The 72089-nt window shown below is 35.5% G+C and overlaps 1 protein-coding gene and 1 non-coding gene across 2 annotated transcripts; both read right to left on the bottom strand.

The window, feature by feature from the left end:
* Nucleotides 1-34453: 34453 nt before the first annotated feature.
* On the bottom strand, nt 34454-35134 carry LOC107900096 (molybdenum cofactor sulfurase-like). The gene has a single exon (XM_016825804.1). It carries the CDS (start codon nt 35132-35134, stop codon nt 34454-34456), a length of 681 nt encoding a protein of 226 aa, XP_016681293.1.
* A 36297-nt stretch (nt 35135-71431) lies between these two features.
* LOC121218787 (small nucleolar RNA R71) lies at nt 71432-71538 on the bottom strand. Its single transcript, XR_005915264.1, has one exon. It is a non-coding gene; the product is annotated as a small nucleolar RNA R71 (small nucleolar RNA).
* Nucleotides 71539-72089: the final 551 nt, after the last annotated feature.

Here is a 72089-nt window from a genome sequence, read left to right as displayed (position 1 = left end):
GATGATTATTCAGTTTTACATGTGAGTAATAAATTGGCCCAAAGGAAGATTTATTGTTCGACATGTTCTTATTGTCAATGTTTGATTATTATACCAAGATATCACTTACAAGTTAATATTTTGTCGAAAAATAAAATATTAATGGAGTGTCTGATATCTTGAGATGAGGTTTACCTTTATTCAAATTATTTTGGTTTAAATTTGAAGTCTTATGTGAGGTTGTTTATAGTTTATGATTTATTCAACTATTATTATATTTGCCAACATCATTGTATGTTGTTTTGGGATAACTATATATACATATATATACTAGTATCTTTTAATTTGATTGAAAGATGAAATTAAAAAAAATATTTTGAAACAAATAAATTCAAATTTTGGCTTTGGGTTTTAATTAAGGATGTCTAATATTTTAAATAGATTAGTTGAAACAAAATGCCGCAAAAGTGACCTCTTTTGTGTAGATTATTTATTTGAAATATCAAGATGATTATATTTTTTTTGATGCGTTTATTAATTGACCCAAAGGTAAGTTAATATTTGGCAGAATTCCAACGACATCTGTGGTGAGAAATGTGTGCCAATTATAAGGTATTTTATATGAGCAATAAGTTGTTCTAAAGATTAATTAATTGTTTGACATAATTTATTGTTAATGTTTGATTGCTACAACAAGAGTATCGCTTACTGTTAATATTAATGTCCAAAGACTTGATATTAATATTGCGTTTGGTATCTTGAGATGGGATTACCCATTATCCTGAATTTATTGTTTACTTATGAATATTGAAGTGAGCTTATTTTAATTTATTTTTTGTTCTATATTCAGTTAATTCATCTTCTATGGCCACAATATCTGCTAATATAAATTCTATACCCATGCTTAATGGGAATAATGTCAATGAATGAAAAAGGCACTTACTTATAGTTTTTGGTTGTATGAACATAGACATTGCACTAAGGGAAGAACAACCCGCACCTCTCAATATGGAAAACACCCCTTATGTTAAAAGGGATTTTGAGAGGTGAGATCGTTCAAATTGCATGAGTCTAATGATCATGAAGTACAACATTTCAGAACCCTTTAGGGTCAAAGAATCTAAAAAGATTACTTAGGCCAAAGTTTCCTTGAAGAAATTGAGAAACGTTTTGCTAAAAATGATAAGTTTGAAATGATATCACTTCTGACTTCTTTGATGCTTATAAAGTATAAGGGGTCAAGGAAATTCTGAGCGATCTAAGAGCTATGAGTTTTATGATCCCACAATTAGGAATATTTTTAAGATGAGAATTGCAACATTCTTTTAGAATGTTGAGTTTGGAGGGAGAAATAAGGTTAAAGACATTGCTTTTAAGGATGAATTGAATTCTAACTGAGTTTCTACTATCACTTATGACGATGTTTAGGTTCTCATACCTATCATTGATTAAGAAGAGAATCCAGAGCCTTAATAAGAAAATGTTAAACAACTCCCTATTCAAGATGAGGTAATTGTTCCAGAAGAACAAACTCAACAACCTTAAGAATGAATGTCAATAAAAGGGTCCACTAGAGAAATGGTTATAATGGCTTTAGTGGAATATTTTGACCTTAAGCTACATAAGATGAATATTAAGTTAATGGTTTCTCAATGGTAACATTGATCATACATTTACATGATACAATTAGAAAAATTTGTGTCTGATGATGCAAAGGTAATGATTTGCAAATTAAATAACTTCATCTATGGGCTTAAGCAGACTTCTCATCGTAATATTACAAATTTTTCCAAATGATTATCTTAATCGATTTAAAGATGAAATTTTTTTATACTCGTATATACCATGAGTTTAGTGGGAGTAAGGTTCTATATTTTGTTTTATATGTTTATGACATACTGCTTGTCAATAATATGTATAGCCTTAATCAATGCCCTAAGAATAATTTTTATATTACAAAAATGCATAAGATTTGTTACATTTTAGCAGCGGAAAGTCTAATGTACATTCAAGTTTGTATACATTGGAATATTGTGTACATTATTGGGATGTTAGGCAGATATTTTAAGCAACCCTGGTTTAGACCATTGGATAGCATCCAAGAGGGTTATAAGGTATTTTTAGAGAACAAAAGATTACATACTCACATATCGGAGATCTCATCAGTTAGAGATCATTAGGTATACAGAACTCCGATTTTGATGGAATATGGATACAATATTTTGTCACTATGGTGCAAATTGTGAAAACAAATTACAGTCTTTTATTCTAATAGCAACAGGAGTACATCATAGTTAAGACACATAGACTTTAAGTTCCTGGTTGTTAAAGTAAAAGTTCAGAGTGGCTAGGTGCCTATAAAGCATATTAGGACAAAATCCATGATTGCAGATCCGCTTACTAAGGAACTACACCTAAGGTTTTATAAGAGCACACTGCTCATATGGGTGTAATTTCATTTAAATGATATTTTGTTTTAATGGGAGTTTGTATTTTTAAATGCTTTTATGTTATAGACATATTTTCAGTTATTTCGGTTTAAAGATATTAAGTTTATTTTCTGTAGAAATAAAGTTTTTCTGGTTTATTCACACTCTGGTTTTCGTAAGGTTTGCTCTCACTAAGGTTTAAGAGGACTAGCTGGAAATAGACATGTTTAGATCATATTGCATGTAATTTCCAGGCTACACATCCATACTTGATCTATGTCATTTTTTTTGTGTTAATATACGTGATCATGGATGGACTTAGTTATGATATATGTAACGAAAGCCACCTTGGTTCTATGTTAACATAATTAATGGAAGAGATTGTACATAATACCTTTTGGATATGATAGTAAATTTTTGAGCTCATAAGGTTTTATAATGACATGTAATTATAGAATAATTAGTATATATGTGGTCCAAGTGGGAGATTGTTGGAAAATATGGACATCACATACATAATAAGGGTAATTACATGTTATTATTTACAATCATGATAGGTTAACCCAAATTAAAAGTGATCTAATTTTGTTAAAATTTTATTGGGCTTTAATTATTAAATAAAGGATGGGTCAAATATGTGTAGATACTTTAGTAATTGGGTTCTAATAAAATTATAATTAATGATGGACTAATTAGGAATTAGAACTAATATGTCAATGTTATAAATATTAGGGTTATGATCCCCAAATTACACACAAGATATCTTTTATAGTATCCCATCCTTAGGAAAGAGCAAAATTCTCTGAATTTCTTGCGTGCTAATTTGGAAGATCAAATCCCCAAGATCCAAAAAACTTCAAGGTATTCATGGATTCAGGTACGCTTCCGCATCTAGTTTTATTCTTGATTTATTCTTGATGATTTCACATGATAGATCCTGTTTTATTAAGTTTTATTTTAGATTTATTTTACAATTCTAATAGAATCTTTTGAACATATGTATATAGGTATATATATATGGTTGATATGTGTTTATGGGACATGTTTTGTAATGGTTGCAATTGCTTGTGTCTATGGTTAATATTAAAGGTTCAATGAAATTGGTTATTATGGGAAATGCATGGCATGACTTATTTTGAGTTGAGATTTGTTCATGATATGTATGGATTAGATGTATAGAAGAGAAAGATTTGTGCTAATTGAATGATTATTGAATTGTGGTGTCAATGATGACACATTGGTTAGACATTTGAATTGTAGGTAATTAGTATGTTTTGACTTGTTTGAGAGTGTTTTTAGTTATGGTTTTAATATGGTTTTAGGCCTAGCTTGTGAATCAAGATAGTTGTAAAAATTTCCTTATTTTGGAAGCAAATTTTGTTGCAGATAGCTTGGCCACATGACCGTGTGTCCCTTATTTTTAAAATTTTTAACTTTTTCCTAAATTTTCTATTTTGTTTCAAATTGACCCCAGAATGTTTCCAATTTATTTTTAGGGCCCCATAAACTTAATTTAAGGCCCGTAAGTGTATATTTATTGTGAATTGATTGTGATTTTATTAATTGTAATTATATTGAATAATTGTTTTTAAGTAGTGCTAACTTAAATTGAATCTATATTAAAATACAATATTTATCAAGTTAAAATGCTGCCAAATCAATCTTAAAATAACCTCTTAAAGGTTCAATCAAATCTGTAACATCCCAAAAATTGAGGGTTAGTAGAATCGGGTTTGGGAATCGAGAGTGAGTGGTCATGACCTAATTTTTAGATTATTTATGCGTTTTTAAGAATAAATTAGGTATTTATTTGTTGGATAAGTGTTAGCGAAACGTTCCTTGAAACCCAAGTTCAAATCCCTTCTCTCTCACCATTTTTATTATTTTGCTAAATCTGCCTCAAACCCTGGTATGTGATACACCTTGTTTTTAAAATAAATACTGCAAAATTATTTCAAAAATAAGGAAATAGCTTAGTGGTTAATTGATAAATGCTAAAGCATGAAAGTTAAATGGAGGCCCAAATTTTGAATCCTTTCCCATGTAAAATAACTATTATTTTACAACATCCCTTGTTTTTAATGTGTGTGCCATCCATACCCTTGTAACCTTGGGTATAATTTTTAATTTTACACAAAATAATTAGCTTTTATTGTATTTTTACTCACCCTAGCCATTCCTCCCCTCTCCTTTCCTTGATCTTCAATTATTTTTCTTTCTACCTCCATTATTGCCGTCACCTACACCTAGTTTTACCATCTCTTTCTTTTTCTTTTTGTCTCAAGATTTGTTAACAACTTCTCCACCATCTTGCTAGTATTTTTCCTCACTAAAATCAGCCCTAAATATGAAATATTGAACTCCATGATCGATCCCAAACAGTCATTGTTGTTTCTCTAAACTAACTTGTGTAAGATCTCTTCTTTTTTCAATTTGTTGATTGATCTTGTCAATTAAAAATCTTAATTTCCATAGATTGAATTTATGAGAATTTTAAATATTCTAAAGGTGTTTTTCTATATTTTAATGGATCTTTAAATAATTTTTAAATTAGCCTTGAATTTCGCCATTGTTAGTGGTGGTGCGTGCACCTATGTGCAAGAAAGGGGGCTGTTGTAACACCCCTAACTCGTATCCGTCGCCGGAACAAGGTTACGGAGTATTACCAAAGTTTACAATACAAAACTTCAAAAATTTCATAACATATCAATAAATATATTAAAACCAAGTCAAAATATGCACATTGTCCCTTATAGGAGCCCTCCAGGCCCTAAATATGCGTTAGAAACAAGTCGGGACTAAATCGAAAAATCAAAGAATTTTTTGGAAAACATTGAAAATTTTCAACTTTTTAGGGGTCACACGTCCAAGAGACACGCCCATGTCTCAGGCCGTGTGGGCATTCGAAATAGGGACACACGGCTGTGTCCCAACCCGTGTTTGTGCCCGTGTAACTCACTGACTTGGGCTACGCGCCCGTATGCCAGGCCGTGTGCTAGGCCGTATAAGAGCCTGACTTGCAACCCTATGAAAGCTATAGGGGACACACGGCCGTGTCACCTAGCTGTGTGTCACACACGGCTGAGACACACGCCTATGTCTCTGCCCGTGTGGACGAAAATAGGTCATTTTACAAGCCATTTTTCTTACCCAATTTGGCATGTACCTATTCACAACATTTCACATAGTTTCAAGCCATTATAAGGCATCCAAACCAAGCATAAACAAGTATTATAAATATGATATAGTTTCATACAATTAATATGCTCTTAGGCACCTGAAATGACAATATATAAACATGTCTAACCATGTATTCAATTTGACCAAATAATCAACTAACTTGCATGCATATTTGCACCAATACATACCAAATAATTTACTTACCAAAACACAACCATTTGGTACCAAAATTTCATTCTATATTTAGCATCAATAGTGTTTTAATCTATTCAAACAAAGTACCAATTCTCAAAAAGTCACAACCCATATAAATTATGCATTTTCATTTATCATTTCATCTTCCATCATTCAACTATATTGACCAAACCATTAACCATATTAAATCTAATATTTACATGCCAAAACCAAACACATACCATCATCAAAATACCAAAACACAGCTAAACAAATGACCATTCCAACAACTAACCATATAGGCCAACATTAGCCAATATACCTATACATGCCATTATAACCAAAATTAAATATCCAAAAGTACCAAAAGCGCCGATGGATAATGTGATATAGCTCCGACAAGTTTTCAACCGGAACGAGCTTCCGATTCACTATAAAACACATAAAATAACATAGAGTAAGCATTTAAGCTTAGTAAGTTCGTATCACTTAGAATTTAACTTACCATTTGATCAAGTAATAGATAAGTAACAAAGCATAACCCAACACACTTTGGCCAAATGCCTAAGCACATATACACCAACCATATTAGCCGTGTAAATACATATATGAACCAATAATCATGGATGAGCTCAGCAATTAATCAATTTCATATACATGTATCATCCATTTCATTTATCTATATATCATGTAACACCATTTTTCATGTATTTCACGTGTATACCAGTAATAGTTCGTATCGAACTCATATAATTTTGTATCAGAACATTGTTCGTTGAACCGTTTAGAATACAGTTGGATACCTGAGATAGCTCACACATAGTGTGCTAGCTCATATAACTGTAACCCATCAATTCATTTACGTGTATGCTCATACGAGCTGTGAACCGATATGCTCATTTGAACTGAAGATCGGTATGCTCTCACGACCCATAAATCGGTAACCCTAATGACATGTCATTTGTATCCTACGAATTCCTATGGTACAAACGGGGCTCACTAATCATCGTACTTCATTGGATATGCACTTAATAGTTATATGTGACAAATCATAACATTTATATATATTTCAATTAAAACATATAAACGCAATTTAATTATACAAACTTACCTCGATGAGTATACGTAGATACGAAGGCTATTAATCCGAGACTTTCTCTTTGCCCCGATCTAACTCTATATAAGGTCTAACTGAATCTATACGAATAAATTTAACTCAATTCAAAATATAATTCATTCAATCTAATTGAAAACATATTTTTTGCAAAATTACCATTTTTCCCTAATATTGTAAAATTCTTTGTAATTTAATCCCTAGGCTCGAAAAATGAAATTCATGCAATTTTACCCTTATCCAAGCCTAGCTGAATATCTTATACACTTATATTAGCCCACACATTTCACTAATTCACAAATTATACTATGTAATATTTACTAGTTTTCAATTTAGTCTTTATTTAAAAATTTCACCAAATATCCCTTTACAAAAGTTGTTTATCTAACAAAAACCATCCATTTTCTATCATCAAACTTCAAAACTCATGTACATGCATCAATGGAAAAACCGTAATAGTTTAACAATTTCACAAATTAGTCCCCAAGCTAGCTAGATTAAGTTACAACGATCTCGAAAATATAAAAATCATTAAAAACGGATTAAAAATACATACCTAATCAAAGGAATATGAATGGATGAATGTCAACCTTAACAATGGCTTCTTACTCTTCTAATTTCAGTTGAACAAAAATAATGGAAGATGATGATTAATTCATTTCATTTGTTTTTTTATCATTAATTACCTATTTACAATTATAGCCTTTAAAATCATTAGTAATTACACAATATGCCAAGCCATCATATTCCACTAACACATTTATGGTCTAATTATCATATAAGCACTTCTAATTTAAATTTATATAGCTATTTAATACCTTTAGCCTATAGAACTCCACTTTTACACTTTACGCGATTTAGTCCTTTTTATCAAATTGAGCATGTAAACGGTAAAATTTCTTATCGAAATTTTTATACGGTAATAATATCATGATGTAGACAATAAAATAATAACAAAATAAATTTTTTGACTTCATATTTGTGGTCTCGAAACCACTATTCTGAGTTCACTAAAAATGGGCTGTTACAGCTATTTTGTTTATTTGTTCTTGCCCATCTATTCCCAGAATTAATTTGAGTTATTGATCCTCCCAATAAGCCTTTAATCACATGTAATTAGGGAAAGATGTTCTTGATTTATTATCCATTGGGATCTTACAATTATGGAAGTGTAAGTGTGATTAATTGTAAACTAATTTATTGTTTCGATAAAGTTGTTGGCAAAAGGTTATGGATTGATTAAATGAGGGATTTTAATCAATATTATCTGCTTATTTTCCATTATGTAATTGTGTTAGGTACTGACCAAATCACCCCAAATCAATCGTAAAGCCGAAAGACATTCGCGCGGTCATGATTCGCAACAACATAGTGTAAGAAATCTAACTAGTTTGTATTCATAAAGTAGTAGTAATTTTAAAGATTTTTTAGAACCCATAAGTGGGTCTTTAAGGGCTGGTTAAGAGATGAATTTATGGAATTTATACTAATTTTGTACTTAGATTCGTTTCAAGGTTTATTAAGGAAAATTGGAAGATTCACTAGTGTAAACTTAATTAAAAATGATAATGTTTTTTGATATATTTGATTATTTAGCTTGATGATTGGATTGGCTTAATAGCCAAATAATCAATTTTGTAAGTGGCTGAACTAGGTACATTTCGAGCCCTAAAAGATTGATATGTTAGCAAAGTTACTAGTTTGACAGTGTGAATGGTATTGTGATGCATGATTGTGTTATTTGGTATGAGATTGATTATATATATAGAATGATTGGTTGAGATATGAGTTTATCCATGATATAATTGCATGGATAGTTTGCTATGTTATATTGGAAAGGTTGATATACATGCACATTGGAAAACCGTAAAGGTATGTGAAATTATGTAATGTTGAAAGATATCATCTTAATGGTAATTTGAAAGTTGGAACATTGTTTTCATTTATTGAAAGTATGTGATTATTGAGGGCATGTTGAACATGTCAAATAAATGTGAAAAGTATTGATATATGATTATGTATGACTTTGTGTGAAATATTGCATTTACATTGGGATGAGATATCTTGTGGTTGATGGAGGAGTTCCGTAGAGTACCAGCGGCATATTAATTCCGCATTTATATTTAGTTGGTACACTGCACTTGGAGTACCGAGGGGATTGAAAATTTTATCGCATATTATATGTTATTGGCGATTGTATTGCACTATGTGATATCCGATAGATTTTCTGCATTATTGATTATTTGGTGGTTTTACCACATTGAGCTATGCTCACATTTATTGGAGTTTGGAAGACGGGTTCTAGGGAACTCGTGGTGTGTAGCGGATGGTATGGGTAGGAACCTTTTTGCATTGCATCATGGTCACGACATATTCAAATGTTATTCATTTATGCTATGTATTGTATTGTGTTGTATTGAATGGTATCGAAATTAATAATTTTTACTCGAATGAATGATGACCCATGCATATACACTGTTTGACATCAATTTGGTAACGACTATGTAATAACATGAAATTCCAATGATGGTTTTGTGTTCTTCTATTAAAGCTAATATGTTTCATTGTATTCGATATATGAGCTTTTATAAGCTCACCCCCAATAGTGTTTAACTTTTCAAGTAAACCCTAAAATTAGGATCGAACCCAGCGTATGGAGAATCTCCTTGGACCTCAGCCTATTCTTAAAAAGTATTATTAAGTCTTTACTGGTTTTGGTTTGTAATTTTTAATTATTTCTAGTTTGTGGCTTGGTAACTTTTCTTTTGGGGGGGGGTTTGCATGCATGTATTACTAAAGCATAATAATCAAAAAATGAATGATATCAGGCTTAAGTAAAATTTGACATTGTTTCCTAATTTCTGCTGCATTGTAAATGACTTGAAAAGTGGTTTTTCCACTGCATTAGTTTGACATTGAGTTTTTATGAAGAAGAGTGACAAGGAAATGAATTTTTTTCTTAAGCAACACTATCAATAATAAAATGAGTCTTAAGTATAGATTATCTAATAAATGAAATCTTCTAAACTAACTCAAAGTGCAAATACAATTTTTCTCTAAAATGAGTTTATTTAAAGTCTTCAAAAGTAACGTAAGTTAGCTTAGCCATTCCAGTGGCTAATGTAGCCTTCTCAATCTAGTCATAACGTCTAGGCTGGGTTAGGGAGATTACACAATCAGTGTTACCATAATAATTTTCAGATCCAAATCAACTAGGCTACTTACATTGATTTGATGTGAAACGTACACGCGAACAAGATCTGTAGTCACTATTGATCCAAGACGTTTAAGTAAGCACCCAAACATAATTAATCCCAAAAAATAGGTAAACAAAAACCTCATTCAAACTTTAAAGTAATCAGCTAAAGTAGAAATTAATGAAACAGTGCAAAATCTCGCACAAGTGCAAAATCAACCCATTAACTAGATCAGTTGTCGGATGAATGTCTTAGTTAATTGTTGAATTAGGAATGTCTAAATCAGATCTAAATAGAGGTAAAAATTCAAAAACTCACAATACTAGGGGCGACAACTGAAGAGAAACGACAATCCCAAAATAATGGTGCTCTAAGGGGGTCGCAACACCACTTTAGGCGATAGAAAAGCTGGATGTGGGGCAGCATAAGGAGGGAACTTTGGATAGAAATTTTTTTTAAGGGTTGGAATTACAATTTATTGGTTGTAAAAATAACATCCAAAAATTGGCACACAGAGCGCAACAACAGAGAAAGAAAAATAGGACTTACCGGTACTGATATGAACAAGGGAGAGGGGGCAGCAATGGACCGTAAAGGTGGTTGTTAAGAGCGGTAAAAAGGGAAGTTTAGGGCTGAAAATAGGGCTAGTTTAGGAGGTTTAAACTTTCAATAGGGTGGCTAGAAAAACAAAATAAAAAACTCTAACAATGGGCCGACACAATTATAATAAAATCCTAGACAAATGAAGAAACTTTGAGAGAGAGAAAAATAAGAGAAGGGAGGAGAACAACTAGGGTAAGAGAAATGTAACAACCTAAACCCAGCCTAGACATTATGGTCGAATATGGCAATGTCACATGGAAAGGGATTTGAAGACAAGATTGTCGAGTTTAAAAACCTTTACAGTAAGTTAGCTTTTATTTAATTCGACAGAAAAAGAAAAAAAATAGTTGATTTGCTTTAAAACTTATCTCTTAATGGAAGATTTTGTAACCAATTAATTTAGGGAAAATTGTTTCTATTTACGAAAAACCTTAGTTTTTAGAAAAAAATCATGTTTTGTGGAGTTGCAGTTTTAAAAAAAATCCATAAAAAACTATAAGGTCCCAAATTTAAAGCGAACCAGACCATAGTTCAGAAGATACATCAAAAACCCCAAATAAGTAATAAATTCTAGTTATTAACGGAAAACAGTCTAAAATTTATCTGTGGCCACCATCAAGTCTTCCGCTGCACCGACCCGTCAAGTCTAGAGATTACCTGTACAGATCAAAAAAAGAAAAGGTGAGTTTTCGCAAACTAGTGTGTAATCCCTGCAGTAAACATACATACAAATAATCAACAGAATTCAGTTAGATACAGTCTCGGGCCCATGCCCATCACAAAATTAGTTTGGGCCTTAGTCCATTCAGATACTGCCTCAGAAAAACATTAGGGCCTTGACCCATATCAGATACAGAATGCATATACAGTAAATCAGAATCCTACCCACTAGCCTCTACACACCATCTCCGTCCAACCCTACATACCATATGAGGATTAAATCAACCCACCTATCCCTACACACCATGCTGTACCAAAATGCGACACATAATCAGAAGGATGTAGCTGAGTTGCCAGATAACAGGCTGAATAACCTTCCAGACACTTCCTCCAAATATCATCAACCCACCCTGATGCAATGCAACATACAAAATATGTCATGCCATTATGCAATTAATAGTACATACATTCAGATATCATAAGTCATGCTTGGTATAGAAATCAAACAGACAGATCACACATATACGGGTTTAAGTAAAGCTTACCGACCCTACAGTAGGTCCATAGTCGACTTGGGCGACGCGTGCAACCTTACAGAACTTTTTAGAAAAATGGGCTCACATGCCCATCTGGCCCACTTGGCCCAAATTGGCATTGGCCACGTGATCCATTTTTAATGTAACCCGTGCTAGTTAATTAGTCATATATGTTTTCACTATTTACTTATATGTTCCTTCAAAGCTGTCTACTTGAGTCACTATTACTAAATTATTTATATCATGAGCTAAAAAGTTTAGAATTAAGATCCGCTTGATGTTTTTAAAACTAGACTCAAATACCTTTGTACCATAAAATTTTTAGAATTTTTGGTTTAGCCAATAAGTATAGTAAAATCTTCAAATTTACCCCTGTTCTGCTATCTGACAGCTTCGTCCCTTCTTTGTTAAAAATTAATTATCTCTTAGAAAAAAATTTGGATGATGTTTCCACTTGTTTCTATTGAAAATAGACTCATTAATAATTTAAATATGTAAATTTTAACCCCTAATTATTTTTCTCCAATTTTTGATGATTTTCCAAATTTAGAACAGGGGAACCTGAATTCAATCTGACCTTGTCTCACAAAGTTTATTATACCACATGATTTACAATTCTATTACTTACACTGTTTCTTCTATGAGAAACTAGACTCAATAAGCTTAAATTCTATATTTTTTTATCATTTAATTCGATTTCCACAATTTATGGTGATTTTTTAAAGTTAGCCTACTGTTGCTGTCCAAACAACAAGCAATTTCGGCTTTTCGCCAAATCCCTTTTTTTGCGTTTCAGGCACACACCTTGTTTTGTTTGATGCTAAAATAGTCCCCGAGCACTCCAAAACCTATAATCAAGACACTCGAAATTAGTTTTAACAGATTTACAAGTGAATTGACAACCAAGAACGAACCGAAACCCAACCTACAACCAACGATAACCTCCGTTTAACTATTATTAAGATGAGAACACTGAATTCACCAGTTCGAGCCTCCCACTACACCCAAATCGTAGAGAAAAAAAGATTACCACTTCAGTCATTAAGATATTCATGGCAGAAACAAAGAGAAACACTTACCGAAACTATGCGAGAACTAACCGCGTGCGAAAACGAAAGAAAATAAATGGATTAGAGAAATATCAAGAAGAAGAAAAAGAAAAGAAAGATTAAAAAACTCAGAGAATTTCGGCAAGAAGAGAGGGAGAAGAATAGGCGGCAAATTTTTTTTTGGAAAAGAGAGTAAAAATTTGGTTATGGGAAAAAAATCCCGATAACCCCCAAAATCCCTTAATCTTTTCCCTTATTTCCCACTACACATCCACTACTCAAAATCCCCTTATTACACAACTCTATCCTGAAATCTGAGAAAAAAATTATACCCTTGCCTGCATAGGGATTCAAACACAAGACCTCCATTATAATAACACACCATTTAACCACTAGACCAGTAGGCCCATTTTGATGTAATTTACCCAACAATCAAATAAAAGCCTACAAAACAAGAGTAAGGCCTAATTCATTCAAAATACCAAAATTTGCCCAAGTGAAGGCATGAACTTGGGACCTCCCAAACACTCTTCTAGAACACATAACCACTAAAGCTGACAGATATTTGTGTCATATTTTTATAATAACGAATTTTGAAATTTTTGGGCGAGACAACTTTACCCCCTAAAAGAAAATTTCATCCTTGAAATTTTACCTGATTAGAGCAGATGAGGATATTGCTAACACATCACATCCTCTAGCTCCCACGTGGCCTCCTCTGGCTCCCACGTGGCCTCCTCAGTGTTATGATTACACCACAGAACCTTCACTAAAGGAATAGAATTTTTTCGAAGGACATTTACATCACGCTCCAGGATCTGAACCAACTCTTCCTCGAAAGTCAAGTCTGGCCTAACCTCAATCTCCTCAACAAAAACAACATACATGGGATCAGAGCGGTAGTGCATCAACATCGAGATGTGAAAAACATCATGAATGCGGTCCAACTCCAGAGGTAACTGTAACACCCCGGACCCGAGACCGACACCGGAGTCGGACACGAGATGTTAACAAACTTTGAAAAATTTTTCCAGACACTGCCCAGTCTGAGTACTAGTCGCTTCAAAAATCATATCTTGAGTTTCACAACTCAAAAATCAGTTTTGTGATTTTTCCCTGAAACTAGACTCATGTCCCCACCTATGGATTTTTTTCTAGAATTTTTGGTCGGGCCAATTAGTACAGTTTATTAGTCAAAGTCTCCCAAGTTACAGGGGTCGACTACACTGACCTTTACCCCTTACGACTGGGATATCTCTCCGCACAGAGCTTCAATACTGATGCCGTTTGTTTCTATGGAAACTAGACTCAGAGAGGAATCCATACATATATGGTATGACCCCTAATTATCTCTGGTCAATTTATAGTGAATTTCCAAAGTCGGAACAGGGAATCCAGAAACTGTTCTGGCCCTGTTCCACAAGAACCCGAATATCTCTTACTGTACTGTTCCTATTATTGTTTCGTTACTTCCATATGAAAGTAGATTCATCAAGGTTCGATTACATAATTTATTCACTATTTAATTTCACTCCTACGAATTCTTGTGATTTTTCCAATCCACACCACTGCTGCTATCAGCTTCTGTTTTCAAAGTGAACCTTACCTAATTTGGGGTTTCATGGACCAACTAGGGCCTTGTCATACATAAGCCCACATATGATCATACTTAGCCATTCTAGTGGCTGATCATTTGCTCAACACTTCCATTCCAACATAGTTACATCATGAAACCATCTATACATTCATAAATACGAATGGTCTAATGCCATACTCCACTTCTACAAGCCATTTTCGCATGGCTGTACACTTATACATTTCATAAAGTACTCGAAAGACAACAATGGGTAGTCCTATACATGCCATATCAAAATTCAACCAAAATAGTACCCAAAAGAGCCTTTGATAGTGTGGGCAACTTCGACTTCAAGATCCCGAGTCCGATAGCTGGAGAACCAAAAATCTATAAAACAGAGGAGCAATGTAACGAGTAAGCAATTTATGCTTAGTAAGTTTGAGCAAGGAATTCCAGCATGCACAAATAATAGCACACATTTAGCTAAACGGAATATTTCATAATACGCAATTTACCGATATCAAACTTGCTTCACAACATTAACAACCCTTATGTACATACACAATAAACTAACTTGGCCGAAGGCCGGTAGCTCGTTTATCAACTGAGCGAACATTTATTTGTAAGGGCTCGATTAATATTTAACACATACGTAACATATCCCCATATTGGGATGTTTTTCGAGTATTCGCTGGAATTTTACAGCAAGCTCATTCATTACCAAATCACGTACCTTCGGGATTTAACCGGATATAGCTCCTCGTTCAAATGCCTTCGGGACATAGCCCGGTTTTAGTAACTCACACAATGCCTTCGGGACATAACCCGGATTTAACAACTCGCACGAATGCCTTCGGGACTTAACCCGGATTTAATAACTCGCACGAATGCCTTCGGGACTTAACCCGGATTTAATAACTCGCACGAATGCCTTCGGGACTTAACCCGGATTTAATAACTCGCACGAATGCCTTCGGGACTTAACCCGGATTTAGTATCTCGCACAAAGGCCTTCGGATCTTAATCCGGATATATTCACTTAGCACAAAGCCTTCGGGACTTAGCCCGGACAGCATTCAATTAATCATGCACATCTAACAATAATTCATAGCACACTCATATTTCATTTTCGTTTACGAAACTCAAACACAAGGCACATATTGTCCTTGCACATTCGGCTCAATAGCCACACATAGAGCATGATTTAATCACATCGAAATTTAAGCTCTCTTACTCAAGAACTTACCTCGGGTGTTGTCGAACGATCCCGCTAACTATTCGACCACTTTTTCCTTCCCTTTATCGGATTTATTTCCCCTTTGCTCTTGAGCTTAATCAAACAATTAAATTGATTTCATCATTTAGGCATCAAAAGATGAACACAAGGCACTTAGCCCATATTCATACATTAGACATTAAAGTCTCATACATGCAAAAATCATGCATCAACACAACATATTAGCTAATTTCTTTCCCCTTGGCCGAATATGCATGTCCATTTTTGGGGTTGATTTCAACACTTAATACACACATATACACACTAGTAAAGCATCCTCCCCCTTTTCATCGATTTAACACATGCATTGCTCATCAACATGCAAAGTTACATTCGGCCTTAGCACACATCTTGCTAGCCGATTCTTCTCCCTTTAGCAACCAATGCACATATGTGCTCACACAAAAATGCTAAAAAGGAGGTTCAAGAATCATCAAGCCATCATCACATGCATCATTAACAAGCTTCATATTTTGCATGCAATGGCATTAACACAACCTCCACCTAGGCCGAATCTTAACTCATCCTCATACCTCATCACCACAACATCAAACATCAACCAAGAATGATGCATCCATGGTCGAGTGCCATTTCCATCACATAGCAAGATTTAGACCATGGGCTAGGTAGAACTCAAGCTAACCACTAAATCATGCATGCATCTCATGAAACATCATCAAACATACCTTAGCCTAGCTACATGCATGGCCGAATCTCTTCACCTTTCTTCTTCTTTCCTCCTTAAAATCTTTGGCCAAGGATGAACCAAAGGATGAGAAATTTTTTTCTTTTTTTTTCTTTCTAATTTAGGCTAGAATGGAGGTGAGAAAGGATGAACACAAACTTTTCTCCTTTCTTCTCTTGAGCTCACGGCAATGGGGGGGAACAAACACTACACACACATTTTTTTTTCTTTTGTTTCCATTTCTTTATTACCCATACTTCTTATTTTATTCTTCCACTAACAAAACATGTTTCATGACATGTTTTGCCCATCATTCTTTGTCATGGCCGGCCACTACTCATTAGGGGGGGAATTTGACATGCAAGTCCCCCCCTTTGTCCACATGCACTAATAGGTCCTCACACATTGACCTATCACATTTTAGAATTTTCTCACATAAGTCCTATTGACTAAATTCACATGAAATCAACCAAATTGAAGCTTGAAATTTTCACACATTCATAATTACATATTCTAGACAATAAGTATCACATTCAAACATTTCGGTGACTCGGTTTAGCGGTCCCGAAGCCACTTCCCGACTAGGGTCAACTTTGGGCTGTCACAACTCTCCCCCACTTAAGAAATTTTCGTCCCCGAAAATCTTACCGGTAAATGGGTTTGGGTATCGTTCTTTCATCGAGCTCTCGGTCTCCCAAGTAGCTTCCTCGATCCCGTGTTTGAGCCATAACACCTTTACTAGCGAAACTCTTTTGTTTCGCAACTCCTTCACTTCACGAGCTAGGATACGCATCGGTTCTTCTTCATAGCTCATGTCGACTTGAATTTCAACCTCCGATGGGCTAATTATGTGCGATGGATCAGATCGATGGCGTCGAAGCATCGAAACATGAAAGACGTCATGAATCTTTTCAAGATCCGGGGGCAAAATCAATCTATATGCAACCGGACCAACTCGTTCGGAGATTTCGTACGGCCCAATGAATCTTGGGCTCAACTTGCCCTTACGGCCGAACCTGAGTATCTTTTTCCAAGGTGAAACCTTAAGGAACACTTTGTCTCCCACCTGATACTCGATGTCTTTTCGTTTCAAATCTGCGTACGATTTCTGATGATCCGTGGATACCTTCAGACTTTCACGGATTACCTTTACTTTCTGTTCAGCATCTCTAATCAAATCAACTCCGAAAATTTTGCTTTCACCGAGCTCGGTCCAAAACAATGGTGTACGGCATTTACGACCGTACAAAATCTCATAAGGTGCCATCTTAATACTTGATTGAAAACTATTGTTGTAAGTGAATTCAATCAAAGGTAAATACCGTTCCCATGAACTACTGAACTCGAGGATGCAACATCTCAACATATCCTCAAGTATCTGAATTATCCGCTCGGATTGACCATCGGTTTGGGGGTGAAAAGCAGTGCTAAAATGCAGCTTAGTACCCAGAGCTTCTTGCAATTTCTTCCAAAATCGTGAGGTGAATCTCGGATCTCTATCCGACACGATAGAAACAGGTACCCCGTGTAATCTCACAATTTGATAAACGTACAATTCAGCTAGTTTATCCAATGAAAAATCCGTACGTACGGGGATGAAATGAGCTGACTTAGTCAGTCTATCAACAATAACCCATATCGCAACCTTCTTACTTGCTGACAAGGGCAGTCCGGACACAAAGTCCATTGTGACTCGATCCTATTTCCACTCGGGTATCATGATCGGCTGGAGTAATCCTGAAAGCACTTGATGTTCCGCTTTCACTTGTTGACATATTAAACATCTCGAAACAAAGTCGGAGATGTCCCGTTTCATACCATGCCACCAAAATTGACGTTTCAAATCGTTGTACATTTTCGTACTCCCCGGGTGAATTGACATTCGGCTACAATGGGCTTCGTTCAGAATCATCGAAATGAGTTCCGAATTCCTTGGAACACACAAACGTCATCATCATCAATTTGAAACTTCGATTCCTCGTTCGGAAAACACTTAGCCCGTTTTGCAACCAATTCATCATCGACTTTCTGAGCTTCACGAATTTGGTGAGTCAATAATGGTTTAGCTTTTAATTCAGCTACTAACACACTGTCTGGTAGAACAGACAAATGCACGTTCATCGCTCGTAAAGCAAACAATGACTTCCGGCTTAAGGCGTCCGCAACCACGTTAGCCTTTCCCGGGTGGTAATCAATGACAAGCTCGTAATCTTTCAACAACTCAAGCCAACGTCTTTGTCGCAGATTCAAGTCTCGTTGAGTCATCAAATATTTGAGACTTTTGTGATCCGAAAATACATGGCACTTCTCACCAAACAGATAATGTCGCCATATTTTAAAGCAAATACGATGGCAGCTAGTTCGAGATCATGGGTCGGATAATTCCTCTCGTGTGGCTTCAATTGTCTCGACGCATAGGCCACGACTCGACCTTCTTGCATCAATACGCAACCCAACCCAAGTAGGGATGCGTCACTATAAATGACAAACTCTTTACCTGATTCGGGTTGCACCAAAATTGGAGCTTCAGTCAAATGAGTTTTCAGTTGGTTGAAACTTTTCTGACATTTCTCCGTCCACTCGAACTTAACATCCTTTTGAAGTAGCTTCGTCATTGGTGTGGCTATCATCGAGAAACCTTTCACAAATCGTCGGTAATAACCGGCGAGCCCCAAAAAGCTCCGAACTTCAGTAATATTTCTCGGAGGTTTCCAGTCAAGTATGGCTGAAATTTTGTTCGGGTCAACTCGAATACCCGACGCGGATACCACATGACCCAAGAAGCTAACCTCTCTTAACCAGAACTCACACTTACTGAACTTAGCATATAACTGCTTATCCCGCAAAATTTGCAGCACTAGCCTCAGATGCTCAGCATGTTCGGTCTCGTCTCTTGAATAGACCAAAATGTCATCAATGAACACCACTATGAACCGATCCAAATACGGCCTGAAGATCCGATTCATCAAATCCATAAATACTGCAGGGGCATTAGTGAGCCCAAACTGCATCACTAAGAATTCGTAGTGACCATATCTCGTTCTGAAGGCAGTTTTAGGAATATCTGAATCTCGGATTCGCAACTGATAATAGCCCGATCTCAAATCTATTTTTGAGAATACTGAGGCTCCCTTCAGTTGGTCGAACAAATCATCGATGCGCGGCAACGGATATTTGTTCTTTATCGTCACTTTATTCAGCTGGCGATAGTCAATGCAAACCTCATGGTTCCGTCCTTCTTTTTCACGAACAATACTGGTGCACCCCAAGGTGAGAAACTTGGTCGAGCGAAACCTCTATCCGTCAGTTCTTGCAACTGAGCTTTCAACTCCTTTAACTCAGTTGGTGCCATACGATACGGAGCTATCGAAATCGGCGTAGTCCCAGGTACAAGCTCAATACCAAACTCTACCTCCCGAACAGGTGGTAAACCCGGTAATTCTTCCGGAAAAACATCCGGGTATTCACAAACCACCGGCACAGATTCAGGTTTCTTTTCTAATTCTTTGTCATCAAGCACATATGAAAGGTATGCTTCGCACCCTTTTCTTACATATTTCTGTGCCAACATTGCTGATATTACAGCTGGCATCCCCTCCAAGTCCGCAGACTCAATTCGGACTACTTCGTTATTTGCGCACCTCAAATCAATAGTCTTGCTCTTGCAATTCACAATCGCATCATGCGCGGTCAACCAATCCAACCCAAGGATAACATCAAATTCATCAAACGGCAAAAGCATCAAGTCCGCTGGAAAACAGGAACCTCGAATTTCCAGGGGACATTTCTTACACACTTTGTCGACAAGCACGTAACGACCCAAGGGATTTGACACCCGAATTACGAACTCAGTAGACTCAATAGGTAAAGTCTTACTGGATGCTAAGGTTTCACATATGTAAGAATGAGTAGAACCGGGGTCAATCAAAGCAATTACAATAGTATCAAAGAGAGTGAATGTACCGGTAATAACATCAGGCGAAGAAGCATCCTCGCGGGCACGTATAGCATAAGCTCTAGCAGGCGCCCGGGCTTCGGATCTGGTTATATCATCTCTAGATCCTCCTGACCACCACTAGCATTGCCCATATTTCCGGATGGTCTACCTCGAGCAGTGGTAGCACCCGGTCTCCCACTCTGATTGGCATTCTGTCCCGACAACCTCGGGCAATCTTTAATGAAGTGGTCAACTGATCCACATTTGTAACAGGAGCGGTCAGGAAATCTACAACTCCCCGAATGCCATTTACCGCAATATCGGCATTTCGTCCTGTCTCGACGTTCATTCCCAACACTGGCGACCGAAGTGCCTCGTGTACCCACAGGGGGTCGATCACGATCTCGTCCAAAAAGGCCCGAAGTGCCTCAAAACTGGCCCGCATCATCTCGAAATCTCTTCGATGTCTGTTGAAGAGACCTCCCAGAGGATCTTTTACGAAACTCTCCAGTTCCCTCATCAACTCTTTGCTTTTCTTTTCTAAGCTCTTCGGCTTTACAAGCTCGTTCAACAAGTACCACGAACTCTCGTATTTCAAGAACGCCAACGAACATTTTTATATCTTCATTCAGCCCATCCTCGAAGCGTTTACACATAATAGCTTCGGACGAAACACATTCCCGAGCGTATTTGCTAAGTCTAACAAATTTTCGCTCGTAATCAGTAACCGACATGGAGCCTTGCTTAAGCTCAAGAAATTCCTTCCGTTTTTGATCAACAAATCTCTGACTGATATACTTTTTCCGAAACTCAGTTTGGAAAAACTCCCAAGTTACTTGCTCTCGGGGCACAATAGAAGTCAGAGTACTCCACCAATAGTAGGCAGAATCACATAGCAAGGAGATAGCACACTTTAGACATTCATCGGGTGTACAAGATAGCTCATCGAGTACCCGGATAGTGTTGTCCAGCCAAAATTCAGCTTGCTCGGCATCATCGCTATCCATAGCCTTAAATTCAGTAGCCCCATGTTTTCGGATTCTGTCAACTGGGGGCTTATTTGACCTTATTTGGTCAGTTACCGGTGGTATTGTAGGTGCGGGGGTAGTATTTGTCGGGAATGGAGGTTGTGGAACAGCCATATTAGTTCGAATGTATTGGTTGAACCAATCATTCATCACGCTATAAAATGCTTGTCTAGCTTCATCATTCGGATTACTAGCATTAGGTTGAGAGTCTACCGGCACTGCCCTTGCGCGGGAGCAGGCCCTACACTCTCAAGATCATCAGCTACCTCTCGGTCACGATCGGGATCCATTACTATAAACACATTTACAATTGTCAGAAGTCACCACACTATCAAGTAATCACATAAAATGGCATGTATAGCTAGACCCAACACATTACGGTAGTCCTAGAATCGACTAAACCTGGCTCTGATACCAATAAAATGTAACACCCCGGACCCGAGACCGACACCGGAGTCGGACACGAGATGTTAACAAACTTTGAAAAATTTTTCCAGACACTGCCCAGTCTGAGTACTAGTCGCTTCAAAAATCATATCTTGAGTTTCACAACTCAAAAATCAGTTTTGTGATTTTTCCCTGAAACTAGACTCATGTCCCCACCTATGGAATTTTTTCTAGAATTTTTGGTCGGGCCAATTAGTACAGTTTATTAGTCAAAGTCTCCCAAGTTACAGGGGTCGACTACACTGACCTTTACCCCTTACGACTGGGATATCTCTCCGCACAGAGCTTCAATACTGATGCCGTTTGTTTCTATGGAAACTAGACTCAGAGAGGAATCCATACATATATGGTATGACCCTAATTATCTCTGGTCAATTTATAGTGAATTTCCAAAGTCGGAACAGGGAATCCAGAAACTGTTCTGGCCCTGTTCCACAAGAACCCGAATATCTCTTACTGTACTGTTCCTATTATTGTTTCGTTACTTCCATATGAAAGTAGATTCATCAAGGTTCGATTACATAATTTATTCACTATTTAATTTCACTCCTACGAATTCTTGTGATTTTTCCAATCCACACCACTGCTGCTATCAGCTTCTGTTTTCAAAGTGAACCTTACCTAATTTGGGGTTTCATGGACCAACTAGGGCCTTGTCATACATAAGCCCACATATGATCATACTTAGCCATTCTAGTGGCTGATCATTTGCTCAACACTTCCATTCCAACATAGTTACATCATGAAACCATCTATACATTCATAAATACGAATGGTCTAATGCCATACTCCACTTCTACAAGCCATTTTCGCATGGCTATACACTTATACATTTCATAAAGTACTCGAAAGACAACAATGGGTAGTCCTATACATGCCATATCAAAATTCAACCAAAATAGTACCCAAAAGAGCCTTTGATAGTGTGGGCAACTTCGACTTCAAGATCCCGAGTCCGATAGCTGGAGAACCAAAAATCTATAAAACAGAGGAGCAATGTAACGAGTAAGCAATTTATGCTTAGTAAGTTTGAGCAAGGAATTCCAGCATGCACAAATAATAGCACACATTTAGCTAAACGGAATATTTCATAATACGCAATTTACCGATATCAAACTTGCTTCACAACATTAACAACCCTTATGTACATACACAATAAACTAACTTGGCCGAAGGCCGGTAGCTCTTTTATCAACTGAGCGAACATTTATTTGTAAGGGCTCGATTAATATTTAACACATACGTAACATATCCCCATATTGGGATGTTTTTCGAGTATTCGCTGGAATTTTACAGCAAGCTCATTCATTACCAAATCACGTACCTTCGGGATTTAACCGGATATAGCTCCTCGTTCAAATGCCTTCGGGACATAGCCCGGTTTTAGTAACTCACACAATGCCTTCGGGACATAACCCGGATTTAACAACTCGCACGAATGCCTTCGGGACTTAACCCGGATTTAATAACTCGCACGAATGCCTTCGGGACTTAACCCGGATTTAATAACTCGCACGAATGCCTTCGGGACTTAACCCGGATTTAGTATCTCGCACAAAGGCCTTCGGATCTTAATCCGGATATATTCACTTAGCACAAAGCCTTCGGGACTTAGCCCGGACAGCATTCAATTAATCATGCACATCTAACAATAATTCATAGCACACTCATATTTCATTTTCGTTTACGAAACTCAAACACAAGGCACATATTGTCCTTGCACATTCGGCTCAATAGCCACACATCGAGCATGATTTAATCACATCGAAATTTAAGCTCTCTTACTCAAGAACTTACCTCGGGTGTTGTCGAACGATCCCGCTAACTATTCGACCACTTTTTCCTTCCCTTTATCGGATTTATTTCCCCTTTGCTCTTGAGCTTAATCAAACAATTAAATTGATTTCATCATTTAGGCATCAAAAGATGAACACAAGGCACTTAGCCCATATTCATACATTAGACATTAAAGTCTCATACATGCAAAAATCATGCATCAACACAACATATTAGCTAATTTCTTTCCCCTTGGCCGAATATGCATGTCCATTTTTGGGGTTGATTTCAACACTTAATACACACATATACACACTAGTAAAGCATCCTCCCCCTTTTCATCGATTTAACACATGCATTGCTCATCAACATGCAAAGTTACATTCGGCCTTAGCACACATCTTGCTAGCCGATTCTTCTCCCTTTAGCAACCAATGCACATATGTGCTCACACAAAAATGCTAAAAAGGAGGTTCAAGAATCATCAAGCCATCATCACATGCATCATTAACAAGCTTCATATTTTGCATGCAATGGCATTAACACAACCTCCACCTAGGCCGAATCTTAACTCATCCTCATACCTCATCACCACAACATCAAACATCAACCAAGAATGATGCATCCATGGTCGAGTGCCATTTCCATCACATAGCAAGATTTAGACCATGGGCTAGGTAGAACTCAAGCTAACCACTAAATCATGCATGCATCTCATGAAACATCATCAAACATACCTTAGCCTAGCTACATGCATGGCCGAATCTCTTCACCTTTCTTCTTCTTTCCTCCTTAAAATCTTTGGCCAAGGATGAACCAAAGGATGAGAAATTTTTTTCTTTTTTTTTTCTTTCTAATTTAGGCTAGAATGGGGGGGAACAAACACTACACACACATTTTTTTTTCTTTTGTTTCCATTTCTTTATTACCCATACTTCTTATTTTATTCTTCCACTAACAAAACATGTTTCATGACATGTTTTGCCCATCATTCTTTGTCATGGCCGGCCACTACTCATTAGGGGGGGAATTTGACATGCAAGTCCCCCCTTTGTCCACATGCACTAATAGGTCCTCACACATTGACCTATCACATTTTAGAATTTTCTCACATAAGTCCTATTGACTAAATTCACATGAAATCAACCAAATTGAAGCTTGAAATTTTCACACATTCATAATTACATATTCTAGACAATAAGTATCACATTCAAACATTTCGGTGACTCGGTTTAGCGGTCCCGAAGCCACTTCCCGACTAGGGTCAACTTTGGGCTGTCACAGTAACTCCAACTGATAAGCGAAAAGTCCCACGCATTTCAGAATGTGGTAAGGTTTAAGAAACCGAGGGCTCAGCTTGCCCTTGCGACCTAACTTCAAAACCTTTTTCCATAGCGAGACCCTGAGAAAAACTATGTCCCCTACAGAATACTCGATCCCACACCTCTTCAAATCCATATACAATTTCTACCTATCAGAAGCTACTTTTAAACGATCACGAATCAATCTAACCTTATCTTATAATTCAGAGACCAACTTACGACCCAGAACACGTCGCTCACCCAACTTAGTCCAACATAAAGGAGTGCAACACTTATAACTGTACAGTGCCTCGTAAGGTGCCATCTAGATGCTAGATTGGAAGCTATTATTGTAGGCAAACTCCGCTAACAGCAAGTCTCCTCCCAACTGCCTCAAAAATCAATAACACAGCTCCTCAACATGTCTTACAATATTTGAATCACCCTCTCCGACTAACCATCTGTCTCAGGATGGAAAGCAATACTGAAGTCTAATCTTGAACCCAGAACCTCATGAAGCTTTTTCCAGAACCGAGACATGAAACAAGGATCTTGATCAGAAATGATCGAGATAGGTACCCCGTGCAGTCTCACTATTTTTTATATGTAGAACTTAGCTAATTTCTAAAGAGAAAAGTCTATCCTTACCGGGATGAAGTGAGTAGACTTGGTCAATCGATCCACGATGACCTAGACATAATCCTTCTTAGTGGGTGTTAGAGGCAACCCACTAACGAAGTCCATCGTTACTCGCTCCCATTTCCATAGTGGTATCTTAACTGGCTGCAGCAGACCCGAAGGTAACTGATGCTCAGCCTTAACCTGTTAACAAGTCAAATAGCGAGCAACGAAGTTGGTAACCTCACGCTTCAACATTGGCCACCAATATAGCTCACGGAGGTCTCGGTACATCTTATTTCCACCAGGATGCATAGCATAAGGGCTACTATGTGCCTTTCTCAATATGGCCTGTCTCAAATTAGTATCATTCGGAACATAGATTCTCCCAAAGAAACAAAGTACCCCATCACCGTTCAGTCCAAAATTCGTAGTACTACCACCCTCAATCTATCAAAATCGAAGACCCGATGACTCATCCTCCAATTGCTTACCCTTAATCTGCTCAATCCATGACGGCTTAACTTGAAGCTCAGCTAATAAACTACCATCATCAAATAAACTTAGGTGAGCAAATATCGCCCTCAAATCGATTATAGTCCTACGGCTTAGTGCATCAGCCACTACATTGGCCTTACCAGAGTGGTACTCAATGGTGCAGTCATAGTCTTTAAGCAGCTCAATCCATCTGCGTTGCCTAAGATTAAGTTCTTTCTGAGTGAGGAGATACTTGAGGCTCTTATGATCAGTGTAGATAATACACTTCTCACCATACAAATAATGCATCTCGATTTTCAGTTCGAATACCACATCGGCCAACTCCAAGTCATGCGTCGGATAATTTGCCTCATGGGGCTTAAGCTGACAAGACGCATAGGCTACCAACTTACCATCGTGCATCAACACACATCGCTAACCAACATGTGATATATCACTATAAACAGTGAACTCCTTTCCAGGCTCCGGCTGTATCAGAACAGGGGTCTCAGTTAGTACAGTCTTAAGCTTCTCATATCTCTCTTACTGCGCATTAGTCCAGTTAAATGGCACACCCTTACATAGCAGCTTAGTCAAGGGTGCTGCAATCAATGAAAAACCCTCTACAAATCGTTGATAATATCCCGCCACTCCTAGAAAACTGCGGATCTCAGACATGTTCTCCTAAGCTGCTTCTACTCCAACACAGCCTCAATCTTTCAAGGATTAACTTGAATCCCCTCAGTCGAAACTACATGACCAAGAAATGTCTCCTGACGCAGCCAGAACTAGTACTTACTAAACTTAGCATAAAGCTGTTTCCCCCTCAAAGTCTGAAGAACGACTCGAAGGTGCTCATCATGCTCATCCTTAGTCCTCGAGTAAACCAGTATACCTTCAATGAATACCACCACAAACCGATCCAGATAAGGCTAGAAAACTCGAATCATTAAATCCATGAAAGCTGCTAGTGCATTAGTCAATTTGAACGGCACCACTAGGAACTCGTAGTGACCATAACGAGTCCTAAACGCTGTCTTATGAACATCAGCCTCATTAACCCTTAATTGATGATATCCAGATCGGAGGTCAATCTTGGAGAAAACTAAAGCTCCTCAAAACTAGCCAAACAGATCATCAATCCTCGGTAGAGAGTACTTGTTCTTAATGGTTATCTTGTTCAGTTCCTGGTACTCAATGCACATCCGCATCGATCCATCATTCTTCTTTACAAACAGTACCGGTGTTCCCCATAGAAACATATTGGGGTGGATAAAGCCACGATCCAATAACTCCTAAATCTGAGCCTTAAGCTCCATAAGTTCCTTCGATGTCATTCGATAAGGGGCTATAGACACCAGAGCTATACCAGAAACGAGCTCTATCCCAAACTCCACTTTACGATTCAGAGGTAAACCTGGTACCTCCTCAGGCAAGACGTCTGGAACATCCTTTACCGTTCTAATATCCTTAACTGTAGAGTCCCCAGAATCCGAAACACTTACATAGACCAAGAATGAACCACATCCCTTATGAACCAACTTCTCCCCCACCAGTGCAAAGATCACATTAGATAAGTAGTTCCGACGTTCTCCAATCATGACTACCTCCATCTCCTCCTCGGCGATTTTTTCCTTCTTGACCAAGGCAGAAAGATCTCACTCCCTCTACGGGGCTATCAGGACTCTCAAATTATCTCTGAGGCCATCCTCAAAGCGGACACATCGCTCATACTCAAATGCCACCATACCTCGCGCATAGCGGCTCAGTCTCAGAAACTCGACCTCATGCTCAGCCACTGATCGATCCCCCGATGTCAGATTCAGAAACTCCCTTCTATGTACATCCATATTACTAGCTCCGACATATTTCCCCTAGAAGGCGGTCTTAAAGAACTAGCAGGTCAGACGTTAGGGCTGAGTGCCCTCCTTAACAGTCAGCCACCACTGATTAGCCTCGTCCCGCAGTAGCGAGACTGCACCATTTAATTTCAGCTCTATTGAACCGAAGTCATTTCGTAACTGACCATCGGCCCCCAAATCCAGTTTTGGGCCCAATGACCCATTCCAAAATCTTTAGCATAGCCTGGGACAATGCATCGTCCCCAACCATGCAATCTTGAGACACAGTCTCAGTAGCAAGTGACACAGTCTCGTATCCAAATTTGGCAGGCAGCCCGATGACAAGGTCTTAGCTCGAGCCCCTCCATGGCCTTTACCTTAGCCTCTAGTACCCCATCCGCGGATACCTTATGCACTCATCGTAGAATTCGTAGCTTTTCTACATTAACAGTTTTATGAATCAGTTACAGTTTTGATATCTATTAGTAGATATTTTATGCAAAATAGTATCAGAAGTTTAGAGTTTGTTATCACGAATCGTACTCTTACTACAGTTTTTAGTTTCGCTACTGTTTTCAGTATACACTATCTACAGTGTTGTCAGAATAGTGTACTACCTATAGTAGTTTCAGAATATACTACTCATATTTTCAAAAACTTATTAGAGTTTTTAGAACACTTACAGAATCGGTGCCGAAGACTCAGTGTACCACATACTTAGTCAAAAATATTTCAAATCAATTAAAAATCATCTCTTTAAAACCAAGTTTTAAAAACCAAATTCACAGCTGAGTTTAGTAACTTGGCTCTAATACCACTAAATGTAACACCCCAAACTCGGCCTAAATGTTATGGCCGAATCTGACAATCTCACATAGAAAGGGATTTGAAGATAAGATTGTCAAGTTTAAAAATCGTTACAGTAAGTTAGCTTTTATTTAATTCCAAAAAAGCAAAAAAAATAGTTGATTTTCTTTAAAACTTGTCTTTTAACGGAAGCTTTTGTAACCAATTAATGTGGGAAAAATCATTTCTATTTACGAAAAACCTTAGTTTTTAGAAAAAAATCATGTTTTGTGGAGTTGCAGTTTAAAAAAATCCATAAAAATAGTATAAGGTCCCAAATTTAAAGCCAACTAGTCCATAGTCCAGAAGACACATAAAAAGCCCCAAATAAGTAATAAATTCTAGGCATTAACGGAAAACAGTCGAAAATTTACGTGTGGCTATCGTCAAGTCCTCCGCTGCACCGACCAGTCATGTCTGGGGATTACCTGTACAGATTAAAGAGAGAAAGGGTGAGTTTCACAAACTCAGTGTGTAATCCCCATAGTATACATGCATACAGATAATCAACAGAATTTAGTCCGATACAGTCTGGGGCCCGTGCCCATCACAGAATCAGTTTGGGCCTTAGCCCATTCAGATACAGTCTCACAAATACATTAGGGCCTTAGCCCATATCAGATACAGAATGCAAATACAGTAAATCAGAATCCTAGCCACTAGCCTTTACACACCATCTTCGTCCAACCGTACACACCATGTGGGGATTAAATCAACCCACCCATCTCTAAGTAAAGCTTATCCACCCTAGAAGAGGTCCACAGTCGACTTGGGCGACCCGTGCAACCTTACAGAACTTTTCAGAAAAATGGGCTCACATGCCCATGTGGCCTACTCGGTCCAAATTGGCCTTGGCCACATGATCCATTTTTAATGTAACACGTGCTAGTTAATTAGTCATATATGTTTTCACTATTCACTTATATATTCCTTCAAAGTTGTCTACTTGAGTTACTATTACTAAATTATTTATATCTTGAGCTATAGAATTCTGAATTAAGATCTGTATGATGTCTTTAAAACTAGACTCAAATACCTTTCTACCATAAAATTTTCAGAATTTTTGGTTTTGCCAATAAGTACAGTAAAATCTTCAAACTTACCCCTGTTCTGCTATCTAACAGCTTCGTTACTTCTTTGCTAAAAATTAATTATCTCTTACTAAAAAATTTGGACGATGTTTCCATTTATTTCTATTGAAAATAGACTCATTAATAATTTAAACATGTAAATTTTAACCCCTAATTATTTTTCTCCAATTTTTGATGATTTTCCGAAGTCAGAATAGGGGAACCCGAATTCAATCTGACCTTATCTCCCAAAGTTTATTATACCTCACGATTTACAATTCCCTTACTTACATTGTTTCTTCTATAAGAAACTAGACTCAATAAGATTTAATTCCATACTTTTTTCATTCTCTACTTCAAATTCCACAATTTATAGTGTTTTTTCAAATTTAGCGTACTGTTGCTGTCCAAACAAGAAACAATTTTGGCTTTTCGCAGAATCCTTTTTTTTTTCTTTTTACATTTCTGGTACACACCTTATTTTGTTTGATGCTAAAATAGTCCCTGAGCACTCCAAAGCCAATAATCAAGACACTCAACATCAATCTAATGGATTTACAAGTGAATTGACAGCCAAGAACGAACTGAAACCCAACTTACCACCAACGATAACCCTCCATTTAACTGTTTTTAAGATGAGAACACTGAATTTACCAGTCCGAGCCTCCCCCTACGTCCAAATCGTAGAAAAAAATATTACCACTTCAGTGATTAAAAGATTCATGATAAAAACGAAGAGAAACACTTACCGAAACTAAACGAGCAGTAACCGCATGCAAAAACAAAGGAAAATAAATGGATTAGGGAAAAATCAAGAAGAAGAGAAAGAAGAGAAAGAAGGAAAAACTTGGAGAATTTCGGCAAGAGGAGAGGGAGAAGAATAGACGGTAGAATATTCTTTTGGAAAAGAGAGTCAAAATTCGGTTATGGGAAAAAAATAAAATAAAACCCAGATAACCTTCATCCCTTAATCTTCTCCTTTAATTTCCAATACACATCCACTACTTAGAATCCCCCTATTACACAACTCTATCCACTACATAGGGATTCGAACACAAGACCTCTACCATAATAACACACCATTTAACCACCAGACTAGCATGCCCATTCTGATGTAATTTACCCAACAATCAAATAAAAGCCTACTAAACAAGAGTAAGACCTAATTCTTTCAAAATACCAAAATTTGCCGAAACGAAGGCTTGAACTTAGGACCTCCCAAGCACTCTCCTAGAACACATAACCACTAAAGCTGACAGATATTTGTGTCATATTTTCACAATAACGAGATTAGAAATTTTGGGGCATTACAAGAAAAATTGACTTAAGGCAAAAAAATAAGTGAAAAAGTGGTATTTATACCTAGGTTAAAAGTGACAGAAAAATAGGGAGAAGGAAAAAATTAGCAAAATTAAGATATTTTGCAAGGGAAAGGAATCGAACTTGACTTTCTAAGTGAATTGCATTGTCTCCTTATTTTCGCTTAACCACTAGTCCAATTACTCATTATTGAAATAATTTTACCAAATTTAAACCAAAAATTTGGGATGTTACATGTTTGAAGAAAAATTTGAAAAATAATAAATATGGTGCAAGGGAAGGAATATGAACTGGGTTTCAAGGACAAATTCAGTAACACTTAACCAACAGACCAGTAACTCATTTTTTTCCCTAAAAATACAAAAATAATCTAAAAAAATTAGGGCATGATCTCTCTATCTTGGTTCACAAACCTAATTCTACTAACCACCAATTTTTAGGGTGTGATAGAAATTGTAATTCCCATAAAATAAAATGATACGAGTCTCGAGACCCAATTTCAGGCCCATGCATATGATGGGCTTACACTACCTCAAGGCTCCACAACAAGCTCAAAGGTCAAGCAAATCAAACCAATATTTGATCAAAGCCAGTATGTGAGGATGAATATTTTTGAGTAAACGACGAATGATACATGCACGGAATGGGTGAAATGTATTAGTCAATTCAACCAAGCTGTTAATTTTCAACCTGAAATGAATAGTCAGCTTTCAACAAATTTTTGGATGGGGTCCAAACATTGTTGGATTAATATGTCTTCATAGTGCTTGAAGATCTATCTCTTAGTTTCTAAATGCATTTTGAATTACTTGATTTCAAGTTTCGTAACTCAAGTTATGACTATTTTAATGAGTATTGCGCAAGTAGAATTTCTAGACGGGATTATTACAAAAATTACAAGTTTCAAGCTTTTAATTTGAGTTTAAATCATATTGGGTTCGATTTTTAGACTTAATTTTTATTATATATAAGCCTGATATTGTATTTAGCAGCTCTTATGATTTTATTATTTTTTATTTCGATTTTTTATAATTATTAAGTATTTTAAGTTATTTAGGAGTTTTATGTCAATAAGAAAGTTTAGTTTAAAACTACTTCTTGTTTAGGTTAATTAGAGTTCTAGTATATTTAAGAGTTTGATTTGGATTTATTAACTAGCCTATATAAAGGCATTCACATTATATACAAGAAAGAATTGATTATTATTCAACTTCTTTTTTGAGTTAATAAATTCACTTTGAGTTAAGAAATTATCATTCAAATAAATCGATCATATGATGCCCACAAGCTTGATCATCTTCATTTGTAGAGTTTTCAACAAAAGAGAAGAAAATCTATAATAAAATTTTATTGTAAATAAAAGAGGAAAAAACTAATTTACAAATAATATGTAAAGTAGGTTATGGTCTACCCTAATCTACAACTTATTAAAAAAGACTCATAAAGCGATATTTGTAGTCTTTCCTAAATTAACCGACAAAAGACAAGTATGCCCTCAATAAAAATCTAATTTGAAGCTTGTTTGAATACAAATTACTCCTGAGCAAGGGGTCAAGGTCGTGACATCCTCAACAGAGTACGCATTTTGCACTCTTGGTCTCTCAGTGTCGCGATAATGGCCTTTGGTGTCACAACGTTATCCCCAAAAGACTTGACTTCTTCATCTACAAGGGTTGTGGTCAGTGTTGCACCATAAATGGCTCAATGTGGTGACCAAGAGTACTAGTGTTGCAACATCAACTCCTTGGTGTCACAACATTAGAGAAAGTTCCCTCGATTGTGCAATTTGGTGAAGTATACTCGATTGATGGAAAGACCTTGGTTCTAGTTTAGGCTCTTTTTCTCATTTTTTCATCCAACCAAGTTCTTGAAACAAGCTCAGCTTAAAGGTTAAGTTCCTAATGGCATAAACTTCCCATTTTATTCCAAAAAGCATAAAAATGCAATAAAAACTAAGATTAAACATAAAATCTAATCATTGTAGAAAAGTAATATAAAAAGACAAAATACTCTAGAACAAACTCTGTAAGTGTTTGAAGAGCTTAATTTGATGTATATAAATATGCTAGATCAAATTGCTACACTTAAGTCTTTACTTGTCCTCAAACAAACACACCAAAGACACATAAGATGTCCCATGACATATATTGACAACAAGACACATGGCAATTTAATATTGAATATGCACAGACATATCTAACATACAACTTAGGATTGATGTTTAACTAACTTAAGCACTTCAAAAATAAATCTACCTAGTTCACTAAGTTAAAGAGCTAACATACCTCGAGGCAATTAAAGTATATACATACTCAATCATGTTAATCCATCAAAATAAAGTATATAGATATAGAGTATACACAAAATGTGAATAAAAAATTCATTAAGCTAACTATAAACAACCCAAGAAGATCATGTAAAAGAAATGTCTAGATCCCACAAGATTTTAGGCTTGTAACGTACTGAGGCTTAGGATGGTTTGAATTCAAAGTAAAGGATAGCTTAAAATAGTTCAAACACTAGAAACGATAAATCACATGACATTGTTCCCTTTTCTTCCCCATATTGACCGTTTTTCTTACCTTCTTATCTCTTCTTCTCTCATATCCCTTTTATCACTAAATTATGGAGGATACCATTCAATATTAGTAGGTACAAAAGCTAGAAAGTTTAAGGGTCCATTTGTTTGACTGAAAATGGTTTCTAGAAAATAAATTCTGGAAAAGTTAATATTTCCTTGTCTTTGAATGGGTCTATGTAAAATATTTTCTGTCATTTGCAGATATCTTGAAAATATTTCATAAAAGCTATTTGATATTAAACAAACATACATTTGAGAATTTATTATTTTTTTATTGTTTAAATTAGTTGATTCTTATCTATTAAATTTATATTTTGTTTTTACATATATTGCAATGATTTATTTATAAATAAATACATTAAATTAAATATATTAACAATCATAAATTGAAAACAACCAACGTAAATAGATGATTCCTAATTGTGTTATAAAAAAACAAATATTGAATAATAATAAATTAACTTCCGAACCACAATTAATAGTACAAATTTTGATACCAGAAAATAATATATAAAGAATGAAAGAATTAACAAGTTTTTGGAATAAATTCCAATTTTTTTATTAAGAGCTTTATATCTCCATTTCTCTTTCTCTAAAAAATCAACATCCGAGAACCTTAAAACAAATACCCAAAGCCTATAAATGTGTTCAAAACTAGAAAGGAACCCAATTGCAACTATAACAACATCTAACCCAGGCTAAAACTTATCTTTTTTCCTTCATTTCTTCATGTTTAACACTGAACCATATGTGTTATAAACACCCAATGCATAATGAAATATTGTTCCTATTAGTCAGTTTTTGCACTAATGCAGGATCAATCCTTTCCCCTTTCCAATCAAATACATTTAAAGCCACTGCTGGACCTTGGTCAAACATTACTTTTGGACCATAGATTTTGACAACAGGGATTCCGATTTTTGAATGTGGATGTTGGAGACTCATCAATGAATTGACCAACCAGTTAATCAAGCTCTTTGCTCTGCTACTTATAAGTACAGGACCTAATGAATATGCATGGTTCAAGGCCTTGCATTGTAAGGTGTTGTTGATTCTTGAATCTATTATTTCCACAATTTCATGCAATGGTGCCTTTCCTTTCAGTGATTCAAGCTTCAATGGTGGAACAAGGCTCACGATCCCAACATTAGTGGTTGAACCTTTCAAAATAGATGAACTAATGGATTTCTTGATAAACAAGTAGCAAAACCCCAGTGGGTTTTGACAAAAAAAAACTCTAAAAAATGAACAAATAAGGAAATCAGGATCAAACAGTGAAAGCCCTAAAGTCTCCATTTCTTTCGCACCTAATGCAGTTGCATCAAGCAATACTTGCCATCCATTTTCTTGAGCTAAACTCATCCATGTATATGAATATCTAGACCCAGTAACATTTGATTGAAGTGGAGTGACAAATAACCCTCCCTTTTTCATTATCTTCTTCCTTAACTTCTCTGTTTGAATTTACATATTAGGCCATACAAAACAAGCTGACATATCTGGCATGAAATTTATTCCAAATACATATGAACAAGAGGAGTGATTACCTAAGACACAAAATTAAACACTATCATTCAATTAAATCAAAATACATCTACAGACTAATAGAAAAACTTAAACTTATGCTAAAATCAATGATTAAATTCCTTTTTTTTTCTTAACAACCCATTTTCCTTATTTTCTATACATTTCCTTTTATCGACTTATCTATCCTTTATAAATAATCATTAACCCAAACCCAAATCTTTCTCCATATCTCTCACTCTCACTCTTTCTCATATCAAGTTTCTGTAATAGTCGAATTCAAGGCATGGTGCTAAAGGGCATTGCTTTGCCCATTATTACATTGTTCCTAGCTTTGGGAATCTAGGCTGGGCTTTCACATCATATTAGTAAAGCCAATTCCCCAGAAGGCTTCATTTTTGGGATTTCCTCTTCTACTTTCCAGGTTGTTTGTTTGTTCTTGTTTTTCCAGTAAACTATCCATGAAAGTTTTAGTCTTTCTAACCCTCGAGAGAGGAAGATGAACGCAGTCGTCGACTGGTGCAGTGTAGGTTTTGACAACGAAAGGCGAAAAAGCGTAAACCAAATACCCACGCTGGTGACTGGTGCTGAGAACTGGTGTTGGCTGGCTACAAGCATTAGATCAAGGTGGCAAGGAAGGGGGAATGGGAAGAGGAAGAGGCTTCATTTGCTTGTGAAGAGAAAAACTTTAGAAAATGTCTTACCAAAATGAAAAGGGTAAGATGTTTTCCTAAAATAAGCGCTTCTTTTCACATTTTTTGGAGATGATTTTATGGTGGTAGTTCATTTTCCACCAAACAAACAGTGGAAACCAATGAAAATGTTTTTGTAAAAGATTTTACAGGTAAACAAACACAACCTAAGTGTAACAACATATTTTCAGTGATGTCAAAAATAGTGGTTTTAGGACCACAGTTTTGACAAAAGAGTTAGAAAATATGATTAATTTAATATTTACGAGTATTTATTAAAGTCATAATAAATTTTATTTAAGAAATTATAATGTTTAAATAGTTAATTAAGTAAAAATGATTAAATCGTAAAAGTTACAAAAGTTATATTTTATTTGTTAAATGTGTTAAATGACTATAAATTCTTGATTTGTTGGGTTTAATTGATAATTACACCATTTCTATAGCTAATGGATGATTTTTTCTAGTATTTTGTTAAATTGTAAGTTAGAATATTAATGAAAAAATGGTAATTAGCTTAATAAATTGAAATAATTAAACAAAGAAAAGAACAACCGTCTTCTCCATTCCTTCTTTTGACCAAATACACCATGGAAGGAGAAGCTTGGAGGTTCGGCTAGAGTTCTTCAATGCATGTGTCAGTTTTTGAGGTCCATTTTTTAATGATTGTTATGTTTTTGTGATCGTTTTAGCTTAATCTAGCTAACTTAAGGGTCAATTCATAAAACTGTTAAAAGTTTAGGGATTTACCATGAATGAATTAGGTATGTTTGTGAACTTCGTTGATGGATTAATAAGATTGGTAGTTAAACATAAATGTTTGGTTGAGTGATTTTTGATAATTTTAATGTTTAGGGACCCATTGAAACAACTTTAACCCATACACGTCGCCAGATTAGGGTTACGGAGCATTACTGTACAAAAGGAACATTTGAACATAATTTTATTCTGTATCATAAACAAATCATTTGAGCCATTCAAAACATGCATCATAAGACAACCAAAATGACACAATCTAGCAAGGTATCAAATGGTACAAACCAAGCTAACTTCCACAAATTAAACATACCAAATCATCAACTAAACATTCAATTAAATACAATTACAAGTCCACCTATACATGTCATTATAACGTTGGCCAAAATATTCAAAAACTACTGGTATTTATGTTGGATAGTGTGATAGATCTTTGACGAGCTTCTAATAATCTATAAAACATAGGAAAGAAACTACGTAAGCAAATAATGCTTAGTAAGCTCATGTAACATAAACACAACTTACCATTTAATTTGCATAATGTAAATAGCATAATTATAACACCAACTAAAACCATAAGCTTACCACAATGCTCATACAACATCATCAAATCCACAAGTTAGTGCATTTGTACATGGTTCAAATGAATTCATCCATAACAAGTAATTTACACATGTATTCACATCATTTAGATCACCATTCCTTTTCATAGGTTCATGATACATTTAATTTGAACATTTACCATTTCATTTCCTTTTCATACTTGTTGAATCATCTAGAATTTCATCGAATACTCGGGAAAGCTCACACGAAGTGTGCCTTTACATAACCGTAACCTTTCCTTTACATCATTGCTTACATGAGCTGTGAAATGGGCCTACTCACACGAGCTGCGGGTCAGAATGTAAGCTACACGATACTGCTCACATGAGTTGTGGAGTATCCGCAACAAATACAGGACCTCAACCATCGGTAGGACATTCAAGACCAGCACTTGAAACATGAAATTCCTAATAACATGTGATTTGTATCCTGTAAATTCCTAAGGTTCAGCCGGGACTCGATAATCGTCATAACATTGATTTATTCATTCATCGATTAAGTTATGTAACAACCCGGTTTTGACCCTAATCGGAATAGTGGTTTCGGGACCACAAATCTGAATTAGAAAAATATTATTAATATTATTTTGTGTGTTTATTTTGTGTACATGTGATTGTGTGAAATTTTCGTGTTTTAATTTCGTCGTTTAAGTGTCCGATTTAATAAAAGGGCTTAATCGCATAAAATGAAAATTTAAGGGTTAATTATAAAAGCACCTAATTGTTGTTGTCTTTATAACTTAGAGGTTTTATAATGCAAATAGTCCACTATGTAAGTTAGAGGGTGGCAAAGGACTAATGTAACCTTATTATATATGTTATATATATATATGTAAAGGTTAATATAGTAAATTAAAAATAAAGCTAATATATGTTTAATATAACAAATTAAAAGGGCCATGTTCTTCATCTTGGCCGAATATAGAAAAGAAAAAAAAAAGGAAAATAGAACAACAAGGTTCGGCCATCTCTGGGTCTAATTAAGGTATGTTTTTGCTTCAGTTTTTGATGATTTTTACGTTTTTGATATCGTTGCTTTGAATACTACCCGACCCATGCTTGAATTTCTAATTTTAATGAATATTTTGAGCTATGCCATTGATGAATATTTGTGTTTTGTGATTTTTGATGATGAATAATGGAAGATATGTCTTAGATTAACATGTTTTGTCTTGGGATTTTTGATGAATTTGAGTATTTAGGGTTAAATTGTGAAAATAAATTTTTGAGGGACTAAAATGTGAAATAAATGCAATGTGTGGACTTTTATGAGAACCATGAATATTCGGCCCTTGTGTAGTATGGGCAAATTTTGTGTATTTTGTGTTTTGTGCAAAAAGGGCTAAATTGCAAAAAGTGCAAAATGTTAGGGGCAAAAGGGTAATTTTCCCATTTATGTATATTTCGACTTAATTGAATGTTTTTATGTATAAAAAGGTTAAATTTGATTATATTTAGATCAAGAAACGAAGAAAATGAATTTGGATCGGGGAAAAACGAAAGTAATTGAATAGTCGATCGTGTCTGCTGATTTCAAGGTAAGTCTATTAGCAACTAATAATTATTAAGTTAATATTTATACATGCATACTAATTGTATTTTATGTTAAGTTATAATTGAAAGTATATTAGTTGAATAAATTTTGAAGTGTGGATTTTATATATATATATAATATTCGAATATACAAGTATGATTATGTATAAATTATGGTTTGAAATGAAGATATGAAATGTAATCAAGAACAGGTGATGTTCGAATAAGCATGAATATATATATAAATTTCTTTTCTTGAAATTAGGTAAGAAAGTTATATATATGCATAAGATAGATCAAATTTATATATGTGAATACATGATCAAGTTTTGAATTTAGACAAAGATATGTATATATATTATGTATAATACTCGAATATATATATACATATATACAAGTATAAACTCTTGGATTGGATTAAAAATATGTAACTTATAATTGTGTATGTATAGTTTCGAATAGGTATATATATATGTGAGTTATAATTTATATGTATATGCTGTACCAGAATGAGCACGTTTACATATATATATATGTCCTTTTATTGAATTTAGGTAGGACATTTATATAAGCTTATATGAAGTTTGATTATACAAGAGTATGTGTATAGGTTATTGTAATGAATTTAAGTATGAAATTATAAATGTATGTGAAAGTGTCGATTATGTATGTATATTTATGTAAAAGTTCTTGAGTGGAAGTGAAGATATGAATTTATTAATTTGGATCATTATAAAGTGATCGAATGTAATACAGACTTTACGTCTAGCAGGCTTGATGCCGGTGAATTAATTCAGACTTTACGTCTAGCAGGCTTAATGCCGGTGATACATTTCGGACAATAGGTCTAGTAGGCTAAAAGCCGGTGTATCGAATCAGGTTTTAAAACCTAGCAGGCTAAGTGCCGGTGAATCTATTTAAATTATGTGAGAATATACAATTGATATATCTATGATTTTGGTTATATGAAATCGATGTACACATAAACATTAGGTTTTTATATGCTTGGTGAGTATACATCTACGTTCCGGTTTTGCATTTGATTAAACATAATTGTATGCATTTGGTGTATACAAATGATAAAGGCATATGCACATTAGGTATATGCGGTTGTTGAATTTATAAATGCACATGGTGATATGCGGTTGTTAAATATATATATGGAGCCTATGTGTTTGATAATTATTTATGTATGCAATTGGGATATATATATAAATGTACTCATTTATATGTATATGATGAATATGTATATATATTCGAATGTATGTATTAGCGATGTATTCAGGTATAAATTCATAATGAGTCTATATATATATATAAGCGAATATAATATGTGATTGGTATATATGTGTATGATCAATTTTATGCACATGATAAGTACATATGTGAATTCGAAAGTATGCAAGTAATAAAGTGTATATACATTCGGTTTTTAATTGTTGATAATTATGTATGCATTTGTCTATAAGTATTTGTTAATATATATATATTTTTGTTGTTATGCTATAGACTTACTAAGCTATAAAAGCTTACTTTGTTTGTTTTCTATCCATTTGATTTTTTTTTAGATTTTGGAGACGCGTTACGAGCTCGGGGATCATCAGCATAGTCCATCACACTATCGACTTCTTTTGGTATTTTGTTAAATATTTGAACTCAATCTTATGGCATGTATAGGTTTGAGTACGATGTTAATTACATTTTGATTGTAAATTATAATAGCTGTGCGAAAGTAATTAAATTTTCATGTTGTGATCAGTTTGGTTTTAAAAATGGTTGTGTTTGTTCGGTAATGCCTCGTAACCCTAATTCGGCGACGGAGACGGGTTAGGGGTGTTACATTTTATTGGTATCAGAGCTACGGTTTAGTCGATTCTTGGACTAACGTAGCATGTATGAGTCTAGCTATACATGCCATATTTTTATATCGAGATACTGTGATCACTGCTGATGTCTAAAAATGTGTTTTCATATAGTAATGGATCCCGATCGAGCCGTAGCTGATGATGTTGAGAGTATAGCGCCTGCTCCCGCACAAGGGACAGAGCCGGTAGATTCTCGACCGACCTCGAGTAACCAGGAGGGAGAGGCTAAACAAGCCTTCTACCAAATGATGAATGACTGGTTTACTCAATATGTCCGAACTAATCCGGTTGCACAACAACCCCCACCCCCGACTAATCCATCTTCGATTCCTGTTATACCTCAAGTAAGTGATCCGATGAGATTACCTAAGCCTCCTGTTGACAAAATTCGAAAACACGGGGCTGAAAAGTTCAGAGCTACTGATGATGATGATGCTGAGCGAGCTGAATTCTGGCTTGATAATACTATTCGAGTGTTTGATGAGTTATCTTGCACCCCTGATGAGTGCTTGAAATGTGCCATATCTTTGCTACGGGACACTGCATATCACTGGTGAAATACACTAGTATCGGTGGTTTCGAAAGAGCGAGTGACCTGGGAATTCTTTCAGATTGAGTTCCGTAAGAAATACATCAGCCAGAGATTCATTGATCAGAAGTATAAGGAATTTCTTGAATTGAAACAGGGTCGTATGACAGTGACAGAATATGAGCAGAAATTTGTGAGACTCAGTAGATATGCTCGAGAATGTATTTCGACTGAAGCTATCATGTGTAAAAGATTTGAAGATGGGCTGAATGAAGATATTAAACTGTTAATTGGTATACTTGAGATAAAAAAGTTCGTAGTACTTGTTGAACGAGCTTGTAAAGCTGAGGAGCTCGGGAAAGAGAAGAGGAAAGCTAACTATGAAGCTCGAGATTCTCGTAAAAGATCATTCAGTAAATCATTTCAGTCGACCTCAAGGAAATCCAGAGAGGATCATAGCCAATCTAAAGCTACTACAGGGTTTCCTAAGTATGATCGAGATCGACCCCTTGTGAGTTCACGAGCTACTTCAGTTGCTAGCGTTGGTAGTGTTCGACAAAATAGATCAGAGTGCAAGCATTGTGGGAAATGGCATCCTGGAGATTGCAGATTACATGATCGGTCTTGCTTTAAGTGCGGTTCAAAGGATCATTTCATTCGAGAGTGTCCGATGGTAGCTGAGCAAAACACCGTGCAGAATACCAGACCGAGTAATGTGCCAGTACGAGGTAGACCGCCGAGGCATTTGAGTAATGTAAGTGGCAGTCAAAGAGGAACAAAGGACACGACAGTTCGATCTGAGGCTCGTGCACCTTCTAGAGCATATGCCATCCGTGCTTAGGAGGAGGCTTCTTCTCCAGATGTTATTACTAGTACTTTCACTCTTTATGATACTAACGTTATTGCATTGATTGATCCTGGTTCGACTCATTCTTATGTGTGTGAGACTTTAGTATTCAGTAAGACTTTGCCTGTTGAGTCTACTGAGTTTGAATTAAAGTATCGAACCCCCTGGGCAGGTGTGTTTTGGTTGAAAAAGTGTGCAAGAATTGTCCGTTGATGATTCGAGATTTATGTTTTCCAGCTGATTTGATGTTGTTACCATTCGACGAGTTTGATATAATTCTGGGTATGGATTGGTTAACTCTGCATGATGCTATAGTAAACTGCAAACGGAAAACTATTGATCTACGGTGTCAGAATGATGAGATTATTCGGATTGAATCTAATGATCTGAAGGGTTTACCAGCAATGATATCCTCGATGTCGGCTCAGAAGTATGTGAGAAAAGGTTGTGAAGCTTACCTTGCATTTGTTCTTGATAGTAAAGTGACCGAAAAGAAGATTGAATCTGTGCCAGTAGTGTGTGAGTATTCAGACGTGTTTCCCGAAGAATTACCGGGTTTGCCACCTATTCGAGAGGTAGAGTTTGGTATTGAGTTAGTACCAGGGACGACTCCAATCTCGATAGCTCCGTACCGTATGGCACCTACCGAATTAAAAGAATTGAAAGTACAGTTGCAAGAGTTGACTGATAAAGGTTTTGCACGACCGAGTTTCTCTCCTTGGGGTGCACCAGTTCTATTTGTGAAAAAGAAAGACGGAACGATGAGAATGTGCATTGATTACTGGCAACTCAATAAGGTGACTATAAAGAATAAGTATCCGTTACCACGGATTGATGATTTGTTCGATCAGTTGAAAGGGGCTATTGTGTTTTCAAAGATAGATCTGAGATCAGGCTACTATCAGTTGCGAGTTAAAGACTCTGATGTGCCAAAGACTGCTTTCCGAACGAGGTACGGGCATTATGAGTTTCTTGTTATGCCTTTCGGACTTACTAATGCACCTGCTATTTTCATGGATTTGATGAATTGGATCTTTAGGAAGTATCTGGATCGGTTTGTGGTAGTATTTATTGATGACATTTTGATCTACTCTCGTGATGAAAATGAGCATGCCGAACATCTGAGATTTGTGTTACAAACTTTGCGAGATAAGCAGTTGTATGCAAAGTTTAGTAAATGTGAGTTCTGGTTACGTGAAGTCAGTTTTCTGGGCCATGTTGTATCAGCAGCGGGTATTCGGGTTGATCCGAATAAAATTTCAGCTATACTTGATTGGAAACCTCCGAGGAATGTTTCGGAAGTTCGAAGCTTTCTGGGACTCGCTGGCTATTATAGACGTTTTGTGAAAGGGTTCTCTATGATTGCGACCCCGATGACAAAGCTACTACAAAAAAGACGTTAAGTTCGAGTGGTCAGAAAAGTGTCAGAAAAGCTTTGATCAGTTGAAAGTTCTTTTGACCGAAGCTCCAGTCCTAGTTCAGCCCGAATCGGGTAAAGAGTTTGTTATCTATAGTGATGCATCTTTAAATGGTTTGGGTTGTGTTTTGATACAGGAAGGTAAAGTTGTAGCCTATGCCTCGAGACAGTTAAAGCCGCATGAAAAGAACTATTCGACGCATAATCTAGAATTAGCTGCTATTGTATTTGCGTTAAAAATATGGCGTCACTATCTGTTTGGCGAAAGATGTCATGTTTATTCCGATCACAAAGCCTGAAATATTTGATGACTCAGAAAGATCTGAATTTGAGACAATGTCGATGGTTAGAATTGCTAAAAGATTACGAGCTTGTGATTGACTATCATCCGGGAAAGGCTAATGTTGTTGCTGATGCTCTAAGTCGAAAATCACTGTTTGCTTTGCGTGCAATGAACGCACATATGGTTATGTCTGATGATGGTGCGATAATAGCTGAGTTGAAAGCAAAACCGTTATTTGTTCAACAGATTTGTGAAGCTCAGAAAGTCGATAATGATTTAAGTGCAAAACAAGCTCAATGTGACTTAAATGTTGATTCGGAGTTTTTAGTTGATGCTGAGGATTGTTTGAGATTTAGAAACCGATTATGTGTTCCGAAAAATTCAGAGTTAATTCAAATGACTTTGAAGGAAGCTCATAGTAGTCGATTTTCTGTTCATCCGGGTAGCACAAAAATGTATAACGATCTGAAACAGCACTATTGGTGGCAAGGTATGAAACGAGTCATTTCTGACTTTATTTCGAAATGTTTAATATGTCAGCAAGTAAAAGCCGAGCATCAGGTACCTTCTGGGTTGCTTCAGCCGATCATGATACCTGAATGGAAATGGGACAGAGTTACGATGGATTTTGTATCTGGTTTACCGTTAACACCCAGCAAGAAAGATGCAATTTGGGTTGTTGTTGATAGATTGAAAAAATTGGCTCACTTTGTTCCGGTTCGTATTGATTATTCACTTGATAAACTTGCTGAATTATATGTTTCTCAGATTGTGAGATTGCACGGAGTACCTATTTCTATTGTTTCAGACAGAGACCCGAGATTCACATCGCGATTTTGGAAGAAACTACAAGATGCTTTAGGTACAAAACTACATTTTAGCACAGCTTTTCACCCGCAAACAGATGGTCAATCTGAACAAATTATTCAGATACTTGAGGATATGTTGAGATGTTGCATTCTCGAGTTTGAAGGTACGTGGGAGCGATACTTACCTTTGATTGAATTTGCTTATAATAGTAGCTTTCAATCTAGTATCAAAATGGCACCTTACGAAGCTTTTTACGGTCGTAAATGTCGTACACCATTGTATTGGACCGAGCTCAGTGAGAATAAGATACACGGGGTTGATTTGATTAAATAGACCGAACAGAAAGTGAAAGTGATTCGGGATAGTCTGAAATCAGCATCGGACCGTCAGAAATCTTATGCGGATTTAAAAAGAAAGGATATAGAATTTCAGATCGGGGACAAAGTGTTTTTGAAAGTATCACCGTGGAAGAAAATACTCAGATTCGGTCGTAAAGGCAAATTGAGTCCAAGATTCATTGGACCGGATGAGATTATAGAGCGTGTCGGACCGGTTGCTTATAGATTGATGTTACCACCTGAACTAGAAAAGATTCACAATGTATTTCATGTTTCGATGCTCAGGAGATATCGATCTGATCCTTCACATGTAATTAATCCGACAGAGATTGAAATTAACTCTGATATGTCATATGAAGAAGAACCGATTAGCATTCTGGCTCGTGAGATCAAAGAATTACGGAATAAGAAAATTCCGTTAGTTAAAGTATTGTGGCATAAACACGGAGTTGAAGAAGCAACTTGGGAGTCAGAAGATACAATGAAAGAGCGTTATCCAAACCTGTTCACCGGTAAGAATTTTCGGGGACGAAAATCCCTAAAGGGGGAAGAGTTGTAACAACCCGGTTTTGACCCTAATCGGAACAGTGGTTTCGGGACCACAAATCCGAATTAGAAAAATATTATTAATATTATTTTGTGTGTTTATTTTGTGTGCATGTGATTGTGTGAAATTTTCGTGTTTTAATTTCATCGTTTAAGTGTCCGATTTAATAAAAGGGCTTAATCGCGTAAAATGAAAATTTAAGGGTTAATTATAAAAGAACCTAATTGTTGTTGTCTTTATAACTTAGAGGTTTTATAATGCAAATAGTCCACTATGTAAGTTAGAGGGTGGCAAAGGACTAATGTAACCTTATTATATATGTTATATATATATGTAAAGGTTAATATAGTAAATTAAAAATAAAGCTAATATATGTTTAATATAACAAATTAAAAGGGCCATGTTCTTCATCTTGGCCGAATATAGAAAAGAAAAAAAAAGGAAAATAGAACAACAAGGTTCAGCCATCTCTAGGTCTAATTAAGGTATGTTTTTGCTTCGGTTTTTGATGATTTTTACGTTTTTGATATCGTTGCTTTGAATACTACCCGACCCATGCTTGAATTTCTGATTTTAATGAATATTTTGAGCTATGCCATTGATGAATATTTGTGTTTTGTGATTTTTGATGATGAATAGTGGAAGATATGTCTTAGATTAACATGTTTTGTCTTGGGATTTTTGATGAATTTGAGTATTTAGGGTTAAATTGTGAAAATAAATTTTTGAGGGACTAAAATGTGAAATAAATGCAATGTGTGGACTTGTATGAGAACCATGAATATTCGGCCCTTGTGTAGTATGGGCAAATTTTGTGTATTTTGTATTTTGTGCAAAAAGGGCTAAATTGCAAAAAGTGCAAAATGTTAGGGGAAAAAGGGTAATTTTCCCATTTATGTATATTTCGACTTAATTGAATATTTTTATGAATAAAAAGGTTAAATTTGATTATGTTTAGATCAAGAAACGAAGAAAACGAATTTGGATCGGGGAAAAACAAAAGTAATTGAATAGTCGATTGTGTCTGCTGATTCCGAGGTAAGTCTATTAGCAACTAATAATTATTAAGTTAATATTTATACATGCATACTAATTGTATTTTATGTTAAGTTATAATTGAAAGTATATTAGTTGAATAAATTTTGAAGTGTGGATTTTATATATATATAATATTCGAATATACAAGTATGATTATGTATAAATTATGGTTTGAAATGAAGATATGAAATGTAATCAAGAATAGGTGATGTTCGAATAAGCATGAATATATATATAAATTTCTTTTCTTGAAATTAGGTAAGAAAGTTATATATATGCATAAGATAGATCAAATTTATATATGTGAATACATGATCAAGTTTTGAATTTAGACAAAGATATGTATATATATTATGTATAATACTCGAATATATATATACATATATACAAGTATAAACTCTGTGATTGGATTAAAAATATGTAACTTATAATTGTGTATGTATAGTTTCGAATAGGTATATATATATGTGAGTTATAATTTATATGTATATGCTGTACCAGAATGAGCACGTTTACATATATATATGTCCTTTTATTGAATTTAGGTAGGACATTTATATAAGCTTATATGAAGTTTGATTATACAAGAGTATGTGTATAGGTTATTGTAATGAATTTATGTATGAAATTATAAATGTATGTGAAAGTTTCGATTATGTATGTATATTCGTGTAAAAGTTCTTGAGTGGAAGTGAAGATATGAATTTATTAATTTGGATCATTATAAAGTGATCGAATGTAATACAGACTTTACGTCTAGCAGGCTTGATGTCGGTGAATTAATTCAGACTTTACGTCTAGCAGGCTTAATGCCGGTGATACATTTCGGACTATAGGTCTAGTAGGCTAAAAGCCGGTGTATCGAATCAGGTTTTAAAACCTAGCAGGCTAAGTGCCGGTGAATCTATTTAAATTATGTGAGAATATGCAATTGATATATCTATGATTTTGGTTATATGAAATCGATGTACACATAAACATTAGGTTTTTATATGCTTGGTGAGTATACATCTACGTTCCGGTTTTGCATTTGATTAAACATAATTGTATGCATTTGGTGTATACAAATGATAAAGGCATATGCACATTAGGTATATGCGGTTGTTGAATTTATAAATGCACATGGTGATATGCGGTTGTTAAATATATATATGGAGCCTATGTGTTTGATAATTATTTATGTATGCAATTGGGATATATATAAATGTACTCATTTATATGTATATGATGAATATGTATATATATTCAAATGTATGTATTAGCGATGTATTCAGGTATAAATTCATAATGAGTCTATATATATATAAGCGAATATAATATGTGATTGGTATATATGTGTATGATCAATTTTATGGACATGATAAGTACATATGTGAATTCGAAAGTATGCAAGTAATAAAGTGTATATACATTCGGTTTTTAATTGTTGATAATTATGTATGCATTTGTCTATAAGTATTTGTTAATATATATATTTTTGTTGTTATGCTATAGACTTACTAAGCTATAAAAGCTTACTTTGTTTGTTTTCTATCCATTTGTTTTTTTTTAGATTTTGGAGACGCTTTACGAGCTCGGGGATCATCAGCATAGTCCATCACACTATCGACTTCTTTTGGTATTTTGTTAAATATTTGAACTCAATCTTATGGCATGTATAGGTTTGAGTACGATGTTAATTACATTTTGATTGTAAATTATAATAGCTATGCGAAAGTAATTAAATTTTCATGTTGTGATCAGTTTGGTTTTAAAAATGGTTGTGTTTGTTCGGTAATGCCTCGTAACCCTAATTCGGCGGCGGAGACGGGTTAGTGGTGTTACAAGTTACATTATAATAACATAGTAACATACGATTTGGAAAAACATTAATACGATAACCATTTATACGAACTTACCTCGACAACTAGGGGCGAGAAGGTTAAATCGAGCAAGTTCGAAGCTTTAGCTTTTCCTCGATCTAGGTTCGTATGTGGTTTATCTTGATCTAAATAGATAGATATATTCAATTAAGTACTTTAATTAACCTTAAACATTCAATTCAATCCACATTTCACATTTATGCAAAATTGCCATTTCGCCCCTAACATTTCAACTTTTTCACAAACTAGTCCTTAAGCTTCTAAATTGTAATATAATAATTTTAATCCTCCATTCAAGCTAACCAAATTTATTAGGGAGTTAGATCAATCCAAATAAACCATCATGTCATAAATTTAACATGAATTTTTACCATTTTTACTAACCAATCCCTAAATGTAAATTTCATCAAAAAATCAATTTACAAAAGTTGTTTATTTATCAATAAAGATTCATAATCTAGCATTTAACATCAAGAACCATTCAAAAACATTCATGGAATAACCCTCAACCTTTAATGATTTTCCAAATTGATCCTTGGGCTAGCTAGATTAAGTTAAAACGACCTTAAAAGCATAAAAATTATTAAAAACGAGGCTTGAAATCACTTACATGCACACACCAAAGCTAGTTGAACCACAAAGTCCTAACAATGGCTATTTTTCCCTTCAAATTTTGTGGAGATAAAGACTAAAGATGATACCATCTTTTAATTCCTTTTTGTTATTAGCTTATTTACCTAATTACCAAATTATACTTTAAAAACTTTAATAATTTCATTGAAACCATGTCCATAAACATCCATTATCACCTCAATTACTTTATTTACCATCCAAGTCTTTTATTTAAAGGTTTCGTAGCCATTTGACCCTTTTAACTAATGAAACTCTAGTTTTATACTTTTTATGATTTAGTTCTTTTCACTTAATTAATCATGCAAACATCAAATTTTTTTTTAAAAAAATTTAATGCAACCCTAAATAATCTCGTAAAAATTGGAATAATAAAATAATAATAATTTAGTCATTGGACTTGTGGTCCTGAAACTACTATTCCGATTTCACTCAAAACGGGTTGTTACAACTTCCTCCTTAAAGGAATTTTTTTCCTAAAAAATCTTACCAGAAAATAGGTTCGGGTATAGCACTTTTATAGTTTCTTCCGGTTCCTAGGTAGCCTCTTCTCTTTCATGTCATTTCTAGAGAACTGTAACTAAAGCTGTACTTTTATTTCTCAATTCTTTAACTTCTCGAGCTAGAATTCTGATTGGTTCTTCACTATATGTCATATTTGGCTGAATCTCAACATCTACAAGTGAAACCACATGTGAAGGATCTGATCGATACCGTCATAACATTGATACATAAAATACACTATGAATCTTTTCTAACTCTGATGGTAAGGCCAACCGGTAAGCTATTGGTCCAATCCTCTCAATGATCTCGTATAGTCTAATAAATCGTGGACTACACTTTCCTCTTCGGCCAAATTGAAGAACTTTCTTCCAAGGTGATACTTTTAGAAACACCTTGTCGTCGACTTGAAACTCTGTATCTTTTTTTTTCAAATCTGCGTAAGATTTCTAACGATTAGAAGCCACTTTCAAACAGTTACATATCACTTTGACCTTTTCTTTAGTTTCTCGAACCAAATCAACACCGAATAAATTTTCTCACTCAGCTTAGTCCAGTATAATGGAGTTTGATTTTTTCAACCATATAAGGCTTTGTACGATGTCATTTTCATGCTCTCCTGATAACTATTATTGTATGCAAATTACCTTCAAACTCTAAAACTCTAAAACTCATTTTCATGCTCGCCTGATATTTTCAACTGTATAAAGCTTTGTATGGTAGAAATCTCTCCCAATTACCTTCAAACTCTAAAACTCTAAAACTCATTTTCATGCTCGCCTGATATTTTCAACCATATAAGGCTTTGTATGGTAGAAATCTCTCCCAATTACCTTCAAACTCTAAAACACAACATCAAATCATATCTTTGAGTATTTGAATTACTAGCTCAGACTGACCATCGGTCTACGAATCAAACGCTGTGCTAAAATTTAGTTGAGTACCCAGAGTTTATGTAACTTGCTCCAGAATTGATACGTAAATTGCGGATCCTTGTCAGAGATTATAGAAACTGGCACACCATGTAGTCTAACAATCTCCGAAACATACAATTCTACTAGCTTCTCAAGTGAAAAATCTATATGCACAGGAATGAAATGTCTGGATTTTGTCAGGTGATCAACAATAACCCATTCAACATCTTTCTTTCTCGGAGATAGAGGCAATCCTGATAAAAAATCGATCGTGACACATTCCTATTTCCATGTTGGAATCATCACAGGTTGTAATAAATGAGAAGGTACCTGATGTTCAGCTTTAACTTTTTGACAAATCAAGCATCTTGATACGAACTCTGAAATCTCTCGTTTCATACCTAGGCACCAGTACATTTGTTTCCAATCACCATACATTTTATTGCTACCAGGATGTATCGATAAGGTACTACTATGAGCTTCTCGTAAAATCTTCTGAATGAGATCAGAGTTTCTCGGAACACAAATTCTATTTTTCAAGTACAAACTATCATCTGAACCAACATGAAAATCTGAATCAAATCCCGACTCAATCTGTTTTCATTTAGTGATCAACTTAGCACCACTTTTTTGAGGTTCACAAATCTATTGCAAAAATTTCAATCTAGCTTTTAATTCATCTAAAATTGAACTATCATCAATCAACGTCAACTACGTGTTCAAATCTCGTAAAGTTAATAGGGATTTTCTGCTCAAAGCATCAACAACGACACTAGCCTTTCCCGGATGATAATCAATGATCAAATCATAATCTTTTAGTAACTCAAACCATCTATGCTGCCTCAAATTCAAATCTTTCTGTGACATCAAATACTTTTGGCTTTTGTGATCTGTGAAAATATTACAGTTTTCCCCGTATAAATGGTGTCGCCAAATCTTTAAAGAAAACACAATAGCTGCAAACTCTAAATCGTGAGTCAAATAATTCTTTTTCTACAGTTTCAATTATCGCTAAGCATACACTATCACTTTGCTTTCTTGCATCAAAACACATCCTAATCCATTTAATTAAGCATCACTATAAATTTTAAAATCTTTATCGGATTCTCTCTGAACCAAGACAGGTGCCTCGATGAACAAAGCATTCAACTGATTAAAACTTTGCTGACACTTCTCAGACCATTCGAACTTGACATCTTTTTGCAGCAATTTTGTCAACGGCGTAGCAATCATCAAAAATCTCTTAACAAATCTTCTATAATATTCGGTTAAACCCAAAAAACTTATGACTTCTGACACATTTTTTCAGAGGTTTCCAATTCACTACAACTGAGATTTTACTCGAATTAACTCTGATACCGTCTGCCAATACCACGTGTCCTAAAAATCCAACTTCTCGGAGCCAGAACTCACATTTCCTAAACTTGACGAACAGTTGTTTTTCACATAAAGTCTGTAAAACAATTCTCAAACGATGGGCATGCTCTATCTCATCTTGGGAATAGATCAAAATGTCACCAATGAATATAACGACAAATGTATCTAATTACGGTTTGAAAATTCTATTCATCAAGTCTATAAACACAACAGGTGCATGGGTTAAACCAAATGGCATAACAAGAAATTCGTAATGTCCGTAACTTGTTCTAAAAGAAGTTTTTGACACATTCGAGTCTTTAACCCTTAACTGATAATATCCAAAATAAAGGTCGATCTTTGAAGACACTGTTGCACCTTTCAGTTGGAAAAAAAATCATTAATACATGGCAATGGATTCTTGTTCTTAATTGTCACCTTGTTGAGTTCTCGGTAGTTGATACACAACCCCATTAACCCGTCCTTTTTCTTGACAAACACCATAGGAACACCCTAAGGAGAAAAGCTGTAACACCCCTAACCCATATCCATTGCCGAATTAGGGCTACGGAGCATTACCATACAAACAGAACAATTAAACATAATTTAATTCTCTTTCATAAACATATCATTTGAGCCATTCAAAACATGTATCATAAGAAAACCAAAATGACACAATCTAGCTAGGTATCAATTTGTACCAACCAAGCTAACTTCCACAACTTATACATACCAAATCATCAACTAAACGTTCAACTAAATACTATTACAAGTCCACCTATACATGCCATTATAACCTTGGCCAAAACATTCAAAAACTACCAATATTTATGCTGGATAGTGTGATAGATCTTTAACGAGCTTCCAAACCCATCGAGCTTCCAATAATCTATAAAACATAAGAAAGAAACTACGTAACCAAATAATGCTGAGTAAGCTCGTATAACATAAACACAACTTACCATTTCATTTGCATAATGTAAATAGCATAATTATAACACCAACTAAAACCATAAGCTTGCCACAATGCTTATACAACATCATCAAATCCACAAGTTAGTGCATTTGTACATAGTTCAAATGAATTCCCATAACAAGTAATTTACACATGTATTCACATCATTTAAATCACCATTCCTTTTCATAGGTTTATGATACATTTCATTTGAACACTTACCATTTCGTTTCCTTTTCATACCCGTCAAACCATCTAGAATGTCATCGGATACTCAGGAAAGCTCACACAAAGTGTGCCTTTACATAACCGTAACCTTTCCTTTACATCATTGCTCACACGAGCTGTGAAGTGGGCCTACTCACACGAGTTGTGGGTCAGAATGTAAGCTACACGATATTGCTCATACGAGCTGTGGAGTATCCGCAAAAAATGCAAGACCTCAACCATCGGTAGGGCATTCAAGACCAGCACCCGAAACATGAAATCCCTAATAACATGTCATTTGTATCATACAAATAACTAAGGTTCAACCGGGACTCGATAACCGTCATAACGTTGATTTATTAATTCATCGATCAACTCACTTTATAATAACATAGTAACATACGATTTGAAATAATATTAATATGGTAACCATTTATACGAACTTACCTCTACAATTAAGGGCATGAATGTTAAATCGAGCTATTCCAAAGCTTTAGCTTTTCCTCGATCTAGGTCCATACGCTGTTTATCTTGATCTAAATATATAATTATATTAAATTAAGTACTTCAATTAACCTTAATCATTCAATTCAATCCAATTCATATTTCACATTTATGCTAAATTACCATTTTTCCCCTAGCATTTTAACATTTTCACAAACTAGTCCTTAAGCTTATAAATTGTAATCTAATCATTTTAATACTCCATTCAAGCTAACCAAATTTATTAGGGAGTAATATCAATCCAAATAAACCATCATTTCATAAATTTAACATGAATTTTTATCATTTTTACAAACCAATCCCTAAATGCAAATTTCATAAAAAATCACTTTTCAAAACTTCTTTATTTATCAATAAAGATTCATAATCTAACATTTAACATCAATAACCATTCAAAAAAATTCATGGCATAACCCTCAACCTTTAGCAGTTTTACAAATCGGTCTCTGGGTTAGCTAGATTAAGCTAAAACGACCTCAAAAACATAAAAATCATTAAAAATAGGGCTCAGAATCACTTACATGCACACACCAAAGCTAGTCGAATCTCAACTCCCTAAAAATGGCTATCCTTCCCTTCAAATTCAGTGGAGAAGAAGACTAAAGATGATACCATATTTTAATTCCTTTTTGTTTTTAGTTTATTTACCTAATTACCAAAGTAACCTTTAAAAACTTTAATAATTTCATTAAAACCGTATCCATAAACATCCACTATCACCTGAATTGGTCTATTTACCATCCAAGTCCTTTATTTTAAGGTTTTATAGCCATTTGACCATTTTAACTATGGAACTCTACTTTTACACTTTTTATAATTAAGTCCTTTCCACTTAATTACTCTTGCAAACATCAAAATTTCTTAACGAAATTTTAATACGACCCTAATATAATATCGTAAACATTAAAATAATAATAAAATAATAAGCTACACCCATTTTTGAAAATAGTAGAACTTTATGTAAATTTTGTGAAATGGTGAAGAATATGGGTTAATTAGAAGCTATTAGAAATTCGGCTAGCATAGTTGGTGGCTAAAAATGGTAAAAATTACAAATTTTGAGTTTAAGGATTGAATTGCATAAAATGTAAAATATAGGGGTAATTTTGTAAAATGATGATGGAAGGGCTTAATTGTATAAATTTTTTTATTCAAGTGCTAGAATGGTATTAATTGAATGAAATTAGTAGTTAGATAAAGAAACATACCAATCAGATTTAAATCGAGGAAAAACTAAAGTTTTGAATTAGTTGCCGACTCTGCTTTTGCAGCCACTTTCATCGAGGTAAGTTCGTATAGGGATTAAATTTATAATTTGATGTTTTGAGTGTAATGAAAATATGTATTATGCTATGTATAGTTTAGGCTGATAGTTGTATGATATTTTGGTATTATAGATCAAATTGTGATGTTAATTAAATTGAATGTAATGTTTGAAAAATGTGCATTTCAAGGAAGCATGTTGAAATGGTATAAAAATGAAATTAAAATATATGGATATGTACAATGGTTCCGATTGAACCTCATGAATACTTAGGAAACAAATGACATGTCGTTAGGGGTTATTATAGTTTCGGGTGCTGGTCTCGAATGCCCTACCGACGGCTGAGGTCCTCCATTTGTTGCAAATTCTCTACAGCTTCTGTGAGCATCATCGTGTAGCTTAACCTCCCGACCCATAGCTCGTGTGAGCATATACAGTTACATGTTACAGTTACAACTTGTGTGAGCATTTCCTGAGTATTCGATTGTATCTCATTTCGTTCAATGGGTGATTAAAGCTTAAATTGAATATGTATGTTTATGAAACGATCTATAATATTGAAAATAAAAGAAATAGAAAATGTTTATATGTATACTTGAAGTGAAAAGGGTGTTATTTGAATATATGATGGATGAAATATATATTGAAATGCTTATTATGATATGTTCCATGTTTCGGTTGAATTTATATGTTCATTGGTATACCAACTAACCTTGTGAAGTGGTGTCTATAGAAAAGAAAATTATGATTTTGACCTAATGAAATTATGCTTGATTAGTTTAGACATAAATGTTGGTAAGTTTAAGTTTTCATTACACGAGCTTACTAAGCTAATTGCTTATTTTAGTTGTTTCTTTCTATTTTTTGTAAATCATCAGAAAGATCAATCGATTGGAATCTCGTCGAAGCACATTCACACTATCCATCCCACATTTTGGTAGATTTTGGTGGTTTTGTTAATGGCTATAAATGGCATGTAATAGGAATTTTATGCTATTTTGCCAATGTGATGTGGTTTGAGTTTACTTGTCTATATGCTTTGATTTTGGCTTGTAAATGTATATGTAATTATGTGTTTTGGTCACTTGTGAATGCCTTGTGAATATAGATGACTTATGGTTTAATGAAATGTGAATGAAGTGGCTTAATGGTGTGTTTGATGTATGTTTAAGGTATGGATTTGTGGTATTAAGTTGAATTGTTTTGATGTGTGGATTGTGGTGCGAATTGAAGACATATTGGTTAAGCACATAGGATGAATGATTTGACATTTTGTGTGTGTGTTTGAATGTGTTTTAACCATATGAATTTGTGTGGAAATGGTTTGGTTTGGTGCTCAAGTAATTGGGGTTAAAATGGCTTGCATTAGGGGTAAATTTAGAAGTACACGGCCTAGGACACGGGTAGGTACATGGTCATGTGCCACACTCAGCCACACCATACGAACGTGCGTCATTTTAATTTTAAGTGCAGGGTGAACCACAAAGAGTTACATGGCCTGGAGATATGGTTGTGTGACCCTATTTCGAATACCCACACGGCCAAACACACGGGCTGGGACACGGCCGTGTGTCCCATATTTCAGATTGTACACGGTTGGCCACATGACCTGGGCTATGTCTCACAGCCTGGCCACACAGTCGTGAATAGGATAGCTATAAGCTATAAACGGAATGGCTACAAGCCATAAGTATAGTAATGTGATAGGCACAAATCCATCAGTAGCAGTGATATGATCGACACACAGCCATCAGTAACAATGAAATATGATCGGTACAAAGCCATCAATAACGGTACTATGATCGGCACTAAGCCATCAGTAGCATCTCAGCAAAGCTGCCAGCAACAGTATCGCAACAAAATTGCCAGTAATAGTATATGTGGCCAAGCCACCAGTAACAGTGATTGTGGCAGAGCCACCAGTACAGTACTTCCTCCACAACAGTATCCCAACCCCATATAGTATGTCGTGTATGCAGAATGCCATGCTCAGAATCAGTCATTCATATCATAGATAAATTAGTCATACCAAACACAGACAAATCAGTCATTTAACCACAGGCAAAACAATCATTTGACCTCGAGGGGCAAAAATAGTCATTTACCCATCAGGGCATTAATGTCATTTTACCCTATAGGGGTATTATGGTCATTTTACCCTATAAGGGCATTACGGTCATTTTACCCTATAGGGGTATTACGATCATTTTACCCTACAGGGGCATTATGGTTATTTTACCCTACAAGGGCATTACGGTTATTTTATCCTACAGGGGTATTACGGTCATTTTACCCTACAGGGCATTACAGTTATTTTACCCACAAGGGTATTACAGTCATTTTACCCTATGGGATATTAAAGTCATTTTACCCTACAAGGGCATTATGGTCATTTTACCCTACAGAGGTATTACGGTCATTTTGCCCTACAAGGGTATTACGATGATTTTACCCTATGGGGGTGTTTTGGTATTCTACCCTACGGGGGTATTTCGGTCATTTTACCCTATGGGGGCTTTTTAGTTATTTTACGCATCGAGGGTATTTTGGTCATTTTACCCATCGAAGATATTTGGGTCATTTTACCCTTTGGGGGTATTTCGGTCCAGATATCGACCTCTCGAAAGGTCTACAGTCGCCTCGAGTGACTCAGGTAACCTAATTGGTCACAACAGTGTAAATGGGCCCAAGGCCCATTACTCGGCCCAAATAGGCCCACACGCTCATGTGGGCTGTTAAGCCTAGATTTCACCACGGCTATGAGATCTACATACCCTAGTCTAGTGTTTGCCACAAATAGTGGGTTTCATCCATGTAGGGCCCACAAGCCCATTGAGCCCACACGGCCCAATGTGGCCCATTACGGCCTAAGCCCATGAAAATGCTCATGGAGGCCTCCACAGTTTATCGCCCATGACTCGTAGGTTCGCCTTTCCGCACGAGCACACTCGTGTGGTCTCAAACGTCGTATTTCAACTTTTCGGCTTTTGTTGTTCTACAGTTACAGTAGGGAGTTCACACACCTGATGCGATTTGGAGATTCCCTTTGATTCGAACACTCTTATTCCGCAAATGAATGATCATCGGACCCTTGGTTCCCAGGCAATGTGCTAATCAACCTCGACCACCAGTAGTTAGGAATGGAAGCAATGCAGGTTGAAGAAAGCGACGAATACCTTGAAAGCCTCGCTGATCTCGCCCATTCAGAACAAGGAACAAATGAGATGATATATAGCTCTCCACAACAACAACCTCCCCAAATCTCAATATTCTCTCCTCCAATCTCTCCAAATATCCCTCCTTGATATCCTCCATAACAACCTCCAAGACCCATTCAAACTCTCACCCAATAGAGTTCAAAACCACCTCAAACTCCTGCCACCTCATGCTAGCAAAATAAATATCATTTTTGCTTGCAATGGGATTCAAACCCAAGCCCCCCTCAATAGCTCAACATGCCACTTGCCTCCTTGTCACAAACTCTTTTGTGTCACATTTTGTCTTCAATTAACTAAAAGGTCTAAAGGCCAAAGTCTAGGTTCCTTTAAAAGAAAAACCAAAATAAATTGCAAAAGCCAAGACTTAAGCCTAGGCTCCCTTGTAACCTTAATGATGCCACAACCACTAGACCACATGCTTCCTTATGACATTTTTTTAACACAATAATTTAAAAGGCCTACATCCAAGCATCCAGGGTTTTATCCACTTAAAACCAAAATTTTTGCTAAAGCCCAGGTTTGAACCTAGAACTTTTCCAACTCCTCTCAGGACCCTTAACCACTAAAGCAAACATACTTCTGTACACAGTTTTCAAACCGTTCCCTTGCTCAAGGCCCAATACTTTTAGGCCCAAATTTCGAGGCGTTACAAACTTTCTCTATTTTTTTCTTTTAAAAAATCACTACTTTTCATAAAGATCAAAACTTTTATTTCGAAATAGTTGAAAAATCAAAACTTTATTTAAAAATTTTAAACTTTCATTTAAAATGACTAAAAAACATATTTACATTTTTAAAAATCTAAATTTCTCTTTTAAAAAAAATCACTACTTTTCATAAAGATCAAAAATTTTATTTCGAAATAGTTGAAAAAACTCAAAACTTTATTTTAAAATTTTAATCTTTCCTTTAAAATGACTAAAAAATAGATTTTTATTTTAAAAATTAAAACTCTCCTTTTAAAAAAAAAACAAAAGTTTTTCCAAGATCAAGCCCTTTGTTATTTAAAAAAAAACCTTTATTTTAGAAAATGGAGTGAAAAGAAAATGGAATTTTTAGGGCTCCTAGGGGCGGAGGACTGACGGTCCGGTGACGTCCCCTTTATCAGAGCCCAAAACCCGACCCCTCATGACATGTCTATGGAAAAAAGAAATGAAAAATAAATAGCATGCTTGTTGTTTTTTTTTTACCTTTCAAAAAGAAAGAATATGAAAAGCCTTATTTTTTTTCATTTCATTTCATGTATATATATTATTTTTCAATCTTGTTTATTTATAAAAAAAATATAATAATATTTAATAATAATAGTAGTAGTAATGATTATAATAATTTGGGCCCTTGATAGTCCTAAAAATAAAAAGAAAAAGAAAAGAAAAAAATCGGGTGGACTTTGAATGGGCCCAAGAGAGAAGAAAAAATTTAAAGGGAACAAATGGGCCTCCAATTGAGCTTAGAAAAAAAAGGGTGTCTATAGCTACCCCTCTTTGTTCGTGGCTTGAGTAGCAAGGAACGTATAAAGACGTAGACACCTAAACACTATCAAATCCCACTCAACATCATAGTAAAAGGAATAACAGATTTTGCAATTACCAAAACCGAAACAGATCAAAACATGTTATGTTATCCAAAACAAGAAAAGTAGATACCAAACCATCAAAACATGAAGAGTAAAACAAGATAAATTAAGACCTCACAACCAAATCTTTGAAATGAGAATGCAGAAGAAATGTAAATAGACCTTTACACCTAGGCCTCTAAATGCAATGAATGCTTTCCTTTCTTCCTTTCTCGATTTTTCATAAAAGGTCATCATTTTAAGAATCATGTTTTTAGGTTGAAAAAGATCAAATCCCTATCCACAAACAACAGATCATGAAAATCAAATTCCATAGAATATCCCCTTAACAAATTTCGAAATGATTTTATGACTCGTAAATTAAATTCTCAGATGATAATTCACTTAACAAACTTGGTACTACGGATTTCATAAATCCACCATTGGAACATAAATTTCTTGCATCAAGAGTCAACTCGTTCATTCTCGTGAAGCTGAATTTCCTTTTCTTGACTTTGGATTGTTTTGACCATGAACCATGTACCATGCTCTTTTGCAAAATTGCGTCTTAAAGTAGATATTCTTCAATATAGTTCCTTTCTCTTGCTCTCTCTCTCTCTATTTCTTTTGGTTTCTTTTTCTGTTTTGTTGTTTTGTTCGTTTTTTTTATTTTTTTCTTAATTTAAGCAAAAACTTTTTTCTATAGACTCTTACATTCTCCAAGTAGATTAATTCCATAATTTAAACCAACCATGAGCAATGAGAGATGGACTTGTTCCAAGTTTATTGTGTCGGCTCGAGTTCGGGTGCTAAAGAAAGGGCTAAAATAGGCTCAAATAGATGACTTTAGGGATCGTACCAAAGGATCAATTTCTTCTAAAAATATTTATTATCCTCTAGGGCATCTCATATCTTTTTTAGGAATCTCTCTAGATTGGTCATTTCTGAGTTTTCACCCTAGAGTTCATCTCCCTCTTGTATACTCTTGAAAACGTCAAAATCTCCCAAGGATTAAATTCCTTATTTGAACAAACATATTTGATCAAAATGGTCTTTTAAGGGTTGTAACGTGGTCTAATGGTTAAGAGTCAATCAAAGAAAGGTTTTTCAGGCTAATATATATTATGTGAAAGAGTATAAAAACCATGATGAGTTATTTTGAATTTTTGATTGCTCCTTCCATCTTTCGATCAGTTTTCTTCGTGCTTACTCATTCCTATTTCCTTTATTTTTTTGTTTCTTATTTGCTTTCCCTATTTCTTCTTTTTTATTTTTATTTTTTGGAATGAGATCAAGAATTTATAATTTTGCTTTCATTCTTCATGATCTTTATTGTCAACTCATGATGTTTGATGAATGACTTTAATTATGGTTCAGAAAGAAGATACACTAGGCTCAAAATGTGGTAGCAAAGGATATAATTTTCTCCAAGTGATAGGGAGAACAAAAGAATGCCATTTATCATTTCAAAATATGGTTAATCTCATCACAAAGGTCATTCTTGGGAATGCGCCCATATTTTCAATTTGAATTCTGCATAATCTCATGTTTGCCTCACAATGTTGTAAAATCATCGATCCATGTCCAAAACCTCACAAATTGTCCTTCAGCGTGAAAGGTGATCCTTTGGCAAGGGTCAATTTTAAAAAAAGAATGTGGCCCAAAGTGGTTTATAGAGGATGAAATTTTCTTCAAGTGAAGGATATTTCAAAAATGCCATTCGTCACTTTGAACATGACCAACTTATTAAGTAATTAACCTTAAGGAGAATGTAAGATTTCAAAGCAAAACGTAACCTCAAACATGATGCACAAAGAAAAGAAAATAGAAAAATCCAATATTACTTAATGTGAATAACTCTTTAAGAACAATCAAGCTTAGTTTTTAAGCAAAGTATTTTTTTCATTGTGTCAGAATTTACAGGGTTCGACATCTTCTCTCCATCTATTTTAGCGAGAATCAATGCTCTACCGAAGAAAGCTTGATATTCTTGGAATTTATAGGGTATGTGTGGAGAGAAAAATGGAGTTTCTCATGCCAATCCCTATACATTTTTGTTTTCTTGGAAATGATCTCCTTAATATTCTTGTTTGTGGCCTCGATTGCCCCATTCATTTTTAGATGATATGGTGTGAAATTGTGATGCTTGATCTTAAATTGTGTTCAAACCTCTTCTATTATGGCATTGTTCTTGTTCTTGGCATTTTCTAAGATGATTATTGTTGGAAAACCATACTGACATATAACCTCTTTTTTTTAGAACTTTCTAGATCACTGATCGAGTTACACTGGCATATGAAGTTGCTTCGACCCACGTGGTGATATAATTAATCACTACAAAGATGAAGTGATGCCCATTTGATGCTTTCGGTGTGATGAGGCCAATAACATCCATGCCCCATATTGACAACGACCAAGGAGGTACCAAGACATGAAGATTGCTATGAGAAGTGTTAATACTATCTGCATAAATCTGGCATTTTTTATTTCCAGGCATAATTTAAACAATCTCGTTCCAACATCAACAAGAAATATCTAGCCCTCATGATTTGCGTTGCCATCATATGTCCGTTAATATGTGCTCCACATACTCCATCATGGATTTCCTTCATTATCTGATTCGCCTCTTCTTTGTCGACACATCTCAATAGGGTTTGGTCACGTCCTCTTTTGTACAAAAACTCAATGATCAAGAAGAAACCCATAGCCAACCTCCTACTTATTCGTTTATCATTTTCTAGGCGCAATCTGGGTATTACTGGTATTGCAAATAACACTTAATATAAATACACCATGGTTTCCCATCCATTCTTGATTTTACTCCTGCGCAGTGGGTTGATGAGTCCTTGACCCTTAGCTATATAGGTTGTACTTCTGTTTTGGATCCTACTTTGAACATGGTGGCTAAAGTAGCTAATACATATGCTAATTGGTTTTCTTCTCTTGACAAATGAAAAAATTGGACATCAACAAACTCTTCGAATAGTCCATGCCCATATGTTTAATAGTGAATCAATTTGGAATCCCTTGTTTCTCATTCTCCTCTTAATTGGTAAACAACTAACGCTGAGTCACCAAAAACTTTTAAAACCCTGATCTTTTTCTCAACGGCAATCTAAAGTGTCAAAATGCATGCCTCGTATTTAGCTACATTATTCGTATATGTGAACATTAATTTAGTTGTAGCGGGAAAATACAAGCCACTTAGGGATATTAGTACTGCCCCAATCCCATACCCAATCATGTTGGATGCTCCATCGAAATACACCCTCCAAATTTCTTTTTCACGCTTCGAAATTGACATTATCTTTTTGTCTGGGAAATCAAAACTCATGGGCTCGTATTCCTTTTTCGCGAGATCCACCAGAAATTTCGCAATTATACTTCCTTTTATAGCCTTTTGGAACATGTAGACGATGTCACACTCGAACAATACCACTTGCCAATGAGTAACTCTTCATGAAAATGAAAGCTTCTGAAAATGTACGTCAAAGGTTCCAACTTTGCGATAAGGAAGGTAGTCTGATACATGTATTGCCTTAGTCGACGTGCGGTCCATGCTAAAGCGCAACACATCTTTTCCAAATGGGAATACTTGGCTTCATATTCTATGAACTTATTATTCAGATAATAAATTGTGTGTTCTTTCTTGTTTGAACTATCTCGTTGCCACAGAACATGACCTATAGAATAATCTAGCACTATCAAATACAAAATCAAAAGTCTTCCTAGCATTGGGGGAATCAAAATTGGTGGCTTAGCCAAATACTCTTTTACTTTCTAGAATGCTTTTAGACAATCTTCAGTCCATTCACCATCACTATCCTTACGTAAAAGCTTGAATATGGGATCAAATTTATTGGTCAACTGTGAGATAAAACGAGACACGTAATTTAACCGTTCCAAAAAGCCTCTTACCTCTTTTTGAGTTTTAGGGGGTGTCAAATCTTGAATTGTTCGAAACTTATCTGGATCTATTTTAATTCCCCGTTCACTTACTACAAAATCTAATAGCTTCCCCGACTTTACCCTGAAAGTACATTTTGTAGGATTGAATCTCAATTTGTATTTTATCAATCTTTCAAATAGTTTACAGAGGTTTTCCACACGACTTTCCTCCTTAGCAAACTTTGCTATCATATCGTCAACATAAACTTCAATCTCTTTATGCATCATGTCATGAAATAGTGTCACCATTTCTTGTTGATATATGGCCCTAGCATTTTTAAGACCAAATGGCATAACCCTATAACAAAAAGTTCCCCAGGTCATGATGAACATGGTCTTTTCCATGTCCTCCATCACTATTTTGATTTGATTATACCCCAAGAATCCATCTATGAAAGAGAAAACACAATGCTTAGCAGTGTTATCCACCAGTACGTCTATATGAGGTAAGAAAAAATTATCCTTGGGGCTACATCGATTCAAATCTCTATACTCGATGCACATTCTGACTTTCCCATCCTTTTTAAGCACCGATACAATTTCGTCACGTACTCTAGGTATTTAGCTACTTCCAAAAATCTTGCATCTAATTGTTTATTGACCTATTCTTTAATCTTCAGCAGCATCTCAGGTTCCATCCTTTTCAACTTCTGGTATATGGGCTTACAATCTAATTTCAAAGGTAGCTTGTGTTTCATGATATTGGTGTTCAAACCCGATATATCTTGGTATGACCATGCAGACACATCTGAGAACTCAATGAGTAGATCCTTCAACAATTAACTTTGCTCTAGCATGAGAGTGGTCCCAATCCTAATTTCCTTTCTTACCTCCTCATCACCCAGATTGATTAAATTTGTTCCCTCAAAGTGGGGTTTTATAAGATTCTTTTCAAATTCAACTAGCCTCAAAAACTCCTCTGGTATAATTTCCTCCCCTTCCATCCCATGATCGTTATAATGAACAGAATTATGAGAATTTGATTCAAATATATCATTTTGATCATTTATCAATTCATGATGTATATCCTTGAAATAAGTATGAGCATGTATATATTGTATATGAATGAAAATAATTGAATGAATAAATGTGATTAGGGACATGATCCAAATCTGTCTTCATTAAAGAGAAAACAATTTTACATAGATTTTTGAAGGAAATTAATTTAATTGAATGATATTAAACTTTGATATAAAAACTCTTAAATTTGATTACATCTTGGAGCACATAAGGATAGCAGGTAATGGTATGAGCGGCCAGTTGTCCAAGGTTGAAGGGTTGTAACAAACCCAGTCTCTTGACACCGGCACCTCATCGCCAATCATGTTTAGGTCCACTGCATCTCCATTAGTCATTAACTTGACCGGGGTCCTTTCCTGGTGCTCGAATCCCATTGAGTAAAAGGTATTAGATAGTAGAGGACAAATCAAAGGTGGTTCCACCACCTTCTTTCCAGCTATGCGGGCCAACCTCTTTGCTTTCCTCTCTTTACACATCCTCTTGACATCCTCCATTGTGGGATTATATCCCAACCCTCTTATATCATTATGAGTGGGAACAAAAATGGGTTCTGAGATACCTTGTAGGTCTTTTCCCAAACCTAAGCGGATTTGCCAACCTTTCCCTACTGTCTGGGCAAATAACATGTACGTTGTTCGTGGCACATGAGGCTTAGGGGCTCGCATTCCCTCTGTCACGTAAGATGCAATGGTCACCTCAAAGTTCTGGAAGGAACTCTCTATTACATCATCATCCACTTCTATGAAAAGAGAATTTTGCAAGCTAGCTACTAATAGGTCCTCTTCGCCTCCACGATGCACAAATTTTGATCGACTACAAATTTCAATCTTCAGTGCAAGGACAATGGTACCACCCTAGTCGAATGAATCTAGGGGAGTCCCAACAATGTATTGTAAGAAGGCGTTATATCCATCACCTAAAAGCGAATAAAGAAATTAACGGCTCTTACCAATAAGAGAATCTCTATGTCGCCAATCACTATTCTTTTAGTGCCATCAAAAGCTCACACCACTAAAGGGCTCGATACCATGTAAGAGGTGTCCACGGGAAACTTGGAAAATGTTAACAAAGACAGGACATTGATCGATGACCCATTGTCGATCAGGACCCTAGCCACAAAATAAACTTTACACTTTAGTGGGATGTGTACTGCCTTGGTACTTCATCTTCCATCCGGGGTTATGTCATCATCATTGAAAGATATGTAATTTGGGGCCAAAATGCTCCCTGCTAAGTGACTGACATTATCTACTGACACGTTGTGAGCGACGTAAGCTTGTTTTAGAACTCGTACAAAAGCCTCCCTTTGTGACTCTGAGTTTAAAATTAGTGACATCAAAGAAATTCTTGCTGGTGTTTTGTTCAACTGCTCGACCACACTATACTCGTTATGCTTTATTAGACGCAAAAATTTGTTAACTTCATCATTCTTGACTTCTCCCTTTTGTTCCTCCCTCGCTTCCTTATCTGATTCTTTATCGTCAATTTCTAGTTGATTTTCTAAAATCGCTTCTTAACCATAGGGTTCTTTCCCCACTGTGTTTTGCTTGTAATAACGCCTACTTCGATTTATGCCACTAAGTCCTAATATGTTGGAGGCATCAAATCCAACCACTTCATAATCATATCTCTAAGGAACTCGTTGGTCATCTCCATACTTAAAAGGGTCGATAACCCTAATGACCAAAACATCATCCTGTACCACGTTTGAGGTAGATTCTTTTCCAATAGGGGTTTCTTTACATATACGATGGTGACAGGTTTCACATCTAACGTGTTTATCTCATTGGTCTTAACACCCTCCCGTATCTCTAGTTGGAAAGAATCCAAAAGACACTGTATATTTTCCCTAAATGTTGGGCAAACTTGGATAGAGTGTCCTCGAGCTTCTTGGTGGAATTTTTAGATTTGATCCGTATCAATTCCCATAACAAACCTAGGTGGCTTGGCTTGAATTAGATTTGACTTTCTCAAGATGTCGAAGAGTCGTTCGAGTGGGGTTGTGATTTCATTCTCTTTTCTTCAGTCATAGCATTAACTATTTGATTGTGGTTTGGTAACAAATTCGTGTTAACATCTGGTGTATTCTCTCATTGGAAATTTATCTTTCCTACCATTGTAATATATTTCAATGCTAAGTATTTTTCGATGGTATGACCTGGATTGCTAGAGTGATACGCACATCGAGCACTAACATCATAGCACTTTGGAAATGGTGGTTGCATTGGTTCCTTGTGTGCAAGTACAAAGAGGTGCTTCACTACTAGAATCAGAAAAAGTTCTGCGTAGGAGATGAGAATTGGGTCAAACACAATCCTCTCCCATGGTGGCCTTACTGGAGCTTGGGTTTGTGGGGACCAAGTTGACATAGTTAACATGGGGGATTTGTAACAGGTATAGGTAGACAATACATAAACGGTGAAGTATTGGTAGCATTTATAGCTGGGTATTAGGGCGTGGAGGTATTGGGCTCGGGTATGGAATGTAAGAGTATGGGTATCCGCTTGGTGCTATTGTTTGCATTTCTGTTTCTTTTTTCTTCCTAGTGACACCTCTCTTCGCGCTCAAAGAATCATCTATTTTTCCCGACTTCAATGCATTCTCTATCATTTCTCCAGATAATACCATATCTGTGAAAGTCTTAGAGGCATTTCCTACCATCCTGTCATACTATATGTCTTTTAACGTACCAATGAACAGAACAGTGATCTCATTTTCCGTGAGCGGAGGCTGTACATGTGGTGCTAGATCCCTCCACCATTATGTGTATTCCTTAAAACTCTCATTTGATTTCTTTTCCATGTTTTGTAGAGTCAGGCAGTTTGGGGCCATGTCTACAATATGTTTTTATTGAGAAATAAATGCCTGTGCAAGCTCTCCCCAAGTTCAAATCTGGCTCCTGTCCAACTTTACATACCAGCGAGCCGCATATCCGGTTAGATTGTCTTGAAATATGTGAATTAGCAGTTTCTTATATTTGGAGTAAGCAACCATTTTCTTACAGTACATGGTGATGTGAGTAATAGGGCAACTACTACCATTGAATTTTTCAAAGTCAGGAACTTTGAATTTTGGTGGGACGACCACATCGAGTACCATACATAAGCCTTCTACTTCTATAGATCCAAAGGTGTCTAATCCTTCGATGGCTTTCAAACGTTCTTCAATTAGGCTAAATTTATGAGCTTTTTCATCCACAATCAACTTTCCCTTGTCCATTTCACTTCCTTCTCCTACCCTGGCCTTGGCTTTGACCATTGTAGTCATTATTTCCACAATTTGTTCCATCTGTTCCTCCAGTTTAGTCATACGTGCTAATTCTTCGTTCGTCCTATTCTTGGCTTTTGAGTTGGTGTTATACTAGTGAGCTATCCTTAGTCCATTTTCAAATGGCATTTATTTCCAAAGTTAGAAAATTATTTGGATTTTTCATTAAAAAATGTTCTTTTTTTTTCAAATAATGTTTCTAAATAAACAAATGAGCGAATGAGTGAATGAATGAATGAATGAATGAATGGTTGAAATTGAGGCACATTGTCATAAAAATAATTGATTATAAACATTTTCTTTCATGGAAGGTTCAAAAACTGTTCGGCTTAAAATTTTATTTCATTTTTCATTAAAACTTAAAGAAATTCCTAATCAATCTTATTGCCATAGGGAAAATCTCTACTGCTCGTTCTTCTTCTTCCTACTCATGAACTTGATGAACTATTGATAATGTGCCTGAGCCACCTCTAGAAGTTTCATTTAAGATTCATTCCTAGTCACAAAAGGGGTAAATTCTTTTTTGAGTTCTTCAATCTATTCACATATGTCTTCAGCTTGCTAAGGGAACACCTGACCTTCCCTAAGCATTATTGCAAACACCTCTTGTTGTCTTACTCCTATTTGTTCCACGGTAATCAAAACGTCACAAAAGCTCCATATATTCTTCTATGACCTCTTTGTTTTTCTCTTCTTTTATCTTTAATTCTTTATTCAGACTGAAAATGTCCCCCTCTAGCACCTCCATTTCAACAATTTTCTCATCAGACACCCTCCTCCAAGTTCGCTCTTATTCTCAAGCTTTCTAGAGTTCATTAGCATGCAGACTCAGATCCGCCTCCAACCTCTGAATCTGAGCGAACAAGTCAGATCTTTCTTGTTGAAGTCATTCTAATTGTATTCTTAGTTCTTCCTCTCTTCCCTTCATGCCTAGCTAGTGTTGCTATTGTTGTCTCATGATTTCTTCCTCTTTTTCCTTTACATATGCCTGGTGCTGATGTCGTTGTCGTTTGACCTCTTCATCTCTCCCCCTCAGATGCATCTCAAAATTTTATATCTTTTCTGTTAGCTCGACTGCGTCATTTGGGACCTTCCTCTTTCCCTTGAATTGCGCTGACACAGAGATTTTGCTTCTTTTTAGTTGCCACTGAATATACATTTTCGAGGGGGAAAAGTTAAAAAAGGTTCCTAATTCCAGGCTCAAGGTTTGACCCCACTTGATTCGTATCTTTTCAATTTCTTCCAAAATCCTAGGTCTTGAACCAAAGATTCCACCCTGTTTAAACAAGCTGTAGTAGGTACATATTGATCATACCCGTATTGGCTCAGAACCATAATGAGGAATAACTAATGGCTTCCCAAATGCCAATTAAGGGATCCCACAAATGACCACCGCACCCGATGAGTACCGTTCTTCGAATAACTCTTGAAAAGTGTTATAATTCATGCCTTTAGACTGGGTTAATTATCTGTAATTAAGTGAACTTAGTTGTATTTTAGGATATTATTTTAGCATTTTTATAATATTGCAGAAGAAGCTTGGGCGGTGCTTAAATATTATTATTTGTTACTTTTAATTGCTTGTGGTAGGGCTGTGTTTGGTGGCTTGGCAGGTGCAGGTTGAGGAATAAGAATTAAAGGAAGAAAGGTTTTTTAGGGAGAAGAGTTGGACATTTTATCAACACGGATTCCATGGAAATGCCAAAAAGATTGAGTCAACATTCAACGCATACCAGTTTCAGCCCAACTGTACTTGTACCAGAAAAATCTACCTAAAAAAAAGGAGAAGATAATCCTGGGTTGTTGGTTTTTATCCTAGAAAAAAAGAATTTAAAAAAGGAGAAGATAATCTTGAGTTGTTGATAAAGAATTTAAAAAGAGGAGAAGATAAACATGGGTTGTTGGATTTACCATAGGGAAAAAAATATAAAAAGCCAAAGGAGGAAACCCTAAACATCGAAAAATGGTGGATATCCATAGGCGAAACTAGAGGGTAGCGGTTAAGTAGAGAAGGAAAGACGAATACAAAGGCAGTCCCTCTTAGCATCCATAAGACACTGTGTTGCAAAAGTGTGAACAAGACACGCGAAAGCTATCGTCTCGTCGTTCTTCTATTATTTCTTAACTATTTCTCCATGAATTGATTTGGTGAAAATGATGTTGAATGATATTTTTGTTTTGAATTCTCTTTTCCAACACATGAGCTAAATCTCATAGGGTTGAAATTACATGATGAAACCTTTATTTTCTTTAATGGTTGAAGCATAGATCTGAATTAATTTACTGTTCCATTCAATTTTTTTTATTTCTAAATTGTATGCGTGCAATCCCCAAACATAGACAACTGTGCAACATGCCCATAAACTAATTTAATTCTAAAAAGGTTCAATTAATTGGACCAAAATTGAATGATATGAGCAAGTACTCGATAAATACTTGTAGTAGACTTTAGACATAGAGCAACGTTCATATAGAATAAAATAGTGCAGGGTACCGTATTAAAGGCCTATAGACACGGGCAAGCTAACTTGAAGTTTTTGCTCTCGAAAGAAGCAGACCACTTTAGAAATCTTCTGAGCAGTAGATTGATTACGATTTTGCCAAGACATTTCGAACAGTAAAGGTATATTCTTAGTAATTCAAACCTTCCATATCAACATTGTATGTCTCTTATCCCTTGTCGTAGTATCTTTGTAATCACATACTTAGTTGTTTATTTTTTTAGTTACATATAAATCATATAATCATTTTCGTAATTGCCATTGGATTTTTACTCTTGCATTTCCATAGCATTTCCAATTATTTATCAGTTACACATACTGTACATATCATTATTCCTTTAAATTAACACTATATTCTTATTATTGTTTTTTCTATAACATTAATCAAATTTCATTATAATAACCAAACCACTTTTATACCTAATCCGATCCCTATGTAAACGACCTCACTTATCACTTTATTACTTGATCCAACGTGTATGCTTGCACAATTTACATATTATATTCACACGCAACAAGTTTTTGGCACCGTTGTTGGGGATCGACAATTTGGTGTAATTTGGTTTGGTTATTTTACTTAATTACATTAGTTTAATTTAACTTAGTTTAATTTAATTTCTACATGTTTGCAATCAGTGCATGAGAAGAGACGTTCCTACTAACAAAGAGTATCCTTTTGACCTAGAGGTCGAGAGAACTTTCTGAAGAAGGCGAAAAGAACTTCAAAAAAAGGCTAGAAATGGGAATGATCCTAGTCTCGATGATAATTCGAATGGTCAAGATTCTAATCCTCTTATTTGTAGGGTGATACCTGATATGAATGATAATTTGAATGGTCAAGGCGCTAATCTTCATGTTTGTTAGGTGATAGATGACCGAGACAGACCCATTCAAGAGCATACTATTCCAATTTTGGATGATTTGAATCCAGGGATAGTCAAGCCACAAATAGAAGCTTTGTAATTTAAGTTGAAACTGGTAATGTTTCACATGTTGCAAATAGTAAGACAGTTCAGTGGACTACCAACTGAAGATCCAATACTACATTTAAGACCTTTTTGAGAGGTTTGTGATTCGTTTGGACAACAAGATATTCCTGAAGATGCCTTGCGACTTAAATTGTTTCCATATTCTTTAAGAGCTTGTGCTAGAGTATGGTTAAGTGCTTTGCCATCGAGAACAGTGGCATCATGGAATGACTTTTGTAAGATATTTTTTCTACGGTATAATCTGCCAAATATAAATTCTAAGCTCAAGAATGACTTCACTTATTTTCAAAAATTAGAGGATAAAACATTATATGAAGCTTGGGAATGATTTACAGATTTAATTCAAAAATGCCCGATGCATGGATTTCAGCACTAGACTAAGATGGAGATATTCTATAATTGGCTGAATGTGCATACAATGATGGTAGTTGACGCTTCTACCAATGGTACTCTATTAGATAAATCTTATAATAAAGCATATGAGATTTTAGGAAAGATTGCCAACAATGATTATCAGTATCTTACCACTCAAGTTGGGACTGGCAGAAGAGCGACTGGCACCATAGAACTTCATACAATCACTTCATTGACTGCTCAGGTATCATCTTTAACTAATATGATCAAAATAATGAAGAGACCAACTACAATTCAAGAGATGAAAGCAGTCGAGCCAGCGTGTGTTTATTATGGTGAAGACCATGTGTTTGATGAATGCCCATCAAACCCAACATTTGTGTGCTACATGGGTAATTTTAATTGGAATAATAACCCCTATTCCAACACTTACAATCCAGGGTGGAAGCATCATTCGAAATTTAGTTGGAATAATCAAGGTGCAGGAAATTTTAACAATGCCTCAAGACAGAATGCCAATAGTGCACCGCCTAGTTATAATCATTCTATGCCGAGGCAAAATT

This window comes from Gossypium hirsutum, chromosome D06, assembly GCF_007990345.1.
Source record: "Gossypium hirsutum isolate 1008001.06 chromosome D06, Gossypium_hirsutum_v2.1, whole genome shotgun sequence".
Lineage (NCBI taxonomy): Eukaryota > Viridiplantae > Streptophyta > Magnoliopsida > Malvales > Malvaceae > Gossypium > Gossypium hirsutum.
Note: the sequence above shows the minus strand (reverse complement) of the source record. Positions and strands in the feature narration are given on the sequence as shown.

Bases quoted from the DNA above. Each gene is read 5' to 3' on its own strand.
- LOC107900096 (XM_016825804.1), bottom strand. From the start codon at position 35,134: ATGAAAAAGGGAGGGTTATTTGTCACTCCACTTCAATCAAATGTTACT.